The 71,720-nt window shown below is 42.7% G+C and overlaps 4 protein-coding genes across 8 annotated transcripts in view; 1 reads left to right on the forward strand and 3 right to left on the reverse strand.

Annotated features, from left to right (window-relative positions):
* The first annotated feature begins 1,857 nt into the window (after nucleotides 1–1,857).
* On the forward strand, nucleotides 1,858–43,122 carry zmym2 (zinc finger, MYM-type 2). 4 transcript variants are annotated; one of them, XM_029711810.1, is made up of 23 exons: nucleotides 1,858–2,194; nucleotides 20,540–21,427; nucleotides 21,568–21,856; nucleotides 21,961–22,123; nucleotides 25,107–25,358; nucleotides 30,174–30,330; nucleotides 30,875–30,990; nucleotides 31,692–31,817; nucleotides 32,060–32,210; nucleotides 34,308–34,480; nucleotides 34,581–34,746; nucleotides 34,830–34,864; nucleotides 34,976–35,108; nucleotides 35,226–35,347; nucleotides 35,612–35,759; nucleotides 36,220–36,351; nucleotides 38,049–38,149; nucleotides 38,503–38,683; nucleotides 38,801–38,955; nucleotides 39,639–39,753; nucleotides 40,123–40,368; nucleotides 40,536–40,674; nucleotides 41,152–43,122. In XM_029711810.1, the coding sequence occupies exons 2-23, from the start codon at nucleotides 20,566–20,568 to the stop codon at nucleotides 41,351–41,353; spliced, it is 4,164 nt and encodes a 1,387-aa protein (XP_029567670.1). In that variant the 5' UTR covers nucleotides 1,858–2,194; nucleotides 20,540–20,565; the 3' UTR covers nucleotides 41,354–43,122. The 4 variants fall into 4 exon arrangements, with proteins under 4 accessions (XP_029567670.1, XP_029567672.1, XP_029567673.1 ...); XM_029711812.1 differs by having other exon boundaries at nucleotides 1,859–2,194; nucleotides 25,107–25,319; XM_029711811.1 differs by lacking the exon at nucleotides 1,858–2,194 and adding an exon at nucleotides 19,513–19,553.
* Nucleotides 43,123–52,962: 9,840 nt separating this feature from the next.
* gja3 (gap junction protein, alpha 3) lies at nucleotides 52,963–57,868 on the reverse strand. Of its 2 annotated transcripts, none has more exons than XM_029711821.1 (3): nucleotides 57,432–57,868; nucleotides 56,256–56,317; nucleotides 52,963–54,850 (listed from the first exon to the last, which is right to left on the reverse strand). In XM_029711821.1, the coding sequence occupies exon 3, from the start codon at nucleotides 54,831–54,833 to the stop codon at nucleotides 53,484–53,486; it is 1,350 nt and encodes a 449-aa protein (XP_029567681.1). In that variant the 5' UTR covers nucleotides 54,834–54,850; nucleotides 56,256–56,317; nucleotides 57,432–57,868; the 3' UTR covers nucleotides 52,963–53,483. The 2 variants fall into 2 exon arrangements, with proteins under 2 accessions (XP_029567681.1, XP_029567680.1); XM_029711820.1 differs by having other exon boundaries at nucleotides 52,963–54,868.
* Nucleotides 57,869–58,236: 368 nt separating this feature from the next.
* Nucleotides 58,237–61,778, reverse strand: gjb8 (gap junction protein beta 8). Its single transcript, XM_029711823.1, has 2 exons — nucleotides 61,541–61,778; nucleotides 58,237–60,549 (listed from the first exon to the last, which is right to left on the reverse strand). The coding sequence occupies exon 2, from the start codon at nucleotides 60,520–60,522 to the stop codon at nucleotides 59,704–59,706; it is 819 nt and encodes a 272-aa protein (XP_029567683.1). The 5' UTR covers nucleotides 60,523–60,549; nucleotides 61,541–61,778; the 3' UTR covers nucleotides 58,237–59,703.
* Nucleotides 61,779–62,781: 1,003 nt separating this feature from the next.
* cryl1 (crystallin, lambda 1) overlaps nucleotides 62,782–71,720 on the reverse strand; it is a 40,595-nt gene continuing 31,656 nt past the window's right edge. The window contains exons 7-8 of the mRNA XM_029711822.1: nucleotides 66,016–66,122; nucleotides 62,782–63,291 (exon numbers count right to left, since the gene is read on the reverse strand). Coding sequence (XP_029567682.1) covers nucleotides 63,193–63,291; nucleotides 66,016–66,122 — 206 coding nt within the window. The 3' untranslated portion in view covers nucleotides 62,782–63,192. The remainder of the gene's footprint in view (nucleotides 63,292–66,015; nucleotides 66,123–71,720) is intronic.

The following is a 71,720-nucleotide window of genomic DNA, read 5'->3' on the forward strand; positions in this document are numbered from 1 at the left end:
TCCCCCTCATGGATTAAAAAGAAATGGACTAAGAATTATGGTGGAAACTCCCTCTGGCTCATTCTTACACCAATCCAATGCTTTTAAATCCATGAAGAGTAAAGAGAAGAGTAAAGAACTGGAATGCAGTATTTTGAGACAAGGCATTTGTCCCTGCTTGAGTGGAAGTTTTTAGAATGCAAATCCTGTTGATGAACTACACAAGCCAGATTACATCACAATGTTGACAAACCATTCAAGTCACCCATTTGTTGGTACAGAATTGGAGTGACTGCAAAATAAGGGACACGTGCTTATGAATGGTTTGGAATTAGGTTCGATATACACCATGCACCCATCTACATTATAGAGTATTTTTTAATAGGTCTATCAAATTTCTATTGATAATGTATGTCTATTAATGGCCTATTGACTATAAAGGGTCATAATTGTATAATAAGCACTGATTTAGGATGCGCTTGTGTGACCAACTGGGGTCGAAATCAGGTCTGCGCTAAAAGGTTGGGTTTGCCTGCTGAGCTAAAGGCTAGGCATTACCAATGCTTATACAAGTTGTCAGATCACAGGAAGGTTACTTGTGCACATGTGATTCACAAACACACACACACACACACACACACACACACACACACATAATATAAGCATCAACAGTCCTGTCTTCAACAATAATGTATAGCCTAATATGTAAGTGCACACACATGCACGCACACACAATCACTGTAATAGCCTAAATTCACCGATAGGTGGAGTTAGACCAATAAAGGGATGTGGATCAAATATCACACAGTATAAGTCTAGGAACATATTTTTTTTTTCACGTTATTAATAAGGTTTATTAATAAGGTTTAGAGGTAGGTCAGAGCAAGCTGAACCTGAATCATTCAGCACATGAGCAGATATCACCGTTATAGCATCATCAACATGAATGGAATGTCCTTGAGTTGTCTTAAATCGGTAAGTTTGTTAGTATTTTTTATTAGTCCATACTTGACTCAGGACCACGTTTTAACTAAAATAAACGCACCTGATTCAACATTTTTAGACGCCCTCTAGTCCTGTGTACTTTTTATGAAAGGTGCCCGTGCTCTCTCGCTCAACATGTGAGGATGGTCCCACTGCGTTGCAAGACGGTTTTTATTTTTATTTTATTTAACCTTTATTCAACTAGGCAAGTCAGTTAAGACCAAATTTTTATTTACAATGATGGCCCACCAAAAGGCGGTTCCGAATTTGTTGTAGAGAACATTGTTTTGTCTACCGTACAGCTCAGTGAGAACAGACACACTGACCAAAGTGTGGTTTGAACAAATTCATAGGATTTTTTTTAGCAACCAGATGTTCAAGAGCATATGACTCGGTTTTTCATATCTCCCCATATGCTACAATATTTCAAGGGTGGTGTTTGACGTTATTTTCGACCGTTTAAACATGTATTTTATTAATAGGCCGTCATTGTAAATGAGAATTTGTTCTTAATAACTGACTTGCCTAATTAAATAAAGGTTAAATAAATGAAAAATGTTACACATCGTATTCTCCTATTGGAAAAGTATGATGTAATGCATTGAACCACCGGTAGGTAGACGTGTGTTAGACCTGAACGCAACCGTGACCGGACTGAATGCTGATTGGATCTCACTAGTGCGGTCAATGCGACCTCGATTGCGGTCCAAACGTAAACACGCCAGATGGCAAAGTAAAATGCGTAATCATTGCCACATTCATTATGCGGGTGGTTTATGGTAATGTGCAGGTATTTGTATATGAGTTTCAGGTAGACTACTTATTCTAGACCAATTTAATTGTCAACCGCACCACTTCTGATTGAACATTGTGCGCTTGCGCGACGATGAGAAGCGAGAAGGATCCCGTTGGCAGTATCCTCCCACGCGCGGACTAGAACGTCTTTACCAGAGACGGAAGAGAAATCGAGACATTTCATAGGTTCCTTTTTTCTAGTTCATATACAGTCAATTACCTAAGTAGACCAGACCCAGCTGCTATCGCATTGGTGCCTATGGGAGAGTCACCCCTTAAGTAGACCGGAACTGTGGCCATTTTTCTCAATTGTAAACGGCCTTTATGGGATATCTTCATTTATCCACCATCTTTGGTCTTTACATTGAGGCGCATGCGTTCCCCGATTTATGTCAAGGCACAAAAGTGGCGCTATATCGTTTCAAGCTCTACTCGGGTAAGAATTTCAGATACTTTTTATTCAAATGTTACGGTTAGTTAGTCAAAGTTTCAGCAACTAGCTATATGTCCACGGGCTCCCTTGAGTCTCCTGCTATGGTATAAAGTCAGCATTTGTGACGATTTAGCAGTACATTTTTTACCCCGCTTGAGATTTCCTCCCCCTCTCTGCCGTGGCAGGGTACTAGTCATATTGCCTCCGCTCTCTCGTATTGTTTCGCTCGCTCTCTAATGGCGGACGTGAGGCAGTGCTGCTTGCTGACGGAAGGGGGGCACATTTTTGCCCTTGCCTTGTTGAAAATGTTTAGTTACCCCCTCAGGTTTGGATCAGTGTTCTAAAAAGGACATACTGAGAGTACATATGTTTTTAGGTCTGTCAACTATTTTATTGACACAAACAGAGCAGTTTCTAGATATGTAACAGTATAGCGCCCCCTTTCGGGTGGCAACTGAACGTGTATTTTCTGTGATTGCCCCGGATAGTCTCTGGGGCAACTTTCCAATTAAACGTTTACGTTACACAGGTATCACAAAAACAATACCTTTGTTTTGGTTTTCAGACTGTGTTGTGAAAACAAGTAATGTCCACTGAATAATAATGTGTGTTAGCGTCTGAGCACGGTGATTGTTTTTTCTTCTTCTAGCTAGCTATGTAGCCTATCATCACATTGGCATTTGAAGCAGGGTAGAGTGGTACTGTAGAAACGTGAATAATACGTTGCTTTTTAGGATTTTTGTTGCTTATGCGACTAAACGTCACGTGGGTCGCGAATAACTTGTGATGTTTTTTTCTGTAATAACAATGGCGCAGTCTCGTTGGCTCGACACCAAGTTCGCCGCTAATCCATTCCGTGGAAGGCCGGGGCAGCAGGGGTGGGAACGGAACTGAACCACGTTTTGTGGTCCTCAAGTTAGCTCACAGACCCCATCTCCCCCGCTCCTCTCTTCGTCAGAGCAGCTTATCGGGTATCAATTAATTATATTTGTCATCTGTCTATTGTCCACCTAAAGTTTTAGAACATTTGCTCTAAGTTTTCTGAATAAAAATGATAGCATGGCGGGTTGACATCGTTATCCGGTTGTCTTGAGTGGAACCGGAGGAGCTGTGGTCCTCGCGATGGAACAGAGCTTTTACCCGGCTTGTGTAGTCAAGGGCACGGCCTGATGGGAGAGAGGGAGAGCTTTGGGCCAAATGTGGTAGGCTTTTTCATGTACTGAGTCACATCATTAGGGAGCATCAGCTATTAGTAGCCCCAAACATGGGTCTTGATGGCAATAAATTATATAAATGACTTGAGTTGCATTCGCAGTCTAGCAGCAGGAATAGAATAGTTTATAATATGGCATATTCAGGTGTCTGGTAGCTGCTTCACTGTGCATCATGCATCAGTCATAAACAGTAGCTTGAGCGTTATATAATATGACCAAATGGTAATTATGTTGAGCGTAGAAGAGTATCAGGGACCACCCGGGGTATGATGATGGCATGGGCATGTGCTTGTCGTAATTACATCATACCTAAGTCACTCCACATGATTTAATGGAAATGATGCCGTTTTAGCTGTATGCTGTGTATTTGATTTTTTATTTCACCTTTATTTAACCAGGTAGGCTAGTTGAGAACATGTTCTCATTAGCAACTGCGACCTGGCCAAGATAAAGCAAAGCAATTCGACACATACAACAACACAGAGTTACACATGGAATAAACAAAACATACAGTCAATAATACAGTAGAACAAAAGAAAACAAAAGGTCTATATACAGTGAGTGCAAATGAGGTAAGTTAAGGCAATAAATAGGCCACGGTGGCGAAGTAATTACAATATAGCAATTAAACACTGGAATGGTAGATGTGCAGAAGATGAATGTGCAAGTAGAGATACTGGGGTGTAAAGGAGCAAGATAAATAAATAAATACAGTATGGGGATGAGGTAGATATAGATGGGCTGTTTACAGATGGGCTATGTACAGGTGCAGTGATCTGTGAGCTGCTCTGACAGCTGGTGCTTAAAGCTGTTGAGGGAGATTTTTGCAGTTCGTTCCAGTCATTGGCAGCAGAGAACTGGAAGGAAAGATGACCAAAGGAGGAATTGGCTTTGGGGGTGACCAGTGAGATATACCTGCTGGAGCGCATGCTACGAGTGGGTGCTGCTATGGTGACCAGTGAGCTGAGATAAGGTGGGGCTTTACCTAGCAGAGACTTGTAGATAACCTGTAGCCAGTGGGTTTGGCGACGAGTATGAAGCGAGGGCCAGCCAACGAGAGTGTACAGGTCGCAGTGGTGGGTAGTGTATGGGGCTTTGGTGACAAAACGGATGGCACTGTGATAGACTGCATCCAGTTTGTTGAGTAGAGTGTTGGGGGCTATTTTATAGATGACATCACCGAAGTCGAGGATCAGTAGGATGGGCAGTTTTACGAGGGTATGTTTGGCAGCATGAGTGAAGGATGCTTTGTTGCGATATTGGAAGCCAGTTCTAGATTTAGTTTTGGATTGGAGATGCTTAATGTGAGTGTTGCCAGTTTGCAGATAATGTATGACACTGTGGCCTGTGTACAGTCTGTCTAATGCAGTGCTTCAGTGTTCAGTTCGAATCCCAAATGTCTCTAACCACACCTCTATTATGAGGGTAGAGGCATCATCTGATAAGTCTTGTCGGTGGAACGTTGCCTGTCCAAGCTCTTTGCAGGAAGTAGACACGTGAATGAAGACCACAGACTCCAGACTGCAGTGCAGCACTGTGAATATTTGCTCCTTGCTGTATCAGTGACTTGGTTCTAGCACATATCAACAAATGGGTTGTTTTGCTATTTATTTTTGCCATTTTGATATGAATAATGCATGTTGTTATTTTTAATATATAGAACCCACAGCAACCTTATGGATACTATTTAACACCTGTCCACCCCCCTTCAACCACTATTGCAAAAGTATTGAGCATAGCTGGCAGATTGGCTTTATAAGGATGTGGAGTAGAGCCCCCACTGTCCTATATGGCATTTGTAGAAGCCTTTTTTCAAAACATGAATAAACCGATTAGGGATCTTGAACACCACCACACTTCATTTCCCTGTTGCATTTTCTGTCACATAAGTGTGAGAAGAAGAATTACAGTAGAGAGATTGGTCAGAACTTCTGATTTCATCAAGCACGCAAACAAACACATCTTGGAATTGAATTTATCAAATGGAAAGGAAACAACTTATTGCAGCTCTTTTTTTCTGAGTGGAATTAAATGGGATTTTTGTCAACGTGTCACATTAGATTCAACTAGGCTACTTGATTTAGCCCCCAATTGGTAACTTTTTAAAAGGACGTGGTCCATATTATCAGGTATGCTATTAGCAATAAGCATGATGACCTGTAACCCAACTGAATCAGCATGGTGGCTATAAATAAATAGGCAATCCCATGCTTCAGCCTATCTGCATTTCCCCTGTTGGGCTAATCATTAGTAGAGTCCTGCATTGGGTCAGATACCTGGGTGAGCCACAAAACAATTAAAACATTCTTTCAACCCTTGGGTTGGCTAGCAGTTTAGAATAATTACATTTTAAATCAAGATAATACACTTTGTTTTAAACCCAGCAGGTTGTTGTTTTGCATTGTGATGTGAATTCTATTCTGTGCGAGTCAGACAACATGCTGACCACCGGTCGTGTGTGCGAGCGTTGCCAAATAAATGTACACATACGTGTTATTCAATCATTGCACCCACACTGCTTGCGCGCCTCAGCGATCGTCTGTGTGGCCAGGCGCTACGATAGAAATGGGTTCTATTTGTGATCCTCAATGCGCTGCAAGTCCGGCCTCTCCCATCTCCTCGTTGGTTTTTAAGAGCATATACCCACATAGGTGATTGAAAGATGAACTGACGTCCATACTCCAGTTGGTTGTAGTAATGCACCGTAAAGTTGGTTGCCAACCACCATATAAAGTCCAAAGAAGTAAAAAAGAAGCCTGAGGAAGGAGGAGAGATGACAAAACGGTAAACCGAATTCCTTTCTCATCTGCGGATTAATTGTCGGAGTAGAGGACCTTGTGCAGTTCAGGTCAAATAACAACCCAATGTTTATATCCCAGGACAAATTAGCTAGCATCAGCAAGCTAGCTAGCTAAATTGCCATAAATGTTTAATGCTTTTTGACCTGACCCCAAATTAATATAATTGGTTCAGAGTTTGTTTTGATATTTCAACCAGCGTGTCCTGATCGCTTCTGGTGTGGGTGAACAAAATCAACTTGCGCATGATGGCGCACGTCCGGTTTGGTCAGCAGGAATGTGCTAGACGGCCAGTTCGTATAGCCTTTAGCCGTACCCTTATCCTATTTCTCCTCTGTTCTTCTGGCGATGTAGAGGTTAATCCAGGTCCTGCAGTGCCTAGCTCCACTCCCACTCCCCAGGTGCTCTCATTTGTTGACTTCTGTAACCGTAAAAGCCTTGGTTTCATGCATGTTAACATTAGAAGCCTACTCCCTAAGTTTGTTTTACTCACTGCTTTAGCACACTCTGCCAACCCAGATGTCTTAGCCGTGTCTGAATCCTGGCTTAGGAAAACCACCAAAATCCCTGAAATCTACATCCCTAACTATAACATTTTACGCCAAGATAGAACTGCCAAAGGGGGCGGTGTTGCAATCTGCTGTAAAGATAGTAATACAGAACTCTGCAGGCTATCCAAGTCTGTAGCCAAACAATTCAAGCTTTTACTTCTAAAAACTCACCTTTCCAGAAACAAGTCTCTCACCGTTGCCGCTTGCTATAGACCACCCTCTGCCCCCAGCTGTGCCCTCGACACCATATGTGAATTGATTGCCCCCCATCTATCTTCTGAGCTCGTGCTACTAGGTGACCTAAACTGGGACATGCTTAACACCCCGGCCATCCTACAATCTAAGCTTGAGGCCCTCAATCTCACACAAATTATCAATGAACATACCAGGTACAACCCCAAATCCGTAAACACAGGCACCCTCATAGATATCATCCTAACTAACTCGCCCTCCAAATATACCTCTGCTGTTTTCAATCAAGATCTCAGCGATCACTGCCTCATTGCCTGCATCCGTAATGGGTCTGCGACCAAACAACCCCTTATCACTGTCAAACGCTCCCTAAAACACTTCTGCGAGCAGGCCTTTCTAATTGACCTGGCCGGGGTATCCTGGAATGACATTGACCTCATCCCGTCAGTAGAGGATGCCTGGTTATTCTTTAAAAGTGTCTTCCTCACCATCTTAAATAAGCATACCCCTTCAAAAAATGTAGAACTAGGAACATATCTAGTCCTTGGTTCACTCCAGACCGGTCTGCCCTTGACCAGCACAAAAACATCCTGTGGCGTTCTGCATTAGCATCGAATAGCCCCCGTGATATGCAACTTTTCAGGGAAGTTAGGAACAAATATAGACAGGCAGTTAGAAAAGCTAAGGCTAGCTTTTTCAAACAGAAATTTGCATCCTGTAGTACAAACTCAAAAAGGTTCTGGGACACTGTAAAGTCCATGGAGAATAAGAGCACCTCCTCCCAGCTGCCCACTGCTCTGAGGCTAGGAAACACTGTTACCACTGATAAATCCACTATAATTGAGAATTTCAACAAGCATTTCTCTACGGCTGGCCATGTTTTCCACCTGGCTATCCCTACCCCGGTCAACTGCCCGGCACCCTCCACAGCAACTTGCCAAAGCCCCCACCGTTTCTTCTTTACCCAAATCCAGATAGCTGATGTTCTGAAAGAGCTGCAAAATCTGGACCCCTACAAATAAGCCGGGCTAGACAATCTGGACCCTCTCTTTCTAAAATTATCTGCAGAAATTGTTGCAACCCCTGTTACTAGCCTGTTCAACCTCTTTCGTATCGTCTGAGATCCCCCAAAGATTGGAAAGCTACCGCAGTCATCCCCCTCTTCAAAGGGGGTGACACTCTAGACCCTAACTGCTACAGACCTATATCTACCCTACCCTGTCTTTCTAAGGTCTTCGAAAGCCAAGTTAACAAACAGATTACCGACCATTTCGAATCCCACCGTACCTTCTCCGCTATGCAATCTGGTTTCAGAGCTGGTCATGGGTGCACCTCAGCCACGCTCAAGGTCCTAAATGACATCATAACAGCCATCGATAAGAGACATTACTGTGCAGCCGTATTCATCGACCTGGCCAAGGCTTTCGACTCTGTCAATCACCACATTCTTATTGGCAGACTCGACAGCCTTGGTTTCTCAAATGATTGCCTCGCCTCGTTTACCAACTACTTCTCTGATAGAGTTCAGTGTGTCAAATCGGAGGGCCTGTTGTCCGGACCACTGGCAGTCTCTATGGGGGCCCAACGTGGTTCAATTCTCGGGCCGACTCGCTTCTCTGTATACATCAATGATGTTGCTCTTGCTGCGGCTGATTCTCTGATCCACCTCGACGCAGACGACACCATTCTGTATACTTCTGGCCCGTCTTTGGACGCTGTGTTAACTTCTATGGGCTACGTGGGACGCTAGCGTCCCACCCGCGGTACACACTATCAACAGCCAGTGAAATATCAGGGCGGCTAACTCAAAACAACAAAATCTCATAATTCAAATTTCTCAAACATACAACTATTTTACACCATTTTAAAGATACACTTGTCCTTAATCCAACCACATTGTCCAATTTCTAAAAGGCTTTACGGCGAAAGCATAAAGTTAGATTATGTTAGGACAGTGCATAAACAACAAAAACCACACAGCCATTTTCCAAGCAGGAGAGGTGTCACAAAAACAAGAAATACAGCTAAAATTAAGCACTAACCTTTGCCGATCTTCATCAGATGACACTCCTAGGACTCAATGTTACACAATACATGTATGTTTTGTTCAATAAAGTTCATATTTATATCCAAAAACCCCAAATTGGCGCGTAATGTTCAGAAAATAATTTGCCTCCAAAACGTCCGGTGAATGAGCACAACAATTTACAAAAATACTCATCATAAACGTTGATAAAGTATTAAACTGTTATTCAAAGAATAATAGATAAACAATAATAGATAATGCAACCGCTGTGACAGATTTCAAAAAAGCTTCACGGGGAAAGCACACTTTGCAATAATCTGAGTAGAGCGCTCAGAAAACCAAACCAGCAATACAGATACCCGCCATTTTGGAGTCATCTAAAATCACAAATAGCATTATAAATATTCACGTACCTTTGATGATCTTCATCAGAATGCACTCTCAGGAATCACAGGTCCACAATGAATGTTGTTTTGTTCGATAAAGTCCATAATTTATGTCCAAATACCTCCTTGTTGTTTGCGCGTTCAGTAAGCTACTCCAAATGTAGGAAGCGCGATGAAAATTTCACGACGAAAAGTCAAAGAAAGTTCTATTTACGTTCGTAGAAACATGTCAAACGTAGCATCAATCTTTAGGGCCTTTTTAACATAAAACTTCAATAATATTCCAACCGGACGATTCCAATGTCTTGAAAAATGTTATGGAACACAGCTACCTCATCACGTAAATGCGTGCCAATGAACTCATGTCATTTTCTGAGTCACCAACTTCCCGGCCTTCTTGTTCGCTCTCTGTTCACTGCAAAAGCCTGAAACAAGGTTCTAAAGACGGTTGACATCTAGTGGAAGCCTTAGGAAGTGCAAAATGAACCCTAAGTCACTGTGTGTTGAATAGGCAATGACTTGAAAAGACTACAAGCATCAGATTTCCCACTTCCTGGTTGGATTCTCAGGTTTATGAGACTATCCTACCGATCCTCGACTTCGGCGACGTCATCTATAAAATAACCTCCAACACTCTACTCAACAAATTGGATGCAGTCTGTCACAGTGCCATCTGTTTTGTAACCAAAGCCCCATACACTACCCACCACTGCGACCTGTACACTCTCGTTAGTTGGCCCTCGCTTCATACTCGTCGCCAAACCCACTGGCTACAGGTTATCTACAAGTCTCTGCTAGGTGAAGCCCCGCCTTATCTCAGCTCACTGGTCACCATAGCAGCACCCACTCGTAGCACGCGCTCCAGCAGGTATATCTCACTGGTCACCCCCAAAGCCAATTCCTCCTTTGGTCGCCTTTCCTTCCAGTTCTCTGCTGCCAATGACTGGAACGAACTGCAAAAATCACTGAAGCTGGAGTCTCATATCTCCCTCACTAGCTTTAAGCACCAGCTGTCAGAGCAGCTCACAGATCACATTCATCTTCTGCACATCTACCATTCCAGTTTTTAATTGCTATATTGTAATTACTTCGCCACCATGGCCTATTTATTGCCTTATCTCCCGTATCTTACCTCATTTGTACTCACTGTATATAGACTTCTTGTTTTCTTTTTTTCTATTGTATTATTGACTATATGTTTTGTTTATTCCATGTGTAACTCTGTGTTGTATGTGTCGAATTGCTTTGCTTTATCTTGGCCAGGTCGCAGTTGTAAATGAGAACTTGTTCTCAACTAGCCTACCTGATTAAATAAAATGAAATAAAAAAATATATATATGTGGAGCTGGGAACTGTCCCTTATTTGTGTGGTGCTAAAACATTTCTAATTTGTCCACGCGCAGAGCTCATGTTCCCTCTCCCCACGTGAGAATACGACAATTTGCCAAGTTCACTTTCCCCGGATTGCCTAGCTCACACAAAAATGGCTAACATAGGCCTAACCGGAGAAATAAAAAGAAAAGTTCAATAAGGGAATAGACTGCAACACCATCGCTGAAACATGCTGCGTGAGTAAAATCCCCTGTTTGGAAGGACATTAACAGGGTAAATACACAGCCTGCACAAAGTTTTTGATAATCCAGTTAATTATCAGTTCTTTATTACATTAATTCAGGCTTTCGTTCATTAGACCAAACGCAGGCCATATGAAGTGTAAACCGTTATTGCTGGTAAAAGTTTGAGTGGCCAATTAAATATATGTGTCCTATTTTTTGAAGCCTATATTTGATTCTCGTAACCTCGAGGAATATTTATTTCGCATAGAACACACAACAAGCCGACTAGGCAAATAGATCAACTATTCTACTATGGGGTTGTATGATTTTTCGCTTCATTACTCATTTTGTTTGCAGAGGAAAAGTAAATGTAACTGTTACAGCATCTTCAAAGTGCGCCACGGTATAAATATTTTTTCATATTCTATATTTTTTGGGGGGTGGCACAGTGCCACAGCTAAATGACTGCAGCGAAAACACTGATGTTTACCAAACTCAGCAAAAAAAGAAACGTCCCTTTTTCAGGACCCCGTCTTTCAAAGATCATTCGTAAATATCCAAATAGCTTCACAGATCTTCATTATAAAGGGTTTAAACACTGTTTCCCATGCTTGTTTAATGAACCATAAACAATTAATGAACATGCACCTGTGGAACGGTCGTTAAGACACTAACAGCTTACAGGCGGTAGGCAATTAAGGTCACAGTTATGAAAACTTAGAACACTAAAGAGGCCTTTCCACTGACTCTGAAAAACACCAAAAGAAAGATGCCCAGGGTCCCTGCGCATCTGCGTGAACGTGCCTTAGGCATGCTGCAAGGAGGCATGAGGACTGCAGATGTGGCCAGGGCAATAAATTGTAATGTCTGTACTGTGAGACTCCTAAGACAGAGCTACAGGGAGACAGGACAGACAGCTGATCGTCCTCGCAGTGGCAGACCACGTGTAACAACACCTGCACAGGATCGGTACATCCGAGCATCACACCTGCAGGACAGGTACAGGATGGCAACAACAACTGCCCGAGTTACACCAAGAAGGAGGGCTTGTAGGCCTGTTGTAAGGCAGGTCCTCACCAGACATCACCGGCAACAACGTCACTTATGGGCACAAACCCACCGTCGCTGGACCAGACAGGACTGGCAAAAAGTGCTCTTCACTGACGAGTTGAGGTTTTGTCTCACCAGGGGTGGGACAGGGATTCGCGTTTATTGGCGAAGAAATGAGCGTTACACCGAGGCCTGTACTCTGGAACGGGATCGATTTGGAGGTGGAGGGTCCGTCATGGTCTGGGGCGGTGTGTCACAGCATCATCGGACTGAGCTTGTTGTCATTGCAGGCACTCTCAACGCTGTGCGTTACAGGGAAGACATCCTCCTCCCTCATTTGGTACCCTTCCTGCAGGCTCATCCTGACATGACCCTCCAGCATGACAATGCCACCAGCCATACTGCTCATTCTGTGCGTAATTTCCTGCAAGACAGGAATGTCAGTGTTCTGCCATGGCCAGCGAAGAGCCCGGATCTCAATCTCATTGAGCACGTATGGGACCTGTTGGATCGGAGGGTGAGGGCTAGGGCCATTCCCCCCAGAAATGTCCGGGAACTTGCAGGTGTCTTGGTGGAAGAGTGGGGTAACATCTCACAGCAAGAACTGGCAAATCTGGTGCAGTCCATGAAGAGGAGATGCTCTGCAGTACTTAATTCAGCTGGTGGCCACACCAGATACTGACTGTTACTTTTGATTTTGACCCCCCCTTTGTCCAGGGACACATTATTCCATTTCTGTTAGTCACTTGTCTTTGGGACTTGTTCAGTTTGTCTGTTGTTGAATCTTGTTATGTTAATACAAATATTTATACATGTTAAATTTGCTGAAAATAAATGCTGTTGACAGCGAGAGGACATTTGTTTTTTTGCCGAGTTTATGTTGTCATAACAGAATGGCCATTCAGTTGTGTTCAGCTTTGGTCTTTGGGGGTGTCAATCGCAATCATAAAAGGCTGTATAACATTGACCATTCTTGGCTTGACATTTAACTTTTTTAGCCACTTGTTCTTCGGGTAAATAGGACTGATGTTTTTACTTGTCCGAAAGCTCAAGTCACTTGTCCAAAAATAAAAATGGTCCGTAACACCATGGGCCAAAAATCTGACTGAAAATTGTGTTGTATGATGCAAGGAACCACTTCAGAAAATAACCTTCATTATTATCACTGTTATTGACACAATGAAAGGCTACTGGTCTCTGATCCCATGTATTATATCTCCTGCCGTACTGGCCTTGAGCAAGGTACTTAACCCCCCACAAAGTAAAATATTGCACTGATAGACCACATGTGTTTTGTACAGTAGCCTATCAACCCTCCATCTAGAGAACTACTGGGTGTGCAGGCTTTTGATCCATCCCTGCTCAAACATATTAGAGTCAGCTTATCAAGGTCCTGTTGAGCAGCTGATTTATTTTATTTCTTTATAATGTGGTGTGTTCGAGCAGGGCTGAAGCAAAAGCCTGCACACCCAGTAGCTCTCCTGGACTCTCCAGGAGTGTTGGCCACCCTGCAACATTGCAATTACAACCTAATACTTTTTATGTTTTTATTAAATAATTCCCTCATTCAATGAACCAGGGATCAAATGAATAAGGTAAGGTGGGCAAGGTAGCTAATTAAGATGTTTATCTATTTGTAAAGTGAAAATATTCAATGTTCAGGGGAGATCTTGACAGCATAGGAGTTACTTGTCAATCAGGCTATTCAAATAATATTTTTTAACTTTGTCAGAAATACATGGCCAGTATTAAAGAGAGGAGAATCCTAGCCAATTTTGAGCACTTGAGACTGTTTTACAACCAGACTAGTAATCAGTGTTGGTTTCATCAACTGCGTGTTGTCCATTTGCAGTTATACTGGAGTGAGGTAGAAAGATATTTTAGGACATCAGACATGACAATGACCTTAACTATTTAGCTATTAACATGCATTAACTATCAAGATAACCAGCCAAACTACACTATGTTTTGAATTTGCTGTCTAGTTAGTCGGTTGTATATCATTGTTTTACCTGCTGCGCAATCTCTCTCTCTCTCTCTCGCAATTCAATTCAAGGGCTTTATTGGCATGGGAAACATATGTTAAAACATTGCCAAAGCAAGTGAAGTAGATAATAAACAAAAGTGAAATAAACAGTAAAAATTAACAGTAAACATTACACTCACAGAAGTTCCAAAAGAAAAAAGACATTTCAAATGTCATATTATGTCTATATACAGTGTTGTAACGATGTTCAAGGGGAAAATAAATATGGCTTGTATTTACAATGTTGTTTGTTCTTCACTGGTTGCTGTTTTCTTGTGGCAACAGGTAACAAATATTGCTGCTGTGATGGCACACTGGTATTTCACCCAGTAGATATGGGAGTTTATCAAAATTGGGTTTGTTTTCAAATTCTTTGTGGATTGTGTAATCTGAGGGAAATATGTGTCTCTAATATGGTCATACATTTGGCAGGAGGTTAGGAAGTGCAGCTCAGTTTCCACCTCATTTTGTGGGCAGTGTGCACATAGCCTGTCTTCTCTTGAGAGCCAAGTCTGCCTACGGCAGCCTTTCTCAATAGCAAGGCTATGCTCACTGAGTCTCTACACAGTCAAGGTTTTCCTTAAGTTTGAGTCAGTCACAGTGGTCAGGTATTCTGCCACTGTGTACTCTCTGTTTAGGGCCAAATAGCATTCTAGTTTGCTCTGGTTTTTTTTGTTAATTCTTTCCAATGTGTCAAGTAATTATCTTTTTGTTTTCTCATGATTTGGTTGGGTCTAATTGTGTTGCTGTCCTGGGGCTCTGTGGGGTCTGTTTGTTTGAACAGAGCCCCAGGACCAGCTTGCTTGGGGGACTCTTCTCCATGTTCATCTCTCTGCAGGTGATGGCTTTGTTATGGAAGATTTGGGAATCGCTTCCTTTTAGGTGGTTGTAGAATTTAACGTCTCTTTTCTGGATTTTGATAATTCGCGGGTATCGGCCTAATTCTGCTCTGCATGCATTATTTGGTGTTTTACGTTGTACACTGACGATATTTTTGCAGAATTCTGCATCCAGTCTCAATTTGGTGTTTGTCCCATTTTGTGAATTCTTGGTTTGGTGAGTGGACCCCAGACCGCACAACCATAAAGGGCAATGGGTTCTATAACTGATTCAAGTATTTTTAGCCAGATCCTAATTGATATGTCAAATTTTATGTTCCTTTTGATGGCGTAGAAGGCCCTTCTTGCCTTGTCTCTCAGCTCGTTCACAGCTTTGTGGAAGTTACCTGTGGCGCTGATGTTTAGGTTGAGGTATGTTTTGTTTTTTTGTGTGCTCTAGGGCAATGGTGTCTAGATGGAATTTTGTATTTATGGTCCTGGCAACTGGACCAAAAATACTGGACCACAAGTACTCTCCTCTGGTAACCGTCCGCTGGCACACACGCAGGTGATGCACACACCATGACTTTTCTAAGATTTTCATTGACCAAAAATTTGCTCAAACTGGGCAAATAACTCGCTAGTAATTATTATCAACAAATGTGCCAACGCGGCTCACTTTGATCTCAAACACATCTCGCGACTGCATGATTGAAAGACTGCTGGTGCCTGCCAATGCAGGCCTATAATAATTATACTCTGACGTGCTCTGCAGAGACTGGGAGAAAAGTGAGCAAAACATTGCATCAATTCTGATCCAGTTATGATCGAAGTAGCCTATTTGTTTGATATTGTGATATTTTTTTTTGCATGAATTTTTTTTCTCGTTCATTTAGACAACTTAAATCTGGTGTCCAAACACTTTTTTTTTACTTGCCCCAGGCAAGCGGACAAGCGTTAATAGCGAGCCCTGCCGTGGCAACTACAATCAGTTGCAGTCTACAATCATGTTTGATATAGTGGACTGGATTATGCACTGCGTATACAAAACATTAAGAACGCCTGCTCTTTCCATGACATAGACTGACCAGGTGAATCCAGGTGAACGCTTTGATCCCTTATTGATGTCACTTGTTAAATCCACTTCAATCGGTGTAGATGAAGGGGAGGAGACGGGTTAAAGAAGGATTTTTAAGCCATGACACAATTGAGAGATGGATTATGTCTTGCCCATTCACCCTCTGAATGGCACAGATACAAAAAATGTAAGTGCCTTTGAAGGGGGATAGGTGGCCAGGCACACCGGTTTGTGTCAAGAACTGTAACTCAACAATTTTCCACGTGTATCAAGAATGGTCCGCCACGCAAAGGATATCCAGCCAACTTGAAACAACTGTGGGAAGCATTGGAGTCGACATGGGCCAGGATCCCAATGGAACGTTTTCGACACCTTGTAGAGTCCATGCCCCAACGAATTGAGTCTCTTGTGAGGGCAAAGGGCCGTGTGCAACTCAGTGTTAGGAAGGTTTTTCCTAATATACTAGTACATACTCTGTACATGGACCCAAACTGGAGAACGAGTGTAGCCAGGTAGTGCTGCATTTCTCCTCCGGGTTTGGCGCCTAGTGCCTAGTACTGAACGTTACCCTGATGTCTACAGAGTAAAACCAACCTCCATGATATTCTCCTGATCACTACGGGTCAGTAACCAAAGGTGTTGCGTCTGTTGGCAACAGAGTTGGTAAAGGTGGACAAAGGGCGAGGAGAGAGACAGTTGAGACTAAAGTGCGACCGATATGAGAATTTTGGGACCCATACTGATTTTTAGGGAGGCTAAAGTTACCAATATATCTACCGATATGTTTTTTTAGAGGTGGAATGAAAAACATACTTATTTTTTTAAAGGCCCCCTTTAGAGGAAGTTGCTGCCACTATTTCGACCTAATTCCTTTCCTAGTGCAGAAATGCTCATTTAGTTCCACCCTCGGAACACGGACGTATGGCTCCTTATAAATATTGATTAATCGGGTGTGCAAATCTCCACCTTCCAACATGTGCATAGCCCATGCAGTCTCTGACACAGCCCACACTCCGTGATTTGTAAACAAACCAAACAGCCAGGCTCAGGGAAGCTTAGCTATGGAGCACAGCACTGTTAATGGTAATGTTAGCTACGACATGGTGAATGACCATCCACTCTCCTCCTCCCTCGTCTGCAACGGAATTTAATGATCAAGGATGAATACAGAGTTTAGCAGTAATACTGGAGTTTTACCAGCAAAGCTAGAGGTTAGCTAACCTAGCTACTCCCTGGACCAAAAAAGCTAACTAGCTACCGGTAACTATTAGCAACTGGATAATTGGTTACAAAGCAGCAGCACCCCTTGTATTAAGGCATTAGAAAAATATATATAGTTTATTAGGTACACCCATCTAGTACCTGGTTGGACCCCCCTTTGCCCCCAGAACAGCCTTACTTCTTTGGGCATGGATTCTATAAGGTGTTGGAAATGTTTCACAGGGATGTTGGTCCATGCTGATGCGATGGCCTCACGAAGTTGCGATGGCATCATGCTGTGAACAGCCCATTCCATCTCATCCCAAAGAGGCTCTATTGGGTTTGGTCAGCAACAATGTTCAGATATGCTGTGGCGTTCATTCGTTGCTTAATTGGTATCAAGGGACCTAACATGTGCCAGGAAAACATTCCCCACACCAGTACACCACCATCACCAGCCTGTACCGTTGACACCAGGCATTATGGGGCCATAGACTCATGCTGCTATGCCAAATCCTGACTCTGCCATCAGCATGACGCAACAGGAACCGGGATTTGTCGGCCCAGGCAATGTTTTTCCACTCGTCTATTGTCCAGTGTTGGTGAAGCCGCTTCTCCTTGTTTTTAGCTGATAGGAGTGGAACCCGGTATGGTCGTCTGCTGCAATAGCCCATCCATATGACAAGGATCGACGAGATGTGCGTTCCGTGATGCCTTGCAGGATTTGAGTTGGTTATGTAAACATTATTAGAACAGGCATTGTATGATAAATAGAACAAAACGTGGTACCATTCTGTGATATTTTTCAAAACAATTTCATCCACATCCTCACTTTGTCAATATTACAATATTGCTGCTTGCTCAGCCCCTGTCCTAGGTTTGGATCACACAGCCCGGGAGGACTCAGTCCTGTAAGACACATGAAACGCGTATAGTCTGGTCCATACATTACCCACTGCACATCATCACCTCGGTCAAGCCACCCATGATTGTCCAGTCTTGTTGTTTTCCTGACTCTACTTTACTTGACCTTGGTGGTGTATGGATTTTAGCAGGGTTGGGCAATCATGGACAATGACCTGATTTGCATTTTTTGGGAGAGAGAATCCTCTCTTCTGGGCGTGTGTGAGTTATGATGTTATTTTCAGTGGCAGGCCTGCACTCTGGACAAACTTCAGTGAGGCTGTTGACTCCTGAAACACAGACACAAAGGTGGAGTTAGTGAAAAGTTACAGTCTGTCAGTCATGGATCAATGTATAGCCTAAGTTCTATGAACTTGACAATGACATACTCAAGCATTCTCTGTGGAGAGGAAGGTGTCTGGTCATTTTACCTTTATTTAACTAGGCAAGTCAGTTAAGAACAAATTCTTATTCACAATGACAGCCTAAGAACAGTGGGTTAACTGCCTTGTTCAGGGATTCGATTTAGCAACCTTTCGGTTACTGGCCCAACACTCTAACCACAAGGCTACCTGCCGCCCCATGGTTTCACATCTGTGGCCATGCATAGCAGAGGGGTTGGGGAAGGGTAGCCTAAGATAAAATGGCACATAGGCAGCAACAATATTAGGTCTCACATTTTGGTGGCTGTTGGAATGGTATTCTGCTAAACACAGAAGTGCAACATTGAGGGATTAACTAATTTCACCAGCTATATACACCCAATCTCTCATCTTTGATAGCAAGCTAGCTTGCTAATTAAAACATAATTATGTTTTGTCCTTACAACTTTACCTGAACTGTAGTTTTTATATTACTTTGCAGTATTTTGTGTCACATTGGCCAGCAAGCACACATTCTCTTTGATAGCTATGTTTATTACTGTGGAGACAACTTGCAGTTTTAGAGACAGCTTCGTGTTTTGTAACATGAAAACGGTGTAGTCACGTTAGTACTGGTAAAGCAGTGATTTACTCGGTACCTTCAGAAAGTATTCACACCCCTTGAGTTTTTCCACATTTTCTTGTGTTACAGCCTGAATATAAAATCAGATTTTTTTTCCCCCACTGGCCTACATCCAATAATACCCCATAATGTCAGTTAAATTATGTTTTTAGAAATGTTTACAAATGATTGAAAAGCTGAAATGTCAGTGCAATATTTTACTTTGTATTCAACCCCTTTGTTTTGGCAAACCTAAATAAGTTCAGGAGTAAAAATGTGCTAAAGTCACGTATTAAGTTGCATGGATTCACTCTGTGTGTAATAATAATGTTTAACAATTATATATATATATTTTTTGTGTTTTACCCTCTTCTTCTCCCCAATTTTGATCTCGTCTCATCGCTGCAACTCCCCAACGGGTTTGGGAGGTGAAGGTCGAGTCATGCGCCCCCTGAAACATGACCCGCCGAACCGCGCTTCTTAACACCTGCCTGCTTAACCCGGAAGCCAGCCAATTGTGCTCCACCCTATGGGACTCCCGATCACAGCCAGTTGTGATACAGCCCAGGATCGAACCCGGGTCTGTAGTGACACTTCTAGCACTGCAATGCAGTGCCTTAGACCGCTGCCCCACTCAGGAGGCCCCCTTAACTTGATTTTTATAATGACTGCCTAATTTCTGTATCCCACACATACAATTATCTGTAAGGTCGAGCAGTGAATTTCAAGCACAGATTCAACCACAAAGACCAGGGAGGTTTTCCAATGCCTCGCAAAGAAGGGAATCTATTGGTAGATGGGTAAAAAAAAAACATTGAATATACCTTTGAGCATGGTGAAGTTATTAATTACACTTTGGATGGTCACTACAAAGGTGCAGGCGTCATTCCTAACTCAGTTGCCGGAGAGGAAGAAAACCGCTCAGGAATTTCACATTGAGGCCAATGGTGATTTTTAAATAGTTAGAGTTTAATGGTTGTGATAGGAGAAAACTGAGGATGGATCAACAACATTGTTTTACTCCACAATACTAACCTAATTGACAGAGTGAAAAGAAGGAAGCCTGTACAGAATAAAAATCTATCTTTTTAAAGTCACTAAAGTAAAACCGAGAAAAATGTGCTTTAAGTCCTGAATACAAAGCGTTATGTTTGGAGCAAATCCAACACAACACATCACTGACTACCACTCTTGATATTTTCAGGCATGGTGGTGGCTGCATCGTGATATGGGTATGCTTGTCATCGGCAAGGACTTGGGAGAATAGAGCTAAGCACAGGCAAAATCCTAGAGGAAAACCTGGTCCCGTCTGCTTTCCATTAGACACTGGGAGACAAATTCATCTTTCAGCAGGACAATAACCAAAAATACGAATATTACCTGGGTTTTACCTGAGCTCGTTAATGATTATTTTGTAATCAACCAGGTAGCCTAAACAGAGGTTGGCAGTGTTCCTATTTCTTCACATACATACAGCTTGTACCTGGGATACCTGCACTCAACATGTTTATTATGGACTAGGCTTATGGTAGGTTAATCCTAATAACATGTGCTTTGTTTGTGTAGGTGCAGGACAGGTGGTAGCAGCCTAAATGATGGATGGGGAATTGAAGCCCAAGCCTGGGGTAGTGGAGGGGAGCACAACCCCAGCCCCAGAAGAGGAACCAATGGACACATACACCACTCGCTCCTCAGAGAAAACCACACCCCCCACTGGATCCCAGGCTCCCGTCACCACGGTAACAGAGGAACCCTCCAGGGTTCCGGAGAATAATGACAATGATGATGATGTGGTGCTGGTGGAAGAGGCCCCATCTCCCTCAGGGAAACAGCCCCCCACCCCCTCTGCTACTCCCCCTTCCCATGCTGGCACCCCCGCAGACTGCACTGAGCCCCGCCCCTCAGAGACAGAAACCACGGCAACGGTAAACACGACAACCGCCGCAGCAGCAGCCCCCTTCAAAAAACCCACTCCACCTGCCACCTCATCAGCACCATCCACAGAGCCCATCGTCATTGACGATGAGGAGGATCCCGGGCACAGAGGCTCTTCTTTACTGGCCACAGCCAGAGGCCCCTCCTCTTCGTACAGCGGAGGTATCCTGAGCAGCACGGAGCCGGACTCTGAGATAAAGATTGGCAACGTCACAACGCTGGGGCCCTCTGCCGTCGCCACGGCAGCTACAGCAGCCGAGCCAGTGGCAGAGCCTGAGAGGGACATGAACCTGATGATCACCAGTGTGACGTCGCTGCAAGGCGGGGTGGGGGTCGGGGGGTCGGGTGTAGTGGAGAAGGGCTTGCAGATTAGCAGCACCTTCAGTCTGAACCCTGAGGCCCGGAGCTCCATCAGCACTACCAGGCCCCCAGCCACTTTCAACCCTGGCAGGGTCAGCAACACCTCCACCACTAGCCAGCCTGTACAGAACGGAGACACAGGAACCCACCAGAGGCCTGGTAGTAAACACAAACTCATATGGTTTTAACACTATTGTGCTGAACCATTCAATGCTGGCTTACAGCATCTTTTCACATTGCACCTGTTACGTTGTTTCTTCAGGTCTGCTAAACTTTGTTTGTGTTTTTCCTCTCCACAGATTCGTGGATATCCCAGTCGGCCTCGTTCCCACGGAACCAGAAACAGACGGGGGTGGACTCTCCATCGCCAACCGCCTCTCTGCCCAAACCGCCTGGCCCCTCCCCCTCTGGCTCCCAGAACCCCCCTCGCACTGTCAAGGTGACCTGCGCCAATTGTAAGAAGCCTCTGAAGAAAGGCCAGACGGCTTACCAGCGGAAAGGATCCACTCACCTGTTCTGTTCCACCACCTGCCTCTCTGCCTTCTCACACAAACCAACCCCCAAGAAGAGCTGCACCATGTGCAAAAAGTAAGAAGTGTCGCTGTGTGTGTGTGTGTGTGTGTGTGTGTGTGTGTTGATATATCTAATTTTCTACTTTATTTCTAGTGTGTGTGTTAACATGTGTCTTCCAGGGACATCACTACAATGAAGGGCACGATAGTGGCACAGGTGGACTCCAGTGAGTCGTTCCAGGAGTTCTGCAGTACAGGCTGTCTGGGAGCCTACGAGAACAAACAGAACCCACCCAAGTCCTCTCTCAAAACCAAGTGCACTGTCTGCGGCAAGCTCACTGAGGTCAGTGCAACACACTACACCAGGGATGGGCAATTTTGATGGGAGTTGGGGATGGGAGAATGCAAAAAATATGCATTCCCACATGTGCGTACCCCCCACCACATTGCGAGCATAACATTTTAGCAGCCCCTCTCTTGACAGCGGAGAGAACATTTTTACGTTTTAGAGTTAATATTTTAGAGTTAATATGATATCTGAGTGAGACTGACTAACAAAATGAATGGGGTCCCCCGGCCAGGAATTTGACCCTGATTACTTAGATTAGGGATGGGCAAATTTGATGGGGGCGGGGGCCACAAAAAATCTATTGGCTCGCGGCAGGGTTTTCGTTAGCCGGTAATAGCTTGCTTTTGGCCCATTTAAAAAAATAAAAATCCAATAAATTAACTTGGCTCCAACCAATTGTCCGGGAGAAGAATAAAACATTTACAAAACATATACTTAATTGTTTGAAATCTGAATGTTATTATGTCTTCAAAGTAGCCTAGCCAAAATCAGACCATATCCGAGGAGGCAATTATTTTATATAAACTTTCTTTCATTGTCCTGTAGCAGAAGGCACAATCCTAGTCATATTAGCAACCAATGCTAGTTGTTGCATATTAGATCTCCCCTCTTTAAAATGTTCTAACGGATTGCATGTGCAGTGCCCTTTTGTCACAGTGTGCAGTGGCCATCGAAGGTGAGCATTTGCCCACTGAGTCGGTTACGATGCCGAACTGCAGTCAGACATCTGTGACGTTATGTGACAAAACTGCACATTTTAGAGTGGCCTTTTATTGTCCCCTGCACAAGGTGCACCTGTGTAATGAGCATTCTGTTTAATCAGCTTTTTGATATGCCACACCTGTCAGCTAGATGGATTATATTGGCAAAGGAGAAATGCTCACTAACAGGGATGTAAACAAATTTGTACACCACATTTTAGAAAAAATAAGAATATTTCTGGGATATTTTATTTCAACTCATGAAACATGAGACCAACACTTCAAATCAAAACACATTTTATTTGTCACATGTGCCGAATACAACCTTACAGTTATATGCTTACTTACAAGCCATAAACCAACAATGCAGTTAAAAAAAAAAAAAACTGCTAAGAAAGTATTGACTAAAATAAACTGAAGTAAAAAAACTAAAAGAAAAAAAAAGAAAAATAACTAATAATTAAGGAGCAACAATAAAATGGCAGTAGCGAGGCTATATACAGGGGGTACCGGTACAGAGTCAATGTGCACAGGTTAGTTGAGGTAATTATGGTAAGTTGTAGAGGTAAAGTGACTATGCATGGATAATAAACAGAGAGTAGCAGCAGTGTAAAAATGGGGGGGGGGGGGGGAGAGACAATGCTAATAGTCCAGGTAGCCATTTGATTAGCTGTTCAGGAGTCTTATGGCTTGGGGTTAGAAGCTGTTAAGAAACCTTTTGGACCTAGACTTGGCGCTCCGGTACCGCTTGCCGTGCGGTAGCAGAGAGAACAATCTATGACTAGGGTGGCTGGAGTCTTTGTCCATTTTTAGGGCCTTCCTCTGAAACCGCCTGGTATAGAGGTCCTGGATGGCAGGGAGCTTGGCCCCAGTGATGTACTGGGCCGTATGCACTACCCCCTGTAGTGCCTTGCTGTCAGAGGCCGAGCAGTTGCTATACCAGGCGGTGATGCAACCAGTCAGGATGCTCTCAATGGTTCAGCTGTAGAACTTTTGGAGGATCTGAGGACACATGCCAAATCTTTTCAGTCTCCTGAGGGGGAATAGGCATTGTCGTGCCCTCTTCATAACTGTCTTGGTGTGTTTGGACCATGATAGTTTGTTGGTGATATGGACACCAATGAACTTGAAGCTCTCAACCTGCTCCAATACAGCCCCATCGATGAGAATGGGGGCGTGCTTGGTCCTCCTTTTCCTGTAGTCCATGTTGTTTATATTTTTGTTCAGTGTATATGTGATTAAAAGTCTCTTAAAGTTTGGCTACATTTTCTGGCACCTCCCTCCTGTCAGCACCTGTCTGGACATTACAAACTGTAGCCAATACACATAGGCTATCACCTAGACTTTGACATGTAGGCAAATTATTTATGTACATTTACATACACTTTTATGTTTTTCTAAACAGAATAGCTTGTGGTTTTCAAATCAATTGAATTGGCTATTTTGGTTAATGGCCTTGGTGCCCTGGCAGATGGCCTTGGTGCCCTGGCAGATGGCCTTGGTGCGCTGGCAGATTGGAAACCTCTTGAAGGCCAAATGGCCTTGCCCCTAAAATCACGGAATTCCAGGCCTGCCCCTAAGTGAAATGTTGTTTCTCAACCGATACCCCTCCCGTATCTTTAGTGGTTTACAGCACACAGCGCTTCACACTGTTTGACTGGAAGAGAGATGTTTGCTGGCAGCTGAAAATAACTTTTTTGTGATCAAGGATAAAAATAAAATTTTTTATTCTTGTGTCATTTGGCAAATTCTCCATATCCGTTATAATACTCATTTTGGCGGAAAAACTACTGAATGCACAACCAGATGTTGAAATTGCACCTTGTGTATTCTACTATTCTAACTCTCAACTGAGTTCCTAAAAATGAAAAATACACATAATTTTTTGTAGGGGTGGAAATTGATCCACAGGCCTAAAAAAGGGGGCCCATCAATGTCTTAGATCAAAAGAAGTGGGTAGGGGTCGATTTGGACAGAGTATATTCCACTCACTCTCCCTCCAACATGGCTGCCGACGGCACAGTTTCTCATCCACTGTGTCTGTCCAAGCCTTGAGCCTGGTGTCCATGGTTACTGCATGGAAAACAGTTGGCATCAAAATGGAGGGTGGTTCCCATCTGACCACGGAACAGTTTATAAACAACCACAACAACATCAGCCAGCCACCAGCTAGAATCTCACACCGATCTCACCCATTGCCTGTGTATTCATTCAATATGATTGAATTTTCACACGTTATTATAAATCCTTCTTTCTATTCCTTTTCCTCATATCAGATCCGCCATGAGGTGAGCTTCAAGACGGTCACCCATAAAATATGCAGCGATGCCTGTTTCAACCGTTACCGCATGGCCAACGGGCTCATCGTGAACTGCTGTGAGCAGTGTGGTGAATACCTGCCCAGCCGCGCCACTGCCAACCACTTTCTCATCATCGACGGCAAGCAGAAACGCTTCTGCTGCCAGAACTGTATGCAGGATTACAAGGAGGTAACAGCCAGTCAGAACTGTATGCGGGATTACAAGCAGGTAACAGCCAGTCAGAACTGTATGCGGGATTACAAATAGGTAACCGCTAGAATGTATCAGGGATTACAAGCACATAACAGACAGTCAGAAGTGTATGCAGGATTACAAACCGGTAGCAGCCAGTCAGAACTGAATGCGGGATTACAAACAGGTAACCGCTAGAATGTATCAGGGATTGCAAGCAGGTAACAGACAGTCAGAAGTATATTAGGGATTACAAGCAGGTAACAGCCAGTCAGAAGTGTATCAGGGATTACAAGCAGGTAACAGCCAGTCAGAAGTGTATCAGGGATTACAAGCCGGTAACAGCCAGTCAGAAGTGTATCAGGGATTACAAGCAGGTAACAGCCAGTCAGAAGTTTATCAGGGATTACAAGCAGGTAATAGATATAATATGTCAGGGACTACAAGCACATAAGAGAGTCAGAACTTTAACAGGGATTACAAGCAGGTAAATACCCAGGCTGAGTCAACCAGCCTTTCTCTGGTGTTCCCTTATGCATCCCGCTGAGTGTAACATGACGATGACGCAGTGTTAATTTCGTCGACAAAAATATTCGTCAAACACCTATTTTTCAGTGGCAATTGACAAGACTATAACTGACTAAATAAAAATAAAAAATGTATTTCGGTTTACTCTGGAGAGATTGAGAGCTTTTCAGTGATGAGCACAATTAATATTAGCAGCGCATGTGTGCAACGCGGTTCTGTTCAGCAGTGGGAAGGACGCGTCACACCCAGTAAACACAGCCTACATCAGCTGGTGAGCTGCGGAGGAGCAAAAGCTGAGTGTAGGCAGACAGGCTTTGCTCTGGCTCCACCTCCGATTATATACATCTCGTAGGCGACTCTCTTGCTTCACCTAAGCTAACCAGTCACCACCAGCCTTCTAGTTAACCACCCTTTTCCTGGTTAAGAAGCATGAAATTACACTGCGTGCACAATTATTAGGCAAATTGTATTCCTCGTGATTAATTTTATTGTTGAACGAACACAATGCTCTCAGTCAATCCAAAATGTTATTGAACCTCAAACCTGAATGTTTAACAAAGGAAAAGTGAGTTTTGTCTTTCTCAGGGAAATATATAAGTGTGCACAATTATTAGGCAACTATTAGTGTGCAGAATTATTAGGCAACTAAATACAAAACTAATTTCTCTCAACTCACTTGTTTATTCTCAATTTTTAGAGTAAGTGTAACAGATAAGTAACACAAAATGACAATTATATAACATTTTTGGCCTTTCAAAAATATTCAGTGACCAATATAGCCACCCTTATTTTCAATAACTGCCATGAGCCTTCCATCCATGGAGTCTGTCAGTTTCTTGATCTGTTCACGATCAATTTTCGCTGAAGCAGCAACCACAGCTTCCCAAATGCTGTTCAAAAAGGTGTATTGTCTTCCATCACTGTAAATCTCACGTTTGAGAAGGGCCCACAAGTTCTCAATAGGATTTAAGTCAGGTGAGGAAGGGGGCCAGGTCATTATTCAGGCATCTTTGAGGTCCTTGCTGGATAGCCAAGCAGTGGAGTACTTGGATGCATGTGATGGAGCGTTATCCTGCATAAAGATCATGGCCTTCTAGAATGCTGAGGACTTCTTCCTGTACCACAGTTTGACGAAAGAATCTTCCAGAAACTGGCAGTAGGTTTGGGAGTTGAGTACATCTTCAACCCGAAAAGGTCCAACTACCTCATCCTCAATGATAGCAGCCCATACCAGTACCCCTCCTTCACCTTGCTGGCACCTGACTCAAAGTGGTGCCCTGTGTCCATTACTGATCCAGCCACGGGCCCATCCATTTGGTCCATCAAGAGTGACTTTCATTTCATCTGTCCATAAAACCTTTGAAAAATCTGTCTTTTGGTATTTCTTTGCCCAATCTTGACGCTTCAACTTGTGAATCTTATTCAGTGGTGGTCTTGTTTCAGTCTTCTTGACCTTGGCCATGTCTCTGAGCACTTGACACCTTGTACTTCTGAACACTCCAGGTAGGTTGCAGTTCTGGATTACGGTGGCACTGGAGGATAATGGGTTCCTGGTAGTTTGACGTTTAATTCTTCTCAAGTCTTTTGCAGTTAATTTGCGCCTTTTCTTCCCAATGCGTTTTTTTGCGCCCCAGTTGACTATTCGCAACAAAACGTTTGAATGTCAGGTGGTCACACCTCAATAGTTTAGCTATTTAAAGAGTGTCACATCCGTCTGAAAGGCATTTTACATTTTTGGTTTTTCAGTGTCAGTTAAATGTCTTTTGGCCCATTTTACCTGAGGTAATGAGGCTGCCTAATAACTATGCACACCTTGATATAAGGTGTTATTCACTTTCGCCACACCCTCCTTCATTACACAAATACATATCACCTGAAAATGATTAAATCCAATAAGCATTCAAGTTTATATGGTTTGGAGTTCGAAAATGTGAATAGAAACAATGATAAGATCAGAAAACTCACTTGCCTAATAATTGTGCACGCAGTGTAAAAACAATAGCAGCATTGAGTTTAATAGTAAAACAACAGTCGAGATCATTGTTTCTCTCCTTTGAGTAGGCTATAGAAAAGTAGGCTGTCTTTCAATTTGTAGTCTTGCTCAACCCTCCCACTTTTCCCACTGTATTTCATATACAGGTTCTGTATCCAATGTAGCCAAATCTACCTCTTTTCCTCAGAAAAAACGGCTTCATTCTAGCCCATAGGCTACCTTTTAAAAGACGGTAGCCTCTCCATCGTGCATTGGCGGGACGCATTTTACATTCATTAAGCATATCATGGGCCATTTTAACAGCAGTGATCCAATATATGGATAGCCACTCTATCTCCGCTCTCATGTCAGTGCTAGCAAGCAGGCTAGGTAGTGCTAGGTATCAACAGCCAATCCAGTAGTGAACTTCGATTGCTCAATAGCAACACAATGTCGTGGAGCATGCAACAAATATTTCTTTAGCGTTTTTCAACTGAACGTTTTCCTGGTAACATTACCAGTAGCCTATATGCAAAAATGTGGTGGTACAGAAAGAAAGGAAAAGGGATAGAAAACAATTGATTGACTGAATTCCTCTTGCCACTACGCTATATCTTACTGGGTAAATAACTTTTTTATTTTGACTTAATGTGGACCCAGTGACTCAGACATGACTTCAGCCTAGGGACTCGTGACTCGGACTCAAGCACAGGGGACTTGGGACTTGATTTGGACTCTAGGTTTAGTGACTCGACTACATCACTGGGCGAAACATTCATTAGCTCCCGTTCTGTCATTAGCCCCTGTTCTACGTTTGGACATCAATGTGACTGTGGTGTCTGTGGAATGTTGATAACAATGTCAATGACGCGACCGAGGGATGGAGGTGCAACCCATACTACTTTGCCAATACTTTGCTGCACAATCTGGTGATTGTGCTACTCTTTCTCTCTCCTTTGACTAAAATCTCCAACTGTTTTAGTCAGTTTGACACTAAATCATTATTCAAATGACACAAATTTGACTTAATTATATTTCAGTCAAAATGACTAAGACTAGACTAAAAAAGATTGGCAAAGTTAACACTGCGATGATGGCCCAATTCACAAGTTTTGTGTACCTCTGTGGCAACAGGACACATTGATATTTGTTAACAGTAGTATCTGTCTTGGATGCTTTTCATAAAGTTATGTCACATGTCTACAAATACAGTGCCTTCAGGAAGTATTCATACCCCTTGACTTATTCCACATTTCGTTGCGTTACAGCCTGAATTCAAAATGGATTAAATATACACTACTGTTCAAAAGTTTGGGGTCACTTAGAAATGTCCTTGTTTTTGAAAGAAAAGCCATTTTTTTGTCCATTAAAATAACATCAAATTGATCAGAAATGCAGTGTAGACGTTGTTAATGTTGTAAATGACTATTGTAGCTGGAAATGGCTGATTTAAAAAAAAAAATGGAATATCTACATAGGCGTACAGTAGGCGTACCATTTTTGCAGTATTACTTTAGTGCATTGTTGCAAACAGGATGTATGTTTTGGAATATTTTTATTCTGTACAGGCTTCCTTCATTCGTTCTGTCAATTAGGTCAGTTTCGTGGCGTAACTACGATGTTGTTCGTCCATCCTCAGTTTTCTCCTATCACAGCCATTAAACTCTGTAACTGTTTTAAAGTCACAATTGGCCTCATGGTGAAATCCCTGAGCGGTTTCCTTCTTATCCAGCAACTATGTTAGGAAGGACACCTGCCACTTTGTAGTGACTGGGTGTATTGATACACCATCCAAAGTGTAATGAATAACTTCACCATGCTCAAAGGAATATTCAATAGCTTTTTTTTTTCTTTTTTTTTGCCCATCTAACAATAGGTGCCCTTTTTTGCAAGACATTGGAAAATCTCCCTGGTCTTTGTGGTTGAATCTGTGGTTGAATCTGTGTTTGAAATTCACTGCTCGACTGAGGGACTTTACAATTATCTGTATGTCAAAAATCATGTTTAACACTATTATTTGCACACAGAGTGAGTCCATGCAATTTATTATGTGGCTTGTTAAGTTAATTATTACTTTTGAATGTATTTAAGCATGACATAACAAAAGGGTTGAATACTTATTGACTCAAGACATTTCAGCTTTTCATTTTTTATTAATTTCTGAACATCCCCCCCCAAAAAAAAAAAATTCCACTTTGACATTATGGGGTATTGTGTATATAGGTCAGTGACCACAACATCTCAATTTAATCAGTTTACAATTCAGGCTAGAACACAACAAAATGTGGAAAAATTCAAGGGGTATGAATACTTTCTGAAGGCAATGTATTTGTATTCCCTTATTCCTCTAGCCCCAATCTAAGATGACAATGTGTACTGGCTGTAGTACCATGGCCAAGTCTAGTGAAGTCACTCACTGCATCGGGGCCAGCGGCACCATGGAACCATACTGCTCCACAGCCTGCGTGAACAAGACCAAGATCACCGCTACCACTACCACTGTCCTCGGTTAGTATTTGTTTATACCTCACCATCAGTGCATCACTGTCCTCAATTTTCACTTTTTTACTTGGATTATAGTTTAACTTTCTGAACCCTGTCTCACACATTTACATTTGAGTCATTTAGCAAACACTCTTATCCAGAGCGACTTACAGGAGCAATTAGGGTTAAGTGCCTTGCTCACAGGAACATTGACTGATTTTTCACCTAGTCTGCTCAGGGATTTGAACCAGCAACTTTTCAGTTGCTGGCCCAACGCTCTTAACCGCTAGGCTACCTGCCACATATTAGTTCACTGCCACTCTCACTCTCCAGTGAGCCCACATCTTACGTCATTCACACTGACTGTTGGTGTGGTTCCTTTGATGTGTGGGATGTGGTATATGTGGTAGTCGAAGTTGTATCATTTTCTTCTGTGTACATATGCGTTGGTGTGTGGGTGCAGTACTGCAAGTACAATTATAAAGGTGCTGGTACTTACAGTACCTACATTTGATCATACCGTGTGTAGGAAGGTTATGTGTCAAGGGATAGTTTTGTTCCTTTGCAGACTCGGAGCCCACATGCCACTTCTGTAAGAAGACATCGTTACCTCAGTACCAGGCCACGCTGCTTGAGGGGAATGTCCTAAACTTCTGCAGCTCAACGTGTGTCACCAAGTTTCAGGTATGTACTGACTCCTTTCTTTATTTTTGAAAATATCACCTTGTTAACCACGACAAAACATTTGAATAAGAATTCTAAAAGCCTACTGACAGTTAGGTTTCACGTTAGAAAGAACATGTCTAGCCTCCCGAGTGGCGCAGTGGTCTAAGGCACTGCGTTGCAGTGCAAGCTGTGCTACGGAGGTCCTGGTTCGAGTCCAGGCTCTGTCGCAGCCCGGCCGCGACCAGGAGACCCATGGGGTGGCGCACAATTGGCCCAGCGTCGTCTGGGTTAGGGGAGGGTTTGGTCGGGAGGGATGTTCTTGTCCCATCGCGCACTAGTGACTCCTGTTTTGGGCCGGGCGCAATGCACGCTAACACGGTCACCAGGTGTATGCTGTTTCCTCTGAAACATTGGTGCGCATGGCTTCCGGGTTAAGCAGGCATTGTGTTAAGAAGCAGTGCAGCTTGGCGGGGTCGTGTTTCGGGGGACGCACGGCTCTCGACCTTCGCCTCTCCCAAGTCCGTACGGGAGTTGCAGCGATGGGACAAGACTACCAATTCGATACCATGAAATTGGGGAGAAAAAGGAGTAAAAAAAAATTAAAATAAGAAAGAACATGTCTAGTGCAGTGCAACTAAACAATCAAAAAGTCCCTCACTTTCTGGTTACCTTATCTAGTTTCCTGCAGCTCAAGGAAATGTTTCTTTCTCTCTCTTCAGAATGCAAACATTCAAACAGTAACCAATGGACAGGCTCCCCTGGCTACAACGAACCACAACATCCAGCTGAAATGTAATTACTGTCGAGGAGCATTCAGCCTGAAGCCTGAAACCCTGGAGTGGGAGGTACATTCACTTTGTGGTCATGAACTTGGTTTATATAACACAATTATATTATATTTTTAGTTGTAGTTTTTTTTCTTCAGAAAATTGAGCATTAAAGTTAATTGTGCACCTTTTCTGTTGAAGTCTGTGAGTGTACATGCTTAACCTCTCCCTCTGTGTCCAGGATATATATCAAGTGGTCAAGCCTCAATTAAATATGCAGGAGCTTTCAACATTGTGTGGGTATGTATTTTCCCCCCCAGGATAAAGTGTACCAGTTCTGCAGTAAGATATGTTGTGAGGACTACAAGAAGCTGCACTGCATCGTCACCTTCTGCGAGTACTGCCAGGAGGAGAAGACGCTCCACGAGACGGTCAAGTTTTCTGGGGTCAAGAGGCCCTTCTGCAGCGAAGGTCTGACAATGCCCTCACTCCCTAATGTGTCCTTGTCAGCTAGTCTGTTTTGATTGGGAGAGTGAGAGAACCCAAAGTGAATAATACTTGTCCTCATCCCATATTTCTCCATGTCCCTGACATATTCTGCCACTAGCCTGGGCACTTTAGCCTAGGGCTGGGCAATATATCGAAGGAATTCGATTCATTCTCTTTTTTTTTTTTTTTTGCCGCGATATTCCAAATGCCTATATCGCAAGAATCAAGTTTTGTTGTAGTTGTAGTTTTATGTCCGCTTGTTCTCATTTTGTCTCTTTGGTCTTGTCTCCTTCTCTCCTTCTGTGCTGCACGCACCTTCCCATTTACACCAGAGATCTGTATATAATGATGAGATGCACATGCTTCTGTCCTAACAATGGCAGTTGTCCCAAAGGCGGGAAGACAAGCGACAAGATTAGGTCCAAAATAAGACCATAGAAACACATTGGGCTTATTTTAGAAAGATTTTAGCGAGAGTGAAACATCTCGCTTGGCCTCTTCCTTTACTTTTCACAAACACACCGAGCCCCTCCCCCCGCCACTCAAAACAACAAAGATGAGAGATCACTTCTTCATCTCTGACAAGTGGTTTCAACTTGCTATTTGAGTTTTTGGTCCAACAATCGGTCATATGGAGACTGAAACACATTGAGACATTATTTTACTGTAATAGAGGAGAAGTTAACCTTTTCTAATGATTAAAATTGAGCGCATCGCAGACGGTACTAAAACGAGAGTATCAATGAATAATGATTCAGATTGAGCGCATCGCAGACGGTACTAAAACGAGAGTATCAATGAATAATGATTCAGATTGAGCGCATCGCAGACGGTACTAAAACGAGAGTATCAATGAATAATGATTCAGATTGAGCACAGAGCAGACGGTACTAAAACGAGAGTATCAATGAATAATGATTCAGATTGAGCACATCGCAGACACTACTAAAACGAGAGTATCAATGAATAATGATTCAGATTGAGCGCATCGCAGACACTACTAAAATGAGAGTATCAATGAACATTGACTCTGGAAAATGAATGATCAGTTTCTGTTGCACGTGGCATTGTGGTACCAAGTACTGCTAGCAACATTTTAGCCGAAGACTGTTATACTAGCTGTCTAGTCTGTGTTTTACAAATGTGCAATAAGCATAAAACACAATCATATAAAGAATTGTCACTCATTCTCATTCTGAGAAATAAGGTAGACCACTAGATTTCAACATGTGAACAAAGTGGACAGGCTAGCATGCTGTTCAAACAGTTGGAGACAAACAGAAGGGTGTGTTCATAACCATTCAACTGTACTACCCTGTTAGCTAGCAAATACATCCAAGTTGGCTAAACTTGGAATATAAAGATTAGATGGCTACTCACTAGCATGCGGGCTTGTGCTTGAGAGATTGTTTGAGATCTGGGTTAATTTTCTATAGCTTAATGCCTGCTAGAAGTGAATGTGCATTATGCATGGTTCTGGTTAAATTTGTAATAAAAATTGCATTTTAATGGACAGACTTGAAAGCCAGATCAGTGATTATTGCAAAAAATCAGGTTGATCTATTTTGATAAAATGACATTATTAGTAAATATCTGTCGTTCTGCCCCTGAACACGGCAGTTAACCCACTGTTCCTAGGCCGTCATTGAAAATAAGAATTTGTTCTTAACTGACTTGCCTAGTTAAATAAAGGTTAAATAAAAATGAGTGGGTCTTATGGTTGTTGAAGACTTATATTCAGCCTTGATATAACTTCACAAGACCTGAATTCATTAGATTATTGCTGACTGTTTTTAATGCAGTGGATTTGACCTTTAATTGTACAACAAAGCTTATTTAGAGAAAAACATTTTTTAAATGTGTGTGTGTGTGTGTGTGTGTGTGTGTGTGTGTGTATATATATTAGTGAATTGCCAGAAGTAAAAAACAAAAAAAAATAAAATAATAAATAATATTTTTAGGCTGTATTGCCCAGCCCTACTTTACCCAGACAACACATGAGTTGAGCTACAGTATGTTTGTCACTTGAGCATTGACATCGTATAACCTCTAAACATTGTTGTCCCTATTTCCCCTCAGGTTGTAAACTGCTGTTCAAGCAGGACTTTGCCAAGCGGCTGGGTCTGAAGTGTGTCACCTGTAACTACTGCACTCAGCTGTGTAAGAGAGGAGTGACCAGGCAGTTGGCTGGGGTGTCCAGGGACTTCTGCAGTGAAACCTGCGCCAAGAAGTTCCACGAGTGGTACTACAAGGTCAGAGCGCGTACCTAAATCAGTCTCACTATGAAAAATCATATTTCTCATAATTGTGCGTCCAGGTGGTGATTTGTGTGTTTCCTGTTATGTCCACCAGGCGGCGCGCTGTGACTGCTGTAAGGTGCAGGGGAACCTGACTGAGTCGGTGCAGTGGAGAGCAGAGATGAAGCACTTCTGTGACCAGCAGTGTCTCCTCCGCTTCTACTGCCAGCAGAACGAACCCAACCTGGCAACGCAGAAGGGCCCAGAGAACACCAGACTTGGTACTAATTTGTGTGCATTTAGACTTTTTGAAAACAAGTGCATCTGTGTGGTTGACTTACTGAACCATGTTTTCTATTGACAGGATTTGGAATACAAACTGAGGCAACCAACATTGCGGTGAGAAAAAAGTACTTAATGTTACAACCCTATAATCGTTACAGCACAGCTGACTGTAAGGTAAAGAATATTATTCTCCTTCTTTAACAAGTATCATCTGTTATCTACTAGATGTTGAGTCAGCCGTACACCGGTGGAGGGGTCCTAAAGGATGTGAAGAATAAAGCTGTACTCTGCAAGCCTCTGACTATGACCAAGGCCACCTACTGCAAACCACACATGCAGAGCAAGCTCCTACAGACAGGTAGACACCTCAATATTAGTGTTTGTGAAATTGAAGGTCAAACTGTGGGGCACATTATGTCTCTCACGAAGTAGTATGTCCTTGGTTTGACCTTTTGATCTGTGTGTCTGTCTCCAGATGAGGATGACTGGGTGAAGAGGGAGTACATTCCCGTGCCCATCCCTGTACCTGTGTTCATCCCAGTCCCCATGAACCTCTACGCCCAGATCACACCCATTCCCATCACACTACCCGTCCCGGTAAGAAACACCCTGGGCTCCATGGAAACAATGGAATAGTCCCAAAAGTGCAAATCCGGAATAATTTTATGCAGAAGTGTGTCCGATGATTAGAACTCTATTGCTGTTCACATCTTGAAACTCTGTGATTTGGTATTTTGTAAATATGAGGACAACCATGGATAAGGTGGAGCGGATATTTACTCTCGAATGAGTCTTTCAAGTATTTAACACATAAACAGTCCCTAACCAACCAGTGGTCCCTGTCTCTCCCTCCTACCCCAGGTTCCAGTGCCAGTGTTGCTGCCCACCACACTGCAGGGCACAGAGCAGATTGTCCAGACCATCAACAAGCTGAAGGCCAAAGTCCCCACTGACCCCCATGAGGCTGACCTCTCCATGGCTGAGATGATTGCAGAGGACCAGAAGCCAGGTACACACACACACACACACACAGAAAGAAATCCGGGTACCGACTTAATATATTCCATTTAGCAAACTCTACGATTTAGAATCATGCGTGAACACATTTTGCTTATGGATGGTCCCAGGAATGGAATCCACTACCCTGGCGTTACAAGCACCATGCTCTACCAACTGAGCTACAAAGGACTTCACATCCACAGTTCCATAAGCGCAATCTCCAAACTAAATCAAGTGTGACTCAAATACTTTTAATCGTGTCCAATGATTAGAACTCTATTGCTGTTCACATCCTGAAACTCTGTGATTGGTATTTTGTTATATGAGGACATGAAACAAACCATGGCGCTTCTTTATCCATGGCTACCGGTATGCATCTTTGTCTAGCTCAATGGGATGCACCTCTCTGCCTCATCACTGCAAGCTGCCACAGATGAAATGTTGGTTGTTGTGTTGTGTGACTGTTTCAGATGTGAAGGTAAAGAGGGAGCGAGGAGAAGGAGAGGCCAGGCCCAGCAGCTCCAGTAACAGCAGCTCTGAATCGGAGGCTGAGGAGGAGAAGTATGAACCAGATCTGGACCTGGAGAACGATTTTCCTCAAGGTACTACTACTGAGGAACATTTGACCACCCTGACATTGTGAGACACTTTCTAGTCTTGTCCTCTATTGTGGAAAATGATATTATTTGACTGCTCTCTGTCCCTCAGTACAGTGGAGAGGTGCTAAACAATATCACCAGGTGACATGGGTGTGTTTTTATATTATGGCATATCGGACAAAGGGATTTATTTAGGTGTATTTATAATCAGAAGTGCATTCAGAAGGCCAGGTGTAGAATTACATTAAAATACCTAGCTAATACAGGAATACAATAAAGAACCTAGCTAATACAGGAATACAATTATAATACAATAGAGAACCTAGCTAATACAGGAGTACAATAATACAATAAAGAACCTAGCTAATACAGGAATACAATAAAGAACCTAGCTAATACATGAATAATACAATGAAGAACCTAGCTAATACAGGAATAGAATAATACAATAAAGAACCTAGCTAATACAGGAATACAATAAAGAACCTAGCTAATACATGAATAATACAATGAAGAACCTAGCTAATACAATATTAATACAATAAATAATCTAGCTAATACAGAAATACAATAATACATTAAAGAACCTAGCTAATACAGGAATACAATAAAGAACCTAGCTAATACATGAATAATACAATGAAGAACCTAGCTAATACAGGAATACAATATTAATACAATAAATAATCTAGCTAATACAATAATACATTAAAGAACCTAGCTAATACAGGAATACAATAATACATTAAAGAACCTAGCTAATACAGGAATACAATAATACAATAAAGAACCTAGCTAATACAGGAATACAATAATAATACAATAAATTATCTAGCTAATACAGGAGTACAATAATAATACATTAAAGAACCTAGCTAATACAGGAATACAATTATAATACAATAGAGAACCTAGCTAATACAGGAATACAATAATAATACAATAAAAAACCTAGCTGATACAGGAATACAATAGTAATACAATAAAGAACCTAGCTAATACTGGAATACAATAAAAAAAACTACGTAATATAGGAATACAATAATAATACAATAAAGAACCTAGCTAATACAGGAATTCAATAATAATACAATAAAGAACCTAGCTAATACAGGAATCCAATAATAATACAATAAAGAACCTAGCTAATACAGGAATTCAATAATAATACAATAAAGAACCTAGCTAATATAGGAATACAATAATAATACAATAAAGAACCTAGCTAATACAGGAATTCAATAATAATACAATAAAGAACCTAGCTAATACAGGAATCCAATAATAATACAATAAAGAACCTAGCTAATACTGGAATACAATAATAATACAATAAAGAACCTACATAATATAGTAATACAATAATAATACAACTAAGAACCTGGCTAACTGAGCCCGTGACCAGCAGCTCTGGACTACATGTTCATTAGAGAGAAGGTAGTTATGTAACAACAGCTGTTTGATGATTCAATTCACCCCCACCCCTACGGGTAAAGGCAGTTGCTAATTCACTCATTCACCTCCCTCTCCATCTGTCTGGCTTGCTTTGGCACAGCACAGTTCGGTCCAGATTGGTTCAGCTCAGTCTGGCTCACTTTAGCTCTGCCTACCTCTGTCGAACTCAGTCTGGTGGGCTTTGAATTGGCTCATCCCTTACCTGTGTCCGTTTGTCCTGTCTGTCTGTCCTGTTTTAACCCCAGACCCTTTTCCTACGCTCGAGAGCCTGGACGTGGATATGGGGTTCACCCTGCCCCCTCTCCTGGCTGAGGAGAAGGAGGAGGTACCCAGAGCAAGGAGACAGGTACACTACTCTACCCACCTTGACCCCTTTCATCTACCTAACCTTTCATTTAGCTCCAGTTGGAAGCAGAAGTGTGTCCAACGATTAGAACTCTATTGCTGTTCACAACCTGCCCAGGGACTGCAGTTGAAAATGAGCCGGCTGGCTAAAACCGGCACTTTTACTGAAATTTTGATTCATGTGCACTGTCCCTGTAAAAATATACTCTGTGATTGTTATTTTTCGTATGAGAACATGAAATAATAAACCATGAATGATGTTCTTATGAAGATCAACATATAAAATGGTGGAGTGGATAAGATCTCCCACACGAAGGCTTCCACCGAGACATGTGGGCTGTGTGCTTGTTTCAGGGACATAAGAGGCGAGCTGTAGAGGGAGACCCCTCTCCCCCCTCCTCCCCCTCTCCACCTATGACAGAGAGGCGCTCGCTACCCCTGAGGTCTCACTACGGGGTCAACGCCTGGAAACGGTGGGCGCTGTCCTCGGCTGACCAATCAGGTGACGCTAAAGGGAAAGACAGCCTCAAGCAGGGTGAGTAAGCTCCGCCCACAGGAACTATTATCATGCAGCACTTGGAACCACTGGACATTCTGTATGAATGGTTCAATATAATTAAATTGGTAAGAGAATTTAATTATTTGTCCTCAGAATCTCCACCGGCCCGGTCGAAGAGTAACCTGCTCTCTCTGAAAGCGTCAGAGCTCAGCCTGGCCCTGTCCCGATTCGTCCGTGAGGTACGGCGGCCCAACGGAGAGCGCTACGCCCCCGACAGCATCCTCTACCTCTGCCTGGGCATCCAGCAGGTCAGTCACCTCCCTGTTTAGTTTCCCCTCCTCGGTCACCTTCTGTAGCCTGGTTCCATTTCAGTTTTCAGCCCTTTGCTCCTCCCCCATCAGACAGTGTTTACAGATCTGACACGACTTGTATAGGTGAAAGCAATATGATGATGGAGCTTCTGTTGTAAGGCTACTATACAAATCTATGAACATTGACTGAATAGTTGCAAGGGATCAGAATGGCTCCAGGCCCCCCTATATCTCTCTCTCTCTCTGCAGTCATGAAAGGAGAGGGCTGTTACAGCCACAGTCAGAGCTAGGTGTTTGTGACGAGATGCAGGGTTGGGACTGGGAGTCAGTCAGACTAGCTGATGATGTCATAGTTTCATAGGGCTGCAGTTATGATTGATGGAAGAGACCTTGGTTCTGAATGATACATTTACAGTGTAACCATGGCGATGTGGCATGCGGGTTCTCATTCTCATCAGACAAGCGTTGCTTTATTTGGAAGAGACCCCTCTCTCCTTTCATATTTTTTAAGACGTGTCCAATGATTAGAACTTTTGCTGTTCACATCCTGAAACATGGTGTTGACTATTTATAATATGAGGACACCATCTGTATTCTTCACAATCTCATAACCAGGTCTAAGATTGGCTTTCCACAAGATTTTCCCCTAGTCCAGTTATTCTCTGTTTGTTTGTCTGTAGCATCTGCAGGCCAAAGGTAGGAAAGATGAACTGTTCAGTGACCCGTGTTTCGAGCTGTTTGGAGAGGAGCTCAACAAGGTCCTCAAAGACTGGCAGCCCAGCGTGATGCCAGATGGTAAATAAATACACTCACACTTTATCACTGCTCAATTCACGTCTATCAACTGAATTATCTTCAGCACACACTCCATCTATGGTCTTTACGGTGAGGTTATAGACCTGGAGGTGTTTGTTTTTAACTGCAACTCCGTAGAAGACCTACCCGCAGTGTCCAATGATTAGAACTATTTTTGCTGTTCACATTCTGAAACAATAGTGATTGCACTATATTTATGATATGAGGACACTGTAGACATGATCAGTCTAAAACCACATTCATTTGTAACAGCTTTTGTGTGGATCAGTGTTTGTGTTAATGTTATGTCCAGAGGGACTGTATTATGATCAATGTTGTTAACAGCTATCTGTCTGTCTGTGCCCCCAGGCTCTCGGTGGGGCTGTGTGGAGGAGCAGTGCCTGTGGAGCTGTAAGCTGCTGGGGGAGCAGAGTCCTGCGGCATTGCTGCGCTCCCTGGTCTATCTCAACACCAAGTACTTTGGCCTGCGCACCGTGGAGCAGCACCTGTGCCTCTCCTTTAGTAACGTCTACGGGCCAGACCACACAGACCCAACCACACAGGAAACCACTGTCTGCATCCGAGTCCCCTCCATCTCCTCACAGGACCACCCCTGTGAGTCTTACCACTAAAACACACTTACACACACACCACACAAAACACACACACACTGTTGTGGTCAAGTGCATCTTTTTAGCAGCATTTCTTTAGATGTGCCTATTTTTGTGCCAGGGCTCCTGTTATGTTGTTAATCCTCCCTGTCTGTTTGTGTCTGTGAGTAGTACAAACAGGGTCCAGGAAGAGGAAACGTAAAGAGGACAGTGACCCGGCCTACGAGCCAGATGACGGCTCAGGAAGCTCCAGCCACTGTCCAGTCAAGAAGCACGAGGGCAGACTCTACGAGCTCTACCGTTCCAAGTGGTGTGTCCCTTTTCTCTTCTATGACCTCGACTTTCTCAAGTGGTCAATTTACCTTACTACATTGTGGTCATTTATGTGTTGATTGTCAGGGACCACAGCACAACAAATATGCAGGTTAGTGTTTTTCGTCATGAATCTTGTTCTGGAGGCAGGTCTGCAGAGTGGTCACTAACTGGTACAGCCACAAAGTCATACAATCTGAATTTAAACCTAACCTTAACCACACTGCTAATCCTAACCTTAAATTAACTTAGACTTAAATTAAGACCAAAAAGCAAATTTTTGTTTTATATGAATTTTTACAATATAGCCAATTTTGACTTTGCAGCTGGCCCATCTAGCGGAAATCGCTCAGTTCTGCCTCCAGGACAAGATTCATCCCAATCAACGTCAATCTGCAACAAATGTATTGGCCCAAATGTAGCTCCGTAGCAATGATTTCATTTGTGGTTAATGTGGTCATTCCTCTCTCTGCAGCCCGGGGTTGTTGAGGCAGCGTATGGATGTGTTCTATGTGCAGCCAGAGGCATCGGGCTGCAGCAGTGACAGTGACAGCTCCCTGTGGTTCTCCTCTACTCCTCTGGACCGCAGTGTCCTGGAGAGCATCCTCACCCCTCTCCTCCTGGTTAAAGACATCTACAGAGAGCGCCATCTAGAAGAGGAGGGAGGTGGGGAATAGTCCACTCTTCCTCTCCATCTCAGAGAAGAGGAGGATTAGGGTCCTCTTTTCTTCCATCCAGTCCCATCCTCAACAACATTACAACTGGGTTGCTGCGTTCTCTATCTTTTACACCATTACTCCACCATTACTCACCGATCTCAGGCCAGCTGTGAGCGTACAGATGATGTCAGGTGAGAAGGAACTGCACATCGTAGAAATGGAATGTATAGAACGGGCGTACCCATTTAAGTCAATAATGGCTTAATGGGTGGGCTGGTGGTGTTTACCAGTCAAATTGTTAGGGTTAGAGGTTCCAAGCCCGTTCTATTCATTCTATTTCTATGCTGCACATGCCCAGAGCTGATCGGAGGAAAGCGTTTCCCTGAAGGGCCAAGGAAGGGGACTCAGTCTGCAAGTAGCTAGGGGTGATATTGGGAGTGTGTCGTGTGAAAAGAAAATTCCCCATGAACTGCTGCTCTTCCTTCCTTCCGTAGGGGAAGTCCGTTCACGTGATGTAGCATTATTTACTAAGCCCAGATTGGGCTGCTATGCTGTGTAAATATTTCTGGAAGTTAAGTAGGGGATGGGAAGAGACAGATAGACATCTACCAGAATCCATCCCACTGAATCCTCCTCAGCTTTGACCCCCAGAAGCCTTTTAAAGATAAGACATTTATTTATTGCGGTTGATTGATTGATTGGTCTTGGTTCTATTGTATGTTTGTTCTTTGTACGCCGGGATGGGATGCGTGTTCCATTGTGATGCGTGTGCCATTTTTCTCTCCTCCGTTAAGAGCATTAATTAGTTGATTTATTAAACCTGCTGCAGCCTGGAGCTCTCCTGTGTGTCTGTCTTTCCCGTTTCTTTGTTCTGAGGGTGGAGGTAGGGGTGGCTGCAGGGGTATTGTCTGGGGCTTCAGAAGACCTGCAGGGTTTTGTCTAGAGGGGAGACAGCTTTTATCAAAATTGACTTTTCTTAGCAGGTTTAAGGGAAATTACGCTGCAGGTTAGGAGAATTAGGTTAAGGTTATGAAAATGGTTAGGGTTAGCATATTTGACAAAAGCTGTATCCCATCTACATGACCAAGTTGCCGGTACAAGTATGAAGGAGATGGTATACTGCCTAAAGACTACATATTTTGTCTGTTTTAATCCCAGTGTATTTTTTGTCTCACTGAAGCTATTTGATGTTGATTATTTAGTTGTAAACGTAGCACTTGATAATGGGTGTTGTATTACTCCCAGCTAATGAGTTATATTCTGTTAACATGGCAACTGAAACTGTTTGTGTTGTAACTAGGGTGGACAGATCTCTTTCAGGATTAGCACATTATAGACATGCCTGGTGACGTTTTCCAAATTCACTCCATCTCCAGGTATCCAAATTACACTAGAAAGCTCTGCATCTCCTTAACTTATTTATGTTTTTTTTACTGTTACCCTTTTACATTTTATTTGTATTGTTTTCTATCAATAAATTAAAAGCGAATACCTCGTTTTTACGTTGACTTCTGAACAGGATTTCGTTTGATTTAGATTTTTCTTTTAATGGCACCTACCTTGCCTTCCATGTACTGTCTGTGGACTACACTTCAAGGCTGGAGGATGTCTGGATGGAGCCTGTCAAGGAAAGGAGTCACAATTGGTTCTGTGACTAGCCGGCTGGCTCCAAACGCCTAATGTGAATGTGCCTGTGTGTACTGAAAGTGTGTGTAACTTCATGCCAGGTTAATTCAGTGTGTGGGCTGATCTGCCAAATTGATGATAATAAATAATTTAATTTCTTAGATGTTTTACATTGCTTATATATCTCTTATGTGCACGGTTGTGAAGCTGTGGGATGTGTCCATGTGAGTGAGACCTCACTGGCTCTGTCTGTGGCGTAACACAGGGGCCCTCGCCTGTAGTGGGGGCAACTCCTTTCCTGGGTACCAAGGTGAGAGGCAAACACAGGCTACTGACGAAGGCCCATATCTGTTAGGTGGCAGACAGAAGTCATAAAGTGGTGTTGCATGTCGACAACTCTGGGGGTGCATCTCAATAGTCTGAAAGCAACACCTGAGGAGGAGCCAGTTAGTGGAAGCCATGTTAGACTATTGAGACTCGCCCAGGAGAAGCGGCTGGGGGATCACATGACAGGAAACGATGATGTAAAGTTATGAAAAGTTTCAAGTTCAGTAAGGACTTTCCATGAAAAGCTTGGTATTCCATAACTATTTTCTCTCACTGGATTGAAATGTTAATGTCTTGCCATACAGAATCATCATGAGGATGACATTCTGGTAAATTATCCATTGTTAGATGTAAAGTGATTGGGGTCGACTCAGGAAGTGAATTTAAATTCAACTCAAAATTGTCCATTGGTTTCTAAAACATGTTATTCCTGTTCAGTGTTCATATTGTTTTGAAAAGTATTCTGAACAATGGTATTGAATATATGTTCCCAATGGGGGGCGCTATTGCCATGAGTGCACACATGCGCCATTGACCCATGCATATAGGCCCGTATGTATGGTGCCTAAACTCTTGATTTAGTAACATCATAGAAAAAGGCTGTGTTAAAATAATACCCATCATTCCACACCTGAGCGCTGCTATGCTGAGCTCCACGACAGGGTGTCTGAAAGATGCTGCAGTGTTTCCCCTGTGTGTGTGACTGACGTAAGACCTTAAAAGCCATCCCACCAGTATGTCATAGACCGCTGTAACCCCACCAGAGTGTAGTCCTAAGCATTATCAGTGTAAAATGTATCTAGATATCTTTTAAAAGGTCAAGCATAAAACTTAAGGTGTTTAAAAAAGACAAGACAATTTCATCATGAGCATTTATGAAAAATGTATGATAAACCCCTCATTTCTTTTTTTTGTTTTGTCTTTTTTTGTTGTTGTTGGGAAGTGTCAGCTTTTTTCTTTATTTTCTATCGGTTAGAGTTGGCCAGACTCCAATAACTTGTCCCATTGATCTAAAGCTGAAACAGCCCTGCGCGCACACAGCCAGCCCTGAGAGGGAGCGGGTCGGGTGTAAAAACATTTTTCACCCTAGTGTTTTTTTTTGTTTGGGCTCAATCCCCAGTTCTTTCAGGGGGCATAAAGGAAGAGCTGCGCTCAGCAGGGTCATGTGGCGAACCCTGCGCCCCAGGCGACGGGCAGACTATAGGTGGTGATTAGGGCCTCTAATGTGTGATGAATTCTTTTCGAATCACATGATATGAACTAATGTCGCCATTTAATTATAAAACAACAGAGTGGGAGGGGGGTGCAGAGCGTACACCTGCACCAGACCATGGGGGGGGGGGGGGGGGGGGTGGAATGGATGACAACTGCATTTCTAACGTTTTGTGCTCCCAACATATGGCTCAGATCCCAGTGAAGAAATATTTTAAAAGCCCAGGGAGAAAGATAAGTATTAAATTTAAACACATGACAACTTGTTGAGCTTTTGGTTCTCATTGTCAATACTCAATTATGGTGTATCTGACAGTAGCTGATTTCTCAGCCTTCTTTACTCCCTGTGTAAATTATGGAGGGTTTAGTTTGTCCTTCTCATTGGCCCAAAGAGGTGCTGAAAATACCTACATTATCTTTGATGGACAGGACGGTGTCCACCTTCATCACAAAGCCCTGTAACCTTGAGAAGCTGGCATTAAAGGCTGGCTCTCAACAAAGGGTTATTGGGGGTGGATTAAGTTACATTTAGGATGACCTATCTTTATTTGGGGGACTTCTGGAAGCAGTGGGTGTAACCCTCTGACAAACACACAACTCTCTCGCCCTAACAGGGAGTTTTTCTAAAGTTATCTATCCGGATTTCGATTATCGGATAGGATTAAATCCATAGAAATCGAATGAAGAGAACGGAAGGCCCCATTCAAGTCAATGATTTGTCCGTTCTATTCATTATATTTATATATCCGATAGGCAAAATCCAGATAGATCATTTTTTTTAAACTGGGCCCTGGCTTTGCCTGTAGGTGTCTCTGTTGAGACTAGCCTCCCTCTTTTCAACCCTGTGTCCCCACATTCCTGTTGCTGGGATGTGCTGTCAGCTGTGGGCGCGTTCCTCTGCCCAGGCGTTGCTGACACCTGGCAGATCTTACCACGCCTAGATAAGTATTTAACATATAAGCTAACCACATCATATGTTATAGCAATCTGTCGGTCGATGTCACAGTCAATGACGTAGCACGCAACCATTGATTGATGCATGCAACGTCTGAGCAGGGGAACGCGACCCATACCTCACTTTCTCATGACAAGCCCCTCCTCATGGACAGTCAAAACACAGGCTCCCTATTGGATGCACTGTTTGGCCACACTGTAGGAAAATCACAGGACATGAAGTACTCAATACCAGGGTTAGGGTCAATTACATTTTCAATTCACTCTATTTCAATGTGGATACGATTCGTTAATCAAATTTCAATTAGCTTGCTGATTTGACAGAATAAAAAATGGAATGTACTATTTGGCCACCGCCGCCACACTGTTCCAAATGTTTCAATGTCTTTGCTGTAGGTTTAATTAACATCACTGTATATCACTCATTCTCACACATGCATACCCACGCACCCCCTGTCACTGAATTTTGAGGCCTTGTATTAGAAGATGATGTCTGTGTGAAGGCTATACTAGGTCCCATTAAAACATTCAGGGCACTAGTGAAATAAACAACGGGTGTACTGACTGACTGGCTTACTGAGGTATTCGGACTCTGGGGCCAGTGTGAATTTGTTAGGTGATTAAAGGCTATAAATAACTGCTGTCTGTTTTAGGCCCTGGGCCCTGGCTGCAGGGCCAGACAACTGCAGTTGTGACCCCGGGGCAAATACCTCCAGGTCCCCCCCCAAAAAATAGCTAATCTCATGCTATTCTTCACATTTTGCCATGAGGATGAGAGAAAATGTTGCAGTTTTAAAGCTAATTTCCTGGAATTCTACACATTTTGCCAATGCTTATGACATGTTCAACTGCTATCTGGGGGGGCCCCCGACCTCCAGGGGGCCCTGCATCCCCGTCCGGTAATCCGGCCCTGCCTGGCTGTATGCAGAGTAGCCTTCACATTGCATCCCCCTGCCAACCCACCAGCAATCTACCAACAGTCTTTGCCACTGGGCCCTGTAACCCCGCACCTATCTCCTGTCGCTCTGTGCTTGCCTGTCTGGTCGGCCCTGATCTATGCACTCAATATTCCCCGTCACTCTCCTCCTACGGGACCTACTCACATTTCTTTTTCCATTGTCAATCTCCCTAAATTTCACATCTGCTGCTAGCCACTGTTCTCGACTCTCAAACATGTCCACAAGTACAAAACAGGTGTCCATGTAATTTGTCCCCCTGAGTTCCAGGAACAGCTTGAAGGGTCATTCCTTCCTCATTCTCATGCGTCCGGTGCTCCTGATCCAGGTGCTCCTCTAAGCCCTTCTAGTACACTAGACACCCCTCAGCCTGGTCATTGTTCTTTTAGGAAGATTACAAATCACACACTGACTCCTGTGAGTGCCCAATATAGATATTTTTGACACTTATGGGGTTCCCACATGGATGTTTCAATTTGTATTAATAAGCTAGCTGGCTCCCTTGATGTAGATCCTGAGAAAGTGTCTCAATTTCCCTCAAGTTTTCTCAGGTTGCAGTTTACTATAATACTGTTGATTGTCTCTGATTTTATCCTGCTTGTTATATGCCACCTCTGTGCCAAACTCATTAACTTTCCTGGACGTTTAATGTTTGGAAGTTGGCTCATTGGCATCTTGTACAGCAGGGTGTTGTAAATTGTTGCTGGGTCTGTGTGACGGTGCTAAATGGGTTTGTGATAAATGTTTGTCTCCAACGTGTGAGACTGACACGCTGGTCTAACCTTAATTATACGTGTGGATGTGTGTACGCAGGGTAGTCAGCACTGTGGGGAGTGATGTGTCACTCCTCCCTTCCAGCTCACTATCACATTCTCACATCCCTCTTGGAATGTGAAGAGGGAGCGATAAGTTTAAGGGTTGTGTAGGTCAATGAACGTGAGCTCTTCATGTACAAAATCCACCTCAGCTTCCCCAAGATATGATATACACTATATATACAAAAGTCATTTTTTTGTCCTGCTAGACTAGAGCTTCCCCGGTCAACTGTAAGTACTGTTATTGTGAAGTGGAAACGTCTAGGGGCAAGATCGGCTCAGCCGTGAAGTGGTAGGCCTCACAGAACGGGACCGCAGAATTCTGAAGCGTGTAGCATGTAAAAATCATCTGTCCTCGGTTGCAACACCCGCTACCGAGTTCCAAACTGCCTCTGGAAGCAAGGTCAGCACAAGAACAGTTAGTCGGGAGTTTCATGAAATGGGTTTCCATGGCCGAGCAACCGCATACATGCCTATGATCACCATGCGCAATGCCAAGTGTCGTCTGGAGTGGTGTAAAGCTCACCACCATTGGATTCTGAAGCATTGGAAATGAGTTCTCTGGAGTGATGAATCACGCTTCACCATCTGCCAGTCCGATGGACGAATCTGGGTTTGGCAGACGCCAGGAGAACGCTACCTGCCCGAATGCATAATGCCAACTGTAAAGTTTGGTGGAGGAGGAATAACGGTCTGGGGCTGTTTTTCATGGTTCGGGCTAGGCTACAGCATACAGTGACATTCTAGATGATTTTGTACTTCCAACTTTTTGGCAACAGTTTTGGTAAATTCTTGTTTCAGAATGACAATGCCCCCGTGCACAAAGCGAGGTCCATACAGAAATGGTTTGTCAAGATCGGTGTGGAAGAACTTCACTGAACACCTTTGGGATGAATTGGAACGCCGACTGCGAGCCAGGCCTAATTGCCCAATGTCAGTGGCCAACCTCACTAATGCTCTTGTGGCTGAATGGAAGTAAGTCCGCACAGTAGAGGCTGTTATAGCACCAAAGGGGGGACCAACTCCATATTAATGCCCATGATTTTGGAATGAGATGTTCGACGAGCAGGTGTCCACATACTTCGTGTGTGTGTGTGTGTGTGTGTGTGTGTGTGTGTGTGTGTGTGTGTGTGTGTGTGTGTGTGTGTGTGTGTGTGTGTGTGTGTGTGTGTGTGTGTGTGTGTGTGTGTGTGTGGCAAATGTATACTCAAGTACAGAAGGTCCACATACTGGCTCGATTTTATTGACCACCACATACTCCAGAAATATGGTACAAAAAGTTTATTTAATAACAGTTTTGTAAACATTTGAGGTAAATTAACATTTACATCAACTTGTTCTTACAAAATGTCATACACAAGGCACTTCTCTTAAGACAGAATTGAAATGGGCTGCTGTTCTGAGCATAAAGTAGATGGTTCCTACTCCCTGACTGGCCAGAGAAATCCCGCTCTGCATGACACACATCAAGAGTTTGAAGAAAGCTACTGTATGTTAACCTATTGGATGAGGGGCTTGCGGGCAACTCAAAACAATACACACATTGCTGTGTGTAGAAGAGAGGAAGGGCCAGCTACCCAGCTGACATTCTCTCAACGTTAGTGTGACATTGTATTACAAGCTAACTACAGAGCCACATGAATGTTGTGAGAAGAAAACACAGTGAAAGCACTGAGTGAGCACACAGAAAATACTCACAGCCCACTTTTTTCTATATTTGAAAACCCAAACTTTCTGCACTCATCTCAGACCATGAGTTAACTTATAGATGTATCCTATATTCACATTTGATGTAATTTTTTGAAATAATGTCTTTAACGCAAAGAGTCGCTGTGTTTAATGGTTAAGACATTTTCCTTTAAGGATTATAAACATTGGCAGTCTGGTGTCTTTACTTCTCTCGCCTATAGATAGATATATGATTCATAGAACAGCATGTTTGTCTTAATGTGCAAATCTTTGATCTTTTTACTAAAATGTAAACTTTAAGAACCAAAATGCAATAACATATTTTTTTGTGGTTTGGTACATTAAAATAGTTTCAATGAAAAGGTAACATACATTGGGGGAAAACATGGATTGTTCCAATAAGAGTAACACTGTTATAAGCAAAGCATTACATAGTCTCCTCTGGTAGTCTCCTCTGGTAGTCTCCTCTGGTCGTCTCCTCTGGTAGTCTCCTCTGGTAGTCTCCTCTGGTAGTCTCCTCTGGTAGTCTCACCACAGTTGGAATTATGTTTTTTACTTTGCATTGTTTGTTATTGTGTTTATTTCAGATCCTTCTCTAACTATAAACTATTAACATATGGTAATTTTAAGGTATAAGAAATATGTAAGAAATACATATATTTTGGTAGAGGTGTTGTACCATACCAATCATGTTTCACAGATAATCTAAGTCAGTTAAGAAAAGGCCTATTTTAAGTGAGTGGACGTGTCGTGCATTGACTTGCATAGTTTTTCAGTTATTGAAGATGGTTCAGGTAATCTACAGGGTGAAATATGACATTTATACTAACTAGACAGAAGACTGTGCATGCCATTGCTTACAACAGGTGTAGTAGAAATAGTTGAGGTTCTATCAAGTTGTTAATTGAAAAAAAAAAAACTGTGAATTCACTTTTCATTCTGGCATTATGACACTTGCAACATCATTGCCTTTGTCTGTTTTGTTCCAAATAACTGTTTTGGTTGTCACAAACTGACTACAGTTAATTTAATTATAATGGAATCTAATTTCTTATGTTTAAAAAAAAAAGAACAACCCTTTTAAGAAAAACCAATAAAGTATCACATGATGTATGAGAGTGAGTTACCCTCAACGTGATGATGCAATGATTAAAAAGTGATATTGTGTGTGTGTATGTATGTATGTATGTATATGTGTGTGTGTGTGTGTATATATATATATATACACACAGTACCAGTCAAAAGTTTGGACACACCTACTCATTCAAGGGTTTTTCTTTATTTTGACTATTTTCTACATTGTAGAATAATAGTGGAGACATCAAAACTATGAAATAACACATGAATTAATGTAGTAACCAAAAAAAGTGTTAAACAAATCAAAATAGATTTGAGATTTTTCAAAGTAGCCACCCTTTGCCTTGATGACAGCTTTGTACACTCTTGGCATTCTTGAAGTTCCCACATATGCTGAGCACTTGTTGGCTGCTTTTCCTTCTCTCTGTGGTCCAACTCATCCCAAACCATCTCAATTGGGTTGAGATCGGGTCATTGGAGGTCAGCTCATCTGATGCAGCACTTAATCACTCTCCTTGGTCAATTAGACCTTACACAGCCTGGAGGTGTGTTGGGTCATTGTCCTGTTGAAAAACAAATGATAGTCCCACTAAGCGCAAACCAGATGGAATGGCGTATCGCTTCAGAATGCTGTGGTAGCCATGCTGCTTAAGTGTGCCTTGAATTCTAAATAAATCAATGACAGTGTCACCAGCAAAGCACCCCCACACCATCACACCTCATCCTCCTCCATGCTTCACGGTGGGAACCACAGATGCGGAGATCATCCATTCACTTACTCTGCGTCTCACAAAGACACGGCAGTTGGAACCAAAAATATCACATTTGGACTCATCAGACCAAAGGACAGATTTCCACTGGTCTAATGTCCATTGCTCATGTTTCTTGGCCCAAGCAAGTCTCTTCTTATTATTGGTGTCCTTTAGTAGTGGTTTCTTTGCAGCAATTTGACCATGAAGGCCTGATTCACAAAGTCTCCTCTGAAGAGTTGATGTTGAGATGTCTGTTACTAGCATTTATTTGGGCTGCAATCTGAGGTGCAGTTAATTGCCAATTTCTGAGGCTGGTAACACTAATGAACTTATCCTCTGCAGCAGAGGTAACTCTGGGTCTTCCTTTCCTGTGGCGGTCCTCATGAGAGACAGTTTCATCATAGCGCTAGATTGTTTTTGCGACTGCACTTGAAGAAACTGTCAAAGTTCTTTGACATTTTTCAGATTGACTGACTATCGTTTGTCTTTGCTTATTGGAGCTGTTCTTGCCATAATATGGACTTGGTCTTTTACCAAATAGAGCTATCTTCTGTATACCAACCCTACCTTGTCACAACACAACTGATTGGCTCAAACGCCTTAAGAAGGAAAGAAATCCCACAAATTAACTTTTAACAAGGTACACCTGTTAATTGAAGCCGGTTGAGAGAATGCCAAGAGTGTGCAAAGCTGTCATCAAGACAAAGGGTTGCTACTTTGAAGAATCTCAAATATAAAATATATTTTGATTTGTATAACACTTTTTTGGTTACTACATGATTCCATATGTGTCATTTCATAGTTTTGATGTCTTCGCTATTATTCTACAATGTAGAAAATAATACAAATAAAGAAAAACCCTTGAATGAGTAGGTGTGTCCAAACTTTTGACTGGTACTGTATATATAAACAAATCTTTCCAGTCAAATCAAAGAGCTTTGTTACTTTTGATTGAACTAAACATCTGGAAAAACTATTTGGAAATCTTCAACATGTCAGCTTTTTAGATGGTGTTGTTAATCTAGTTTCATCACATTTGCAAGATGTGTGATACTTAAATATCCTGTAATTGGTTTATTTACCCTCTTAATTTAAAGCATTTGGGTTTATTTTGTTTTCAACCTCTTGAAAATTGGATGTCAACTTTTCATTGTGCATATGTCAGTATGCTTTCTAATTTCAGGCAAAAAAAATGTACGTTATTTGCCTAATTTCTGCATTCGAGAATCAAATGTAGGCGCAGGGTCTGGAACTATGGAACCTACAGTAATAACAGCTGTGGACTACAAGAATACATTCAACTCCTAGTTTTGACCCATAATTTTCTTATAGTTTTTGTGTAAATGATGTGTTCAGTAAGTGGATCCTGGGTAAAACTAAGACAAAGAAATGCACCTGCAGACCTGTTAGTGAATCAGTGAGTTGTAGTTTTGCATTTACAGATTCCACCATTACTCTTCAAACACATAATACAAAAAAATGTATTTCCAAACACTGATAGCAAAGCTATTTCCTGAATATTCTAAAAGTAATTTAGACTGTGAAATTCAGGAAGTGTCATAAAGTACAAGATAAAAGTTATATAATGAACAAGCAAATGTTATTATCCCCATATGTGTCATTGCTGACATTGTACAGTATTCTTAATCCTAGAGAAAGGATGAGAGCATACATGCTGCTGTATTTAGTTTGTCTTGCAATGGACCTTCTATGATACACCAAAAAAAAACGTATTTTAAAAGTCCAGTGCTATTAAAAATATGATTTTCCTGTGTTTTATATTTCCACACTATACAGTAAAATTGTGAACATGATCATAATGGCCCTTTAGTGTAAGAGCTGTTTGAAAAGACTGCCTGAAATTTCTGCCTGTTTTGTTGGGATGGAGTTTTTACCTGCCTGGTGATATAGTTAATAGACCAATAAGAAAGAGCGTTGCAAACCTCTCTGCCAATAACAGCTAGTTTTCAGTTTTCCCCACCCCACTCAGACCACTCCCAGACAGTCCTAAGAACATGCTTGCTTGGAGAATTTGCTCTTTGCTAAGAAGCTATTTTGTTTTTACCATCTTAATTGAAAACAATCACAGGTTGTTATCCAGAAATAATTTGATATTGAGATAAAAATGGCTGCCTTGGATCTTTAAGAAAGGTTCAACTTGTATAACAGCAAAGGAGAAAATATACTAAACAAACAACTGGTCTCAAAACACCCTGTACTTGTTCCACATTACAGTTTTATTCGAAATTGGTTCTCAGCAATTTGCCAATCGAACTCAACGACTTGATGAATGTACAGTATCATTCCTTATTGGAATAAATAGGCTTTTATGTTCATCAAATAAACACAACAACAACCACTGTTGACGAGCACATTGACATACTAGGCCATTGAAACCGAATTCAAACAAAAAAGTTACTTGGCCATTTTAAACTGGAATGAGAACCCTAAAGTCCCCTGATGTCCAGTATATTGAAGCCTTCGGCCTGTGAGACCATTTTAACACACATTGCACAATCACACTGCACATGGTTTTGTATCATAATGCATATGCTACAACTCACCAATTGCACTGATATTAACTGCTGTTAATATATATATTACGCAACAACTCCAGATCCCAGACCCTTGCCTCACATTATTATTATTATTTATTTTTTTTAATCTTTTTTTTATAGAAAAGTCATTGGGGCGGTTGGGAGGGCTTTTGGAAGGTTGGAGGTGTATTTATGGGGACTGACTATACTGCCAAGTCGTTGGGCCTGGCTCTGATGCTGCTGCTCTTACTGGCCCTGCTGAGCCGGCGAGGGTCTGTGACCATGACGGGGGGCTCGTGCATTTCCACTGTGGTGGTGACGTGGCCTTCCTCCTGATCCACATTCCCCCCACTCAAACTGCCCCCACTGGAGCTGGAGCTGGAGCTGGGGCTGGGGCTGGGGCTGGGGCTGGTGGTGGTGGGGGGAGCAGCATTACAGGGCTGCTGCTTACTATCAGAGGAGGGGGCGGAGGAAGGGGCGGAGGAAGGGGAGGAGGAGGGGGATGTGGCCTTCATCTCCCGAGTCTGCTGCTCGGTGGCCAGGTTGGCCCAGTTCTGCTGCGTGGTCAGCCTTTGGTTGTTGTTGCTGCTCATGTAGTAGGAGGACGAGGGCCCCTCCTGCAGGGGGTCCATCTTGAACTCTGCCAGGGAGGCCTCTACCTTGGGCCGCAGGAACGCACCACTCCCAGCTGTCACATCCGTGTACGTCGGTGGGTAGCTGAGGTTGGGAAGGGCAGTTCTGGAGGCAGAAGCTATGGACTCCGGCCCCACACCATCAGAGCGGGGCAACAACACATGATCAGGGGTGGCCATTCCCTGTTTAACTTTCTTCCACCCAAGGTGATAGATCTCTAACAAATTCAGCAAAAGAGACACGCAAGCCACCACAAGCATAAATATGATGAAAATGGTCTTTTCAGTGGGCCTAGATATGAAGCAGTCCACAGTGTTGGGGCAGGGCCACCGTGCACACTTGTATAGCGGCCTCAGCTGGAAGCCATAAAGAAAATATTGACCTAAAATAAACCCCACTTCAAACAGGGTCTTGAATATGATGTTGAACACATAGGTGCGCAGCAGGGCACCCCTAATGCGGATCTTGCCATGCTCATCCCTGATAGGTGGCTTCTCTTTTTTACCACCTCCTCCTCCCCCTGCATCCCCTCCTTCATTGTAAAGGAGTTCCTTTTCCTCCTGGAGTCTGTTGGCCTTTCGCAGCTCCTCCTCCTTCTCTTTCCGCTTCTCCTCCATGCGGACGATGTGCAGTACGTGACCCAGGTAGATGAGGGTGGGCGTGGACACAAAGATGATCTGCAGCACCCAGAAGCGGATGTGCGAGATGGGGAAAGCCTCATCATAGCAGACGTTCTCACACCCAGGCTGCTGTGTGTTGCAGGTGAAGTCCGACTGCTCGTCGCCCCACACGTCCTCGGCTGCCGCTCCCAGCACCAGGATCCTGAAGATGAAGAGGACAGTCAGCCAGACCTTGCCGATTACTGTTGAGTGTTCCTGTGCATTCTCCAACAGACGCCCCAGAAAGCTCCAGTCACCCATGCTTCAAGATTTCTAGCCTAGGGAGAAAGTACAGTCTGGAGTGAACAGAGAAGGATGACGGGATGAAAAGACAGACAGAGAGGGGGAAAAGAGATTGTCAGTTACCTGTTAAAGTGATACCATGTAACAGAAGCATAAACTGCAGGGGGATAAAGGACAGAGAAACACTACAAACCTAGAGAGAGCAAGCAATGGTCGCGTCACCCACAAACATACAAAGGGTTAATCACACTTCACATCGGCACAACTCATTAAGCGCTTATTAAAATTAATTCCATAAAATGTCCTTGAAGAAGTCATTGGCGTTAACCGCTAAATCAATTGTTTTAATCGAACAATCGGTCAAAGCAAGTGAGCGGTATAGAAATGTTCTGTAATGCCACAGAATTTTGTGAAGCCCCCTATTTCACTATTTAGCATTAACTATGAACCTGACATTTATGCTAACACTCTTTCACTCTCCTGTTCTCTCTCTCTAAACCTTTCTCCCGGTCACTGTCACACATACACACACACACACACTCCCTCTCTCTTTCTCTCTCTCTCTCACCTGCTCGCTCCACTGCCCAGCAGGCATTTGCTGAGATCAACATTATAATGTTGAAAAACAGCAGTGAGCAGAGGTTGGACTGCGGTGTGTAGACCCTAACACACACGACTCCCACTGATCCAACAGAACCTTAGGTGTCAAGTCCAACGGTATAACATACAATCTTCAACATCTAATACACCTTTATATCCTGTGATGTACAGAATGACATTTTCATTGAGAACAGGGGCAGCTATAGGCCTCTTTTAACATGCTGATAATTCATTACCTAAATCTAATACATCTGTAACACACTTGTAAAAAAAATTGTGCTCTTTTAATGGCAATTTAATGGTCAATCATATAAGAAATTGCAGCCAATAAATGCAAAGACACCATATTCACAATTACATATATTGACTAAGCTATTAACTATCTAACAATGTATTCTGTCATACTGCATAAATTAAAAGCAAACGGAAGAATCAGATTACACTTTCCCCATATGTGATCCTCAAAAACAAGCTGTGAGAATGATTTTTAACTAACCTCTGAGTATACGTTTGAAACTAAGACATTGCACAACATTTGCCAGCCCTAGTCACAAAAAGCACTGTTGAATACAGGAGAATGAAGCCAAATACTCTTACTTTTTTTTAAGGTATTTTCTTAAAACTGCATTGTTGGTTAAGGGCTTGTAAGTAAGCGTTTCACTGTAAGGTCTACACCTGTTGTATTCAGCGCATGTGACAAATATAATAGTATTTTATTTGTTATCTATGTATAGTGCCTGGTTAGCTTTGTGCACATGAACTTGCCAGTAGAGGCCTATCAATCTACTATTCACACCAAACGCAAAACACATGCAGGAACATAAAATAGTTGGAACTTACTCAAATGTTCTTGTATTGAGGGTAATAAATCCATCGACTAGGGTTCAGAATAAATATGACACCTGTAAAAAAAAAAGATAAATGAATGGATGAATATGTTAATTGGTTTATTTACATCAAAAGTTTATTCCCTATCTTTAAGCAGACTGACACACGTGATAGATATTTTTTTGGTTTAATGTTATTTTTTTAAACTCTTATTGAAGTGAAAATTACCATGCCCTGATTCATAAATATTCATTGGCGTTATAAATTAAGATATTAATTAGACTGGAAAAACAAGGCATTTTGACACAGAATTGATATGTAAAGAAATGTTAATCTCGAGAGTTGAGATGTTTTAACCTATTGCTCTCTCCATATCAACATCCCACCGCATAGTTTGTATCCTGAGGAAAATATTGTGGGATTTGTTTTTCCTTCACGGCAAATACATATGAAATATATATTAAAAGTGTTAACATTAAAAACATATTAAATGTGCCATACCCCAAATGAATGCTTGTATCATCAGAATTTGAAGTGCTGATCAAGAGAAATACTTTGATCGAAAAGAAACGCGCGCCTAAAGATAGGATAAATACATGACCGTATAAAACACAGTCAAAAATACAAATACAAAAATCTAAATGCTTTAAAAGTTATTTAATAATTATTTGTATTATCATTATTACTGCTATTATAAGGACTACAGTATTAGAATAGCCTATCTGATAAGGTTGGAATGTTGTATGTTATTTTTTGTTGTCTCAACATTTGTTTTGTTTAAACACGTGTATCAGTCCAGAAAATATCCCATCATATTATACAAATCGAATAGATTGAATATCAGATGATTTATGAAGGTTTTGATGACCATTAAATAAGTCATAATAATTAACTCGATCAAGTTCAGGTAGCCAACAGTAACCTACAAAGTGTGCTGCCTCACAAATCGACAATTCAGAGGGTGCCAGATAGCCTTTGTGTCCACTGGCTTTATTTTTAGCTCCCCTATACCTTTGTTATCGTATTGTTTGACCGATTATAATAGGTCACTACTGTAATTTCTAATAATTAAATACTCAATATTTAAATGTTCATTAAATAAAATGTCCATTGATACGAGTTACCAGTAACCAGCATCACATCAGTACGAGTGCCAGGAAAGATACTCGCACCTCATTTCAATCATACCTTAGACAGGAGATGCCCAATTTAAATATGGAAAGCAATATCCATCTGCCATTCGTGCCATATTTTGAGTGCGTCGGATAGCCTACAGACCTCCCAGGGAAGCTGGTGCCCTCCCCTCTTCACCAAATCCTGGCACCTCTGCCAGTTTACCAAACTCTTTTAAACGCAGCCAGGCCAAGTTATTCATTAACAAACTTCACACGTGGATTCGTCGCCAAATTTGAGCAAGAAAAGTTAGTTTTACGAGACGAATTGAAGTTGAAGATGGGTTTCCGCGAAGCGCAGCTCACTCCCATTCCCAGCCATCGCGACTGTCACATTGTGTGACCATGCATGAGTGAATTCAGAAAGTCATCACCCTGGACCGATGCACGCCACGCCCCTATAAAACATCAAGCTTCAAATAGGCTATGCAGTCTGGGGGTGCATGTTACCACCCGGGAAAAGTCAGTTCTGCTTTCATAGTTTTACATCTGACCTTTGGCCTTTAGTGACGGAAGTTGGACATTTCTGACAATAAGGTAGCCCATCTGTGAGAAATCGTTCACTTAGAATGCTGAAGAGAACATAAACCTGTCAGATAAAATTGTCTTAAATTTGTGATTTAGGAATTTATGATTCTACACCTCACTAGAATACAATTGACTTGTGATTCATGGCTATCAAAAGTTACACTGCAAATCCAGTCACCCACCGCAAAACCCACGTAACCTCCCGCCCTCTCTTGGTTGTCCAGAGAAGCGCATCCCAGTGGCTGGAGGTTGATAACATTGGTATTACAACAGATACTGTGAAAGCAATAAGTAAACAGGCAGTATCATTTTTATTTTATTAAAAGTCAAGACCCAGGGTCAAAGTGCAGATCTAATAAAAAATACAAACATCTTTCTATTTTCAAAAAACATGCAGTTTAGAAATCTGTAGATGAATAGTTAGGCTCTAGCTGCTGTAAGTGCAAGTGACAATGTTGAGGCTTTCAAAAATGTCCAAGAACGATTTGTACTACTGAATTTTGCATTTTCTCCAAACAGTCAATATAAAAACAGACAAAAAGCCCCCATACAACTGTAAAGATTGTGAGAGAAAGTAAGCCCACAAAATGCTTTCACAAATGTGTGTGATGCATCTCATTGCTAAAACTGTCCTTACCTTTTGACAGGTAACAGTCAGATTGTCACTACAGTGATACAAGTTATTATGGTCCAACTTCTACATGCATTTTTGGACAAAGCACATTAGGCCAGTTTTGCCTGTAGATCAGCCCGCTAACTCACATTGAAAGAGGTGCAGTGATAAGTTCAGTGCCTAAAATAAGGAACAAGCTGAAAGATAGGCTCTGTAGACAGATTTACAATCAGTCTTGACAACAATAGGCTATATGTCTGTCTCAGTTGGCATAATGCTCAGAGGGTCAGTTTCCAGTACCCAGCTTAAGTACAGGAATAGGATTCATCTGGGTCCAGGAAATCTGTCCAGAATGTTCAAGCCTATCAGCCATGCTGCCTAAAATCATTGTGCTCTGTGTGGCTCAGTTGGTTGAGTGTGGCACTCACAACACCAGTCTTGTGGGTTCAATTCCCATGGGGGACCGGTACGAACAAATGTGAAAAGGTATGCATTCACTACTGTACATTTCTCTGGATAAGAGCATCTGCTAAATGACTAAAATGTAAATGCTCAATATGCAGCATCATACTATTTGACACCACTAATAGACTAAGGCACTGTTTTAAAAGACTAAGGCACTGTTTTAAAATTGCTTTGGTACTCGATACATTTCCTTCGCCGGTGTGAGCCTCAAATAGAACTTGGAGCTATACTGCACACTTGTGAGTTTCTGCTTTGGTAAAGTCTCCCACAAAAGCTGAAGAAGTAACATAAACCAATTCTGGTTGCGCTCCACAATAAAACATTAACAAACTCCTGCAAGCTCATTGTAAACCAGAAGGTGGCGATCTAGACCCATTTGTCACTGCTGTTCAACCTCCCAAACAGACAAGCGCCAAGATAAATAAAAAAAATGCTAAAACGTAACCCCATGGGTCAGTCATAGTGGAAGGCACAGAGAGAAATATCCTCTACGACAGTGTTCCCCAACTCCAGTCCTCGAGTACCCCCAACAATACACATTGGACGAGCACATCTGATTCAACTTGTCAGCTAATTATCAATCCCTCAATGAGTTGAATCAGGCATGTTTGTCCAGGACTACAACACAAACGTCTGCTGTTGGGGGTACTAAATGGGGAAGAACATGGACACTATGCTGGGCTCACACAGTCTTGTTGATGGAGGAATCTGTAAGAGAGGACAGCAGCATCTCGTTCTTTTTATTCTGTAGTAGGGACTTGTTCGTGGTCATGTGATCGGGGTGAGCGTAGGCACGGCTCTTCTTGGACGTCCTGGTGGAGCACCTCATCAGGGCCTTGACGATGAGGTAGGCCAGCTCGGCCACGTTGAGAACCATGCAGATGGCAGACGAAGCCACCATGAAGATGGTGAAGATGGTCTTCTCTGTGGGTCGTGAGATGAAGCAGTCCACCTTGTTGGGGCAGGGCCACTGCTCACACTTCACCAGACGAGGCATCGCGAAGCCATCATAAACAAAGTAGAGGGCGTACATAAAGCCAGCCTCAAAAATCAGGCGGAAGAACAGGCTGCAGGTGTACGTCCACCACAGAGGCCCAGTGATGGGCAGACGACTCCTCTTCAGGGCCTCTAGGTCCACCTGCCTGGTCTTATTATCACCACTGCTGTGCAAGGACGTCGCGATGATGTGCCTCTTGTCCCCGCGCTTCCTGTAAGTCACGTGCATGGCCACCAGCAGGGCCGGTGTAGACACGAAGATCAGCTGCAGGCACCAGAGACGGATGTGCGACACAGGGAAGAAGTGGTCGTAGCAGACGTTCTTACAGCCAGGCTGCTGGGTGTTGCAGATGAAGTCAGACTGCTCGTCTCCCCACACGCTCTCTGCAGCCAGTACCAGGATGGTGATACGGAAGATGAAGAGGACAGACAGCCAGATCTTCCCCAGGCTGGTGGAGTGTTTGTTCACCCCGCCCAGCTGGGTGTACAGAGCCCCCCAACTCATCTCTACAGCAGCTTTGGCTTAGACCACCTGGAGAACAAGAATGGAAACGGTACTAATTAATGTCAGTTCTTAGTGAACTTCAAAAAGGTTTCATTTTCAGAAACCCAAACAGTACACTGGCAAGGAGACCAGTATGCCTACATCACTGTCGTTTCCTTTTGTCTTTCACAATTAGACATTAAACATGAAGTATTCAATTGAACACTAGGTGGTGTTTCTTTCCAATACAATTTAATCCAACTATTTAATAATGTGTGTTTTCATTCAAGTAATTACTTTTACACAACACTGGCTATCAAAAGTGAGGCTATATTGACAGATAAAACAGTGTAGTAAAACAATGAATAATCATCAAACAGTACACAAGAAAGTTAATTTCCATTAACTTAAGACAAATCAATATATTAGCGTTTATTTATTATACATTATAAACTGGGTGGTTCGAGCACTGAATGCTGACAGCAGTGTTATATCAGACCATATAAAAACATGTTTTACTTTTCTAATTACGTTGGTAACCCGTTTATAATCGCAGTAAGGCACCTCGGGTTTATTTGGTATAGATCCAATGTACCACGGAAAAGGGCTGTATCCAGGCACTCCACGTTGAGTCGTGGGTAGAAGTCATTACCTGTAGTATATTGGCCATATACTACACCTCCTCGTGCGTGGTTGCTTAAATATACACTTACTAAAATTGGCTGCTGCTAGTTACTAAGACTGCATTATCAGTGATGAGTTTACCTGCATTTTACACGAACAAATTCAAAATGTAAACTGTCCATAACAATTAGCCAATTAATGATATTTCGTTAGGTTTCCCTGTCGAGTTTCTAATCTGTTAATTCTAACCTGTATATTGGGGGAAAAAAATAGGCAACAATCATTTCTTTAATAAAATCATAAACATCAGCAAAACAAATATATATATATATATAAATAAAATAAAATCACCAGTGGCTGTATCATTAAAGACGAATAAGACAGGTGAGTATGATTCACAAATCACAGCACTCACCTCACTTTCTCGGAATTTCAGCAAACGTCCATTAATTTCACTTTCGGTGCTCTTTAATGCCGTCGTTTCAAGAAACACCAAAGACGGAGAGAGCAACTCCAAATGAAGCTGAGGGGAAAATGTAGTTGTTTGGAAGTAGGTCCGACTGTGAAGTCTGCGCTCTGATGAGAAGTACTTGAGTTTTTACGATCTTCACTTGAGGACGATCCACCTGCTCGAGGCGGGACGAAGGAAACAGGACGAAGAGCGCTCGCTCATCAACCCCATTGGCTCATCAGTTCAGGAGTGTGTAGCTTTAATATTAAAGTGTCAGTCGTGTAGAGTTTTACTTGATTTCACTGAAATACACTGATTTGTTTATTTGAATCAAACACAATCACATTCTTTTCACATTGTTTATAGACAATTCAGAGAGATACACTTGAATTCGGTCTTCATTTACGGTACGAGCTATAAAGCACGCAGTCATCATTAGCCCAATATTAGACTAAAAGAGCCTAACGTCGAAGGACCTTACATGTTGTTTAAAGGGCGAATTGGCTCTGGAAGAGAAAACAGCTAAATACTCCATATAAACGTGACTAGATTCTCAATTGCAGTACGGTTCTAGAAACATAAATCCCTTTACTTTCATATCACATCAAAATAATTTCACAAATGCAAAATACACAGTGTACACTGTTTTAACCGGTTTTAGCACAGTTGCAGTACGTTTCAGTGACGTGTGTGGCGTCGGTCTTCCATTTACACACAGGTGTTCAGAGACGCAGATAGCTAATTAGCACAGGTAGTCCACTGTCTTCCGTAAACGTGGAAATATGTCCGTGTGGGAACCCTAACCCTATAAAAAGGTGTGTATCAATGTAACTTTGTTTTATTATTATTTCCCGCCGATATGAAATGTCCTTATGCTTCCAATACCGCAAGGGACGCGTGTTAATGTTCAAACTGAGCGTCTACAGAAGACGCCTTCTTCCAATGACTCTTCTGTGTAATGTAACGGAACTGAGAGTCATGGTCAAGGCCTAAGTCGTCATGCGACAGTCAATATAGTCAAGCAATGATGGAGACTTCCTCTGTGAAATCAAGATTACCACAACAAAGTAGGCATGACCTCATGCTGACTGAAGATCAATCTAGCGATTATGATATTTTGGGAGACCATAGGAAAATACCAGATATAGTACATAATACTGTTTGTTGTGCATCTGTTATTGTGAAGGAAAAATTACAATATCTTAACATTCTTGAGAACTTCAATATTTTAATTTAAAAAAATTCCCATAAGGTTTTCACATTAACATTTCATATTCATAAGCCATTCATAAGCCATTGTGGTATGACCAAACCAATAATTCCCTTGTCTGATCAACGTATTGATGGCATAAAACATGTGGTGGTTAGATTTCTGAGATGGCATGGTAATCAATCCCTAGATTGGTTTATTGTGTGTGAGGGCTACAGTAACATCCCAGATAGGTTGATTGATTGTGTGTGAGGACTCAGGGCTTCAATATTCAGTAACATCCCCAGTGTAGGCACTACTGAGAGATCAGATCATCCTCATCACCATGCTCTTTGGCTGAGTGATGGACAGCAGAGTCCCAGACCTCAGCCCACCCTGTTCATCAGTTGTGGTGATAGTCCTGGGGTCACTTCTTGAGCTTGGCCAGGCCCATGAGAAGCTGGTCCCTTCTCTCTCTCCTGGCAGACAGGTGCTGCTGGTCAGCTGGGATCAGCTCACACATCTCCTGGAGGGACACATCAGAGGAGGAAGGGAGGGAGAGGGATATAAGATGAGTAGAGAGAATGCATTATTTCTTCTCTGAATTGTACACTGAACAAAAATAAAATGCAACAATTTCAAAAGGTTTTACTGAGTTACAAGGAAATCAGTCAATTGAAATAAATTCATTAGGCCCTAATCTATGGATTTCACATGACTGGGAATACAGATATGCATCTGTTGGTCACAGATACCTTAAAAAAAAGGTAGGGGCGTGGATCAGAAAACCAGTCAGTATCTGGTGTGACCACCATTTGCCTCATGCAGCGCGACACATCTGATGAGGATGGCGAACACGCAGATGAGCTTCCTTGAAACGGTTTCTGACAGTTTGTGCAGAAATTCTTCAATTCTTCAGTGCAAACCCACAGTTTCATCAGCTGTCCGGGTGGTTGGTCTCAGACGATCCAGCAGGTGAAGAAGACGGATGCGGAAGTCCTGGGTTGGCGTGGTTACACATGGTCTGCGGTTGTGAGGCCGGTTGGAGGTACTGCCAAATTCTCTAAAGTGATGTTGGAGGTGGCTTATGGTAGAGAAATTAACATTCAATTATCTGGCAACAGCTCTGCAGTCATCATGCCAGTTGCACACTCCCTAAAAACTTGAGACATCTGTGGCATTGTGTTGTGTGACAAAACTGCACATTTTAGATTGGCCTTTTATTGTCCCCAGGACAAGGTGCACCTGTGTAATGGTCATGCTGTTTAATCAGTTTCTTGATATGCCACACCTATCAGGTGGTTGGATTATCTTATCAAATCGGAGGGCCTGTTGTCCGGACCTCTGGCAGTCTCTATGGGGGTGCCACAGGGTTCAATTCTCGGGCCGACTCTCTTCTCTGTATACATCAATGATGTCGCTCTTGCTGCTGGTGATTCTTTGATCCACCTCTACGCAGACGACACCATTCTGTATACCTCTGGCCCTTCTTTGGACACTGTTAACTAACCTCCAGATGTGCTTCAATGCCATACAACTCTCCTTCCGTGGCCTCCAACTGCTCTTAAATGCAAGTAAAACTAAATTCATGCTCTTCAACCGATCGCTGCCCGCACCTGCCCTCCGGTCCAGCATCACTACTCTGGACGGTTCTGACTTAGAATATGTGGACAACTACAAATACCTTGGTGTCTGGTTAGACTGTAAACTCTCCTTCCAGACTCACATTAAACATCTCCAATCCAAAATTAAATCTAGAATCGGCTTCCTATTTCACAACAAAGCATCCTTCACTCATGTTGCCAAACATACCCTCATAAAACTGACTATCCTACCGATCCTCGACGATGTCATTTACAAAATAGCCTCCAACACTCTACTCAACAAATTGGATGCAGTCTATCACAGTGCCATCCGTTTTGTCACCAAAGCCCCATATACTACCCACCACTGCGACCTGTATGCTCTCGTTGGCTGGCCCTCGCTTCATACTCGTCGCCAAACCCACTGGCTCCAGGTCATCTACAAGTCTCTGCTAGCTAAAGCCCCGCCTTATCTCAGCTCACTGGTCACCATAGCAGCACCCACCCATAGCACGCGCTCCAGCAGGTATATCTCACTGGTCACCCCCAAAGCCAATTCTTCCTTTGGCCGCCTCTCCTTCCAGTTCTCTGCTGCCAATGACTGGAATGAACTGCAAAGAATACTAAAGCTGGAGACTCTTACCTCCCTCACTAGCTTTAAGCACCAGCTGTTAGAGCAGATCACTGCACCTATACATAGCTCATCTGTAAATTAGCCCATCCAAACTACCTCATCCCCATACTGTATTTATTTATCTTGCTCCTTTGCACCCCAGTATCTCTACTTGCACATTCATCATCTGCACATTCTACCATTCCAGTGTTTAATTGCTATATTGTAATTACTTCGCCAACATGGCCTATTTCTTGCCTTACCTCTCTTATCCTACCTCATTTGCACATGCTGTATATAGATTCTTCTACTGTATTATTGATTGTGTTTGTTTATTCCATGTGTTGTTGTATGTGTCGAACTGCTTTGCTTTATCTTGGCCAGGCCGCAGTTGCAAATGAGAACTTGTTCTCAACTAGCCTACCTGGTTAAATAAAGGTGAAATAAAAATAAATAAATACATCTTGGCAAAGGAGAAATGCTTACTAACTGGGGTGTAAACATATTTGTGCACAACATTTGAGAGAAATAAGCTTTTCGTGCTAATGGAACATTTCTGGGATCTTTTATTTCAGCTCATGAAACATGGGACCAACACTTAAATGTTGCGTTTATATTTTTGTTCAGTATCGTTTTAACTGCTAGGATTTCATTCCGGTGTTATCCTAGTGAAATATTTCCTTGGTTACACTATGCATTAAAAAAAAAAAAAATTGGTCCAATATGAAATATTTTATGCTTGTGAAATATTTTACGCTTATGGCCAGAGTGTTCTCACATGACGGCTTCCATTGGAGTGTGGAGAAGGATGTTTGAACAGCCTGACGGCATATGATTGAGTAACGTCTAGTTAACAGGGTATAGTACTAGAAGGGAAAAACTTGAATGCTCGCCCTTGAGCTCGCTGGACTTAATTTTCCATTGCCCTCATTGAACTAACCCAGTTTTTCATACCTTCTTGTACTTGATGAGCAAAATCTGAAGACATCTGACCTAGTCCTAGAATATAGGGGCGTTGGTACAAACAGTACAACACACAAACACATAAGCTTACTTTGTTGATGCGTTCGGCTGCCTCCCCAGAGAATTCGGGAACAGGTCCAAAGGCATTCAGAACCCGCTTCATGCCCTCTCTGTAGCGCTGGAGATAGTCCTCCAGACCTGGGGGAGTGGACCGGATAGAGAGGGATGGGCAGACTAAGGCCAAGGGCAGATATTACTGTATTTGGTTCAGAAGTATAGAGTAACAAAACAGATTTGTATGGTCTCACCATGACCAAGAATGAAAGTGCTCCAAGTCATTTAGACCTAGTTGTATTCTACACTGAACAAAAATATAAACACACAACATGCAACAATTTCAAAGATTTTACTGAGTTACAGTTCATATAAGGAAATCAGTAAATTTTAAATTCATTAGACTCTAATCTATGGATTTCACATGACTGGGAATACAAATGTGCATCTGTTGGTCACAGATACCTAAAAAAAAAAAGTATCTGGTGTGACCACCATTTGCCTCATGCAGCTCGACACATCTCCTTTGCATGGAGTTGATCAGGCTGTTGATTGTGGCCTGTGTAATATTGTCCTACTCCTCTTCAATGGCTGTGCGAAGTTGCTAGACATTGGCAGGACCTGGAACAAGCTGTCGTACATATCAATCCAGAGCATCCCGAAATGCTCAATGGGTGACATGTCTGGTAAGTCTGCAGGCCATGGAAGAACTGGGACATTTTCAGCCTCGATGAATTGTGTACAGATCCTTGGGGCATGGGGCCGTGCATTATCATTAGAGGTCGACCGATTAATTGGAATGGCCGATTAATTAGGGCCGATTTCAAGTTTTCATAACAATCGGAAATCGGTATTTTTGGACGCCAATTTTTTTTTTTATAGACCTTTATTTAACTAGGCAAGTCAGTTAAGAACACATTCTTATTTTCAAATGACAGCCTAGGAACGGTGGTTTAACTGCCTTGTTCAGGGGCAGAACGACAGATTTTTACCTTGTCAGCTCGGGGATTCAATCTTTCAACCTTACGGTTAACTAGTCCAACGCTCTAACCACCTGCTTTACATTGCACTCCACGAGGAGCCTGCCTGTTACGCGAATGCAGTAAGAAGCCAAGGTATTATTGAAGACTCATGTTAAAAGGAACCACCAGCTTTCATATGTTCTCATGTTCTGAGCAAGAAACTTAAACGTTAGCTTTCTTACATGGCACATATTGCACTTTTACTTTCTTCTCCAACACTTTGTTTTTGCATTATTTAAAGCAAATTGAACATGTTTCATTATTTATTTGAGGCTAAATAGATTTTATTGATGTATTATATTAAGTTAAAATAAGTGTTCATTCAGTATTGTTGTAATTGTCATTATTACAAATAAAAAAAATAATAATAAAAAAAATAAAATAATAAAAAATAATAAAAAAAATATATAAATAAAATCGGCCGATTAATCATTATCGGCTTTTTTGGTCCTCCAATAAATCGGTATCGACGTTGAAAAATCATAATCGGTCGACCTCTAATTATCATGCTGAAACATGAGGTGATGGCGGCGGATGAATGGCACAACAATGGGCCTCAGGATCTCATCACGGTATCTCGGTGCATTAAAATTGGCATTGATGAAATGCAATTGTGTTCGTCGTCTGTAGCTTATGCCTGCCCATACCATAACCCCACCGCCACCATGGGGCACTATGTTCACAACGTTGAAACCGCTCGCCCACACAACGCCATATACGCTGTCTGCCATCTGCCCAGTACAGTTGAAACCAGGATTCATCCATGAAGAGCACACTTCTCCAGCATGCCAGTGGCCATCAAAGGTGAGCATTTGCTCACTGAAGTTGGTTATGACGCTGAACTGCAGTCAGTTCAAGACCCTGGTGAGGACAACGAGCACGCAGATGAGCTTCCCTTATATGGTTTCTGACAATTTGTGCAGAAATTCCATCAGGTGAAGATGGATGTGGGGTCCTGGGCTGGCATGATTATACGTGGTCTGCGGTTGTGAGGCTGGTTGGACGTACTGCCAAATTCTCTAAAATGATGATGGAAGGAGGCTTATGGTAGAGAAATGAACATTAAATTGTCTGGCAACCGCTCTGTTGGACATTCCTGCAGTCAGCATGCCAATTCCGCACTCCCTAGAAACTTGAGACATCTGTGGCATTGTGTTGTGTGACAAAACTGCACATTTTAGTGTGGCTTTATTGTCCCCAGCACAAGGTGCCCCTGTGTAATGATCATGCTGTTTAATCAGTTTCTTGATGTGCCACACCTGTCAGATGGATGGATTATCTTGGCAAAGGAGAAATGCGCAGGGATGTGAACAAATGTGTGCACACAATGAGAGAAATAAGCTTTTTGCGAGAATGGAACATTTCTGGGATCTTTTATTTCAGCTCATGAAACATGGGACCAACACGTTACATGTTGCATTTATGTGTATTTGAATGAATTTAGTAAGTTTAAGCATTAGAAGCTAGTCAACTTCTTTCTTAGGTGTAAAAAGCTTGTTCATTTGTTTCTTACTTCCAAGTTGAACACTGAATGTGTACATGAACATTACAGGGACAGACTAAAGCTAACACTTCAGTGTGATAACTGGCAGCTACGTCCAACTAAGCTCTCACAGAGTTTTGTTTTTGGTGGGAGAGACCTCACCTGATGGTCTGTTTTCAAAGACTCTTTCTCTCCTCTACTTCCACTAGTGTAAAGTACTTAAGTAAAAAAATACTTTAAAGTACTACTTAAGTAGTATCTGCACTTTACGATTTATATTTTTGACAACTTTTACTTCACTACATTCCTAAAGAAAATATTGTACTTTTTACTCCATACATTTTCCTTGACACCCAAAAGTATTCGTTACATTTTGAATGCTTAAGAGAACAGGAAAATTGTGAAATTCACACACCTATCAAGAGAACACGTGGTCATCCCTACTGCCTATGTTCTGACGGACTCACTAAACACAAATGCATCTTTTGTAAATAACATCAGTGTTGGAGTGTGACCCTGGCAATCCATACATTTTAAAACAAGAAAATGGTTCCGTCTGGTTTGTTTAATATAAGGAATTTGAAATTATTTATACTTTTGATACTTAAGTATATTTAAAACCAAATACTTTTAGACTTTTACTCTAGTAGTATTTTACTATTTTACTTGGTGACTTTTATTTGAGTAGCTTTCTATTAAGGTATCTATACTTTTACTCAAGTATGACAATTGGGTACTTTGTCCACCACTGTCTGCTTCAATAGTCTGAACAAAATAAGTGTAAGGCTCCTTCTGTCTGATAAAATGACTCAGCTTTCTGGGTGTAAGGGCTCTTCTGTGCCCTGTTTGGAAATGATAGTCAATCAGCCAGAGCAAAGCAGAGAGTGAACTGTTGAGTGTTTTACTATCTGATTGGACTAGAGCAGTGGTTCCCAACCTTTTTCGGTTACTGTACCAACAACTGAATTTTGCTCTGCCCAGAGAACCCCTGAAGTACTCCCTCATGTGCATTTTACCTATTGTCTCATGAGTGTTCTTAAGTACCCCCAGGGGTCCTAGTACACCTGGTTCGGAACCTCTGTCAACGCGTTCTCTCTCTCTCTCTCTCCTCTGTCAACGCGTTCTCTCTCTCTCTCTCTGTCAACGCGTTCTCTCTCTCTCTATTCTGTCAACGCGTTCTCTCTCTCTCTCCTGTCAACGCGTTCTCTCTCTCCTCTGTCAACGCGTTCTCTCTCTCAACGCGTTCTCTCTCTCCTCTGTCAACGCGTTCTCTCTCTCTCTCTCTTCTGTCAACGCGTTCTTTCTCTCTCTCTCTCTTTCTGTCAACGCGTTCTCTCTCTCTCTCTCTTCTGTCAACGCGTTCTCTCTCTCTCTCTCTCTTCTGTCAACGCGTTCTCTCTCTCTCTCTTCTGTCAACGCGTTCTCTCTCTCTCTCTTCTGTCAACGCGTACTCTCTCTCTCTCTCTTCTGTCAACGCGTTCTCTCTCTCTCTCTTCTGTCAACGCGTTCTCTCTCTCTCTCTTCTGTCAACGCGTTCTCTCGCTCTCTTCTGTCAACGCGTTCTCTCTATCTTTTCTGTCAACGCGTTCTCTCTGTCCTCTGTCAACGCGTTCTCTCTCTCCTCTGTCAACGCGTTCTCTCTCTCTCCTCTGTCAACGCGTTCTCTCTCTCTTCTGTCAACGCGTTCTCTCTCTCTTCTGTCAACGCGTTCTCTCTCTCTCTTCTGTCAATGCGTTCTCTCTCTCTTCTGTCAACGCGTTCTCTCTCTCTCCTGTCAACGCGTTCTCTCTCCTGTCAACGCGTTCTCTCTCTCTCTCCTCTGTCAACGCGTTCTCTCTCTTCTGTCAACGCGTTCTCTCTCTTCTGTCAACGCGTTCTCTCTCTTTCTGTCAACGCGTTCTCTCTCCCTCTCTCTCCTCTGTCAACGCGTTCTCTCTCTCCTCTGTCAACGCGTTCTCTCTCTCTGTCAACGCGTTCTCTCCCTCTCTCCTCTGTCAACGCGTTCTCTCCCTCTCTCCTCTGTCAACGCGTTCTCTCTCTCTCCTCTGTCAACGCGTTCTCTCTCTCTCTCCTCTGTCAACGCGTTCTCTCTCTCTCCTCTGTCAACGCGTTCTCTCTCTCTCCTCTGTCAACGCGTTCTCTCTCTCTTCTGTCAACGCGTTCTCTCTCTCTCTCTCCTGTCAACGCGTTCTCTCTCTCTCTCTCCTGTCAACGTGTTCTCTCTCTCTCTCCTGTCAACGCGTTCTCTCTCTCTCTTCTGTCAACGCGTTCTCTCTCTTTCCTCTGTCAACGCGTTCTCTCTCTCTCTCTTCTGTCAACGCGTTCTCTCTTTCCTCTGTCAACGCGTTCTCTCTCTCCTCTGTCAAAGCGTTCTCTCTCTCTCCTCTGTCAACGCGCTCTCTCTCTCTCTCTCCTGTCAACGCGTTCTCTCTCTTCTGTCAACGCGTTCTCTCTCTCTGTCAACGCGTTCTCTCTCTCTCTCCTGTCAACGCGTTCTCTCTCTCTTCTGTCAACGCGTTCTCTCTCTTCTGTCAACGCGTTCTCTCTCTCTCTTCTGTCAACGTGTTCTCTCTCCTGTCAACGCGTTCTCTCTCTCTCTCTTCTGTCAACGCGTTCTCTCTCTCCCTCTCTCTCCTGTCAACGCGTTTTTTCTCTCTCTCTCTCTCCTGTCAACGCGTTCTCTCTCTCTCTCTCTCCTGTCAACGCGTTCTCTCTCTCTCTCTCTTCTGTCAACGCGTTCTCTCTCTCTCTTCTGTCAACGCGTTCTCTCTCTCTCTTCTGTCAACGCGTTCTCTCTCCTTCTGTCAACGCGTTCTCTCTCTCTCTCTCCTGTCAACGCGTTCTCTCTCTCTCCTGTCAACGCGTTCTCTCTCTCTCTCTCTCTCCTGTCAACGCGTTCTCTCTCTCTCTCCTGTCAACGCGTTTCTCTCTCTCTCTCCTGTCAACGCGTTCTCTCTCTCTCTCTCTCTTCTGTTAACGTGTTCTCTCTCTCTCTTCTGTCAACGCGTTCTCTCTCTCTCTCCTATCAACGCGTTCTCTCTCTCTCTCTCTTCTGTCAACGCGTTCTCTCTCTCTCTCTTCTGTCAACGCGTTCTCTCTCTCTCTCTTCTGTCAAAGCGTTCTCTCTCCTGTCAACGCGTTCTCTCTCTCTCTCTCTCTCTCGTCAACGCGTTCTCTCTCTCTCTCCTGTCAACGCGTTCTCTCTCTCTCTCTCCTGTCAACGCGTTCTCTCTCTCT

This window comes from Salmo trutta, chromosome 24, assembly GCF_901001165.1.
Source record: "Salmo trutta chromosome 24, fSalTru1.1, whole genome shotgun sequence".
NCBI classification, from domain to species: Eukaryota; Metazoa; Chordata; class Actinopteri; order Salmoniformes; family Salmonidae; genus Salmo; species Salmo trutta.

Excerpts from the sequence above, each read along its gene's own strand:
- gjb8 (XM_029711823.1), bottom strand. The coding sequence starts at position 60,522 with ATGAGTTGGGGGGCTCTGTACACCCAGCTGGGCGGGGTGAACAAACAC.
- zmym2 (XM_029711810.1), top strand. The coding sequence starts at position 20,566 with ATGATGGATGGGGAATTGAAGCCCAAGCCTGGGGTAGTGGAGGGGAGC. Across the intron at positions 21,428-21,567 it reads AGGAACCCACCAGAGGCCTG|ATTCGTGGATATCCCAGTCG; the intron begins GTAGTAAACACA and ends TCCTCTCCACAG. Across the intron at positions 32,211-34,307 it reads GAGGCCCTTCTGCAGCGAAG|GTTGTAAACTGCTGTTCAAG; the intron begins GTCTGACAATGC and ends ATTTCCCCTCAG.
- gja3 (XM_029711821.1), bottom strand. The coding sequence starts at position 54,833 with ATGGGTGACTGGAGCTTTCTGGGGCGTCTGTTGGAGAATGCACAGGAA.